Here is a 62,345-nt window from a genome sequence, read left to right as displayed (position 1 = left end):
ACTCGTTTATTTTGTAACACGTAATTTCATTTATAAAAATTAGGGTAGTTTTTATTCTTTACGCGATAGTATTGCAAATTTTTCTTTAGTTTCCTCGAATAAGAGCTGTGAATCAAGACTTCCCGGGACTTCAATATATTGTTGAAACGTTCACTCGGGAAGTCAGCGAGTTTAGTGGTGCATCCGAGCATCTTGAAAACGGAACATACTGAATCGCGCACGAATAATAATAATACTGAAATTTTTACTAACAAATATCCTTCTCCTGTGACACTTGTGGAGTGCGCAGTAGTATATACGGCCTCTAGTAACAACAAGTGTTGGACTAACATCCCTTCCCATTCCTTAGACGATCTACGTTCGGGCCTTTCCGGCGCCGGTACTGATCAATGATTTCTGGGATTACCAGAAGATGTACATTGAAGGATGATTTACCAGTCCCAGGTCGGATCATCTAGAAACTACCTGTACAATTTCAGCAAAAGACTGTACCAGAAAGTATGGACGTACTTGTGATAATTCACAAGTGTTAGATATTCAAATTTTATTCGATATACTGATAATATTAGACTACAACAACAGAGTATTATTCTTAACATTTGCCATTGTAGACTAGCTGGCGCACCTTCTTGCGCACGTTCCTCATTAAATTCCGTACAGACTTCTAGGCGACAAGTTTTGACACTTTTTCCAATCTTCTTCAAAATGTTGAATGGTTTCGACTGCCGAGACATGTTTCCTAAGATGTACCTTCGTTAATGCCCAAAATTCCTCAATTGGTCTAAGTTGTAGACAATTTGTTGGATTCATGTCTTTCGGGACGAAAGTGACATTTTTGGTAGTATACCATTCTACCGTTCATTTCTAGTAGTGGCAAGAAGCATGATCTGGCCAGAAGACAACGGGATCCTTGTGGTTTCGAATCATGGGTAGAAGTCGTTTTTGTAAACATTCCTTGATGTATATTTCGCTGTTCATTGAAGCAGTGGTGATAAAGCGTTTCGAAATATTGTGGTCCCGGCAAGGATTTGTAATCAGGTTTCAAGTAGGTTTCGTCGTCCATGATTATGCAGTTCAAATTTCCTGCATGAATCGTATTGTACAACTTTCGAACCCTCGGCCTGATCGAAGCTTCTTGTTTCGGACTACGTTTTGGTTGTTTCTGCTTCTTATAGGTTCGAAGATTTATACGTTCTTTAGCACGAAGAACATTTAACTTCGAAGTGCCCACTTTTTTTACCACATCCCGAACTGAAACCTCCTTCTTTTGCTCGAACGCCTTCGGTATACGTTTATTCAACTGAGGGCTACCTGGACCTTTTTTTCGACTCGTTTTCGGTTTATCCTCAAAGGTGTTATCCTCACCGAACCGATTGCATTTCGCACGGCTTTTTCACTTACCCCTTCCATTTTTGCTATCTTTCTCAGTGAAAGTCCGCGTTCTATGCATCATTTGTACACAATTTTTCGACGTTGTTCTGCTGAAAATCCACGCATTTCGAAACAAATTAATGAAAACGAATAAACAACTGCACAAGTGGTTAGAGAAAAGTGTAAACAACAGGACGCAGCCATGAAAATTGACAGATTCTGAACCATTGCGAAATGGCAACGGTTTTTGGTTGCGTCCATACTTTCATGGACGTATCTTATCTTGATTATCTCACTATATTTCTATTCCAGGCCCATGCGCAGGTGGGGGTGGGGGGCTTTCCATAATAATAATAATAGAGTAATTTTAAAAATAACTTCACTTTTTTTTCAAAGTTTAGCACCTTCCTCACCTTTTGAACCCCTCTCTTTCCCTTGAATCCCCACCCCCCTTGAACCTCCCCCACCCATTTTTGACCCCTCCCTTGAACTTCCCCTTGTACACTCCCTTGAACCCCCCCCCCCCCCCCCCCTTGAATGATTCCTGCGCACGGGCCTATTCTATTGTATATATTTCTTTTGAATGCCATGAACGGACTATTCGGACTTTAAAAAAATTAGGTCTCGCTATTGGACGCAGTATTGCCACAATATTTTCGTCAATATTCACGACTATGTGTAATATATATCGACACTATTTCGAAGCGTTTTCGGGGTGTATATAAATACTTGGTTGAAATTTTACTTTATTCAACATTGTTATAAATTTTCCGCGTATAAACTATAAAACTCAGTTTGAACTATCAGTGACTTAGGACAAAGTAATACTACCTCTAACTGAAAAATTAAAAAAAAATTGTTTTGTAAAAACGTAGACTCTTTATGCAGTGGGTTGGTGGGGGGTGGGCTAGTATATGAAAAGTCTAAGAAAGTCTACAAGGGGGGACGGAGGAGAGGTTGAAAAGTTACCAGATTTTTGTCTACGTGGTTTATGAACGGTCAGCGTTGCCAGGTTGCCAGATTTGTCTGGCAAATGCCAGATTTTCTTCGTTTCGCCAGACACTCAAACTAACCAGATCTTTTGCCAGATTTTCCAAATTTCCCCAGACTTTTCAGTTTTTCCTAGATTTAGTCAAATCTTACTAGATCTTTACGGGTTTGGCCTCTATACGATAGGTGGAGAGACCTTTTTTTTTTGCTCACTGAAAAGAAACCCGGCAAAAATTTCCTTGTATATAGTAGACCCAGACAAATCCAAATTAATTTTTGAGTTTTGACAGATTTTTGAAAATATAACCTGGCAACTCTGTGAACGGTCCCTTACTTGGGCAGGCGCACCCACTTGTACGCGGTGGGCAGATTTTCCCCCAGACGGCCAGAATTCCGGCAAAAGTCTGGCAACAATGCAACAACCGTTTTCGGCAGAGAATTTCGCCTAGCGGTTATTAACGGTTATTTTCTGTCGGATTCTTGCCATACAAGATTGGCAGAACCGTTTTGAATCGGTTCTACATTTTAAGCGTCTTGGTTTTATTTTTTCAATAAAAGGTACATATGAAAGGCAATAAGTTATTGGCATTCATATATACTAATCATGGAAAATGTTATTGCCAATAACATTGCTTTCTCACTACCAAACATACCCATATTTCAATCTCATTTACCTCGTCTCTAGATCCGTTTTTGTACGTACATGCGGGATTGACGAATATCAAATGAAGTCGAATAAAAAAAAGAAAAAAGAAAGAGGAGCGAAATAAACAAGACACGTACGGCGAGATAATGACGCAATTTCGCCTGAACAATTTTGACATCAGCCGGAATGCAGCCAGCCTTCTGACGGTTGCCAGAATTCTTCACAAGCGGGCAGGATATACGAAAAATTGTACGTTGAATCTAAGACAAGACCTGACATCTGGGGGGGCTGCTTTTGTTCCAAAATGGACCAGTTTCTGATTGGCTGATTTTGATGTTGCTACCTGCACATTGTGAAAAGAAAAAACTTTTGCAGGGTACGCGAGCAATGATGCCAAGTATAAAGAAAATCAGAAAACAAGTTTATTAAAATGTATAATTTTAGCTCACCAATGAAAATGAGAATTTTCGGAGAATGTTTCACTTCTTTTCAATCTCATCGGTAATAAATGTTTATAGTGGAAGCACTGTGTAATTAAAATAGACATCAAGCCGTTTTTCTTTTTAGTGAATTAAAGTGTAACCAAAAAAGATTTGTTAAATAAGTGTAAACTCGAAAGTGTGTTCAGTTTTACGAGAAGAATGAACTGTTGTGTTCCACACTGTGGTCGCACTAAGCATTTCTATCCAAACCTGACTTTTTCCGGTTTCCAAAAGATCCGGTAATACGCCAACAATGGATTCGATTTTGCGTTCAACATGAGATATTTCTATTGACAGGTGCAGCGACTGGCAACTCGCTTGATAGAGCTGTGCTGTCAAAGTGAAAATTTTCTCTCGGGCTGACAACACCAGAGATGCCAGGTCTGCAGATTTGTCTGTAAATCTGCAGATTTGAGGTATAGTGCTGCAGACATTTTTTGTTGTGCAGACTTTTACAGACTTTTGAAATTCTTGCAGATTTTTTAAATTCTCGCAGACTTTCGTCTATATCTACAGACTTTTGAATTTTTTTTTTTTGCTCGCCAAGTCAGTTTAACGTGTCATACTTTATAGAGAAATTGCTGCCAGTAAGGCATACTTGCTGACTGCAGATTTTTTTTCAGATTTACAGACCCTGTCTGCAGATATTTGAAATTTTTACCTGGCATCTCTGGACAACACCGCCTACCTTGTTCGTTTGTTTAGTGGCCCTTACACGATCATTAAAAGTGTCATTACTAAGTAATGACACTTCTGCTCAAACGCTCGTCATTACTGCATTACTGTACATCATTACTTTTTAGCATTACACGTTCATTATTAATGATGAGTATTTGTAACTACTCCAGCAATAGTAATATTTTTATTTTTGTTTAGCTGAAAATAAATTTGATTTGCCATTGAAACGTTAAGGTTAAAGAAATATTAACAATTTAAATCTACACTTTGTCATTTTTTCGCGTATAGTTCTAAAGATATTCATCACTTCCACAAAAAAAATAAGAAGAAGAAATAATGTTGGTAATGATGGAAAATCCACAATTCCATCATTACTGAACTCGTAGACCTTACACGATCATTAAAAGTGCCATTCCTTTTTAGTAATGACACTTTTAATGATCTTGTAAGGGCCGCTTTTGGCGCGCTTACTTCGCGTCCATTTTTTTTATCCATTCGAGTTAAGACTTTCATACACTGAGAAAAGAACCATAGTAACCGCAAACTGTTTTTCATTGTCATTTCTACTATACGCTAAAATAGTAGCAAAGAGCATGATATATGACTATTCACCATCTGTATTGTATAAATTACTAGACAACAAAGACTACGACTTGACTAAACTATTTGTATTTATGACTTTTCTGGCATGGTCATACTGACAATGGTAGTCATCTCAAATATAAGAACAAATAGTTAAACTCACAATTTCTAGTAAGGTGAAATTGCTCTTGAGCCTTGATATATGAGAAGCGAAATAGTTATTGCTACCATGTGAATATGTTCACAGTATAATAATGTTACCATAAATAGATACATGGTTTGATAGACGATTATGAAGTTTGAAAACACTATTCATGTAGTCCATATGAACAGAATTTATGTAGTAATCACATTATCGTGTATTTTTTGTTTTTTAACCGACTATGTATTTCATTTGTGCTGACTATACAAATTGTCAATAAACGAATGTTCTATGTTATTGTCACATAAAGTTACAATAAAACAGAAAATTTCGTACGTGGGTAACACATCAGTGATTGATATGAAAAAAATATTTTATATGATGACTTTGTGTAATTTGGTAGGTCTTGCAGGTGAGTAAAGTTTGTAGCCTTAATAGTTTCCGTCATTGAAATTCAATTTTTCAACCATTTTTCCGGCAACGGCTACGTTTTCTAGTGAAATCAACGTCTCGTATACGATTTATTATTCATTATCGGTCGCTGTAGAAATAACATCCAACATATCGCAGGTGGGTAACGAGGTTTACATCTGGACTTGGCTATTAATTTCTTTCATGCTGCTCATTCCTGCTTCAGGAAAAAATCCACCGGACATCAGAGCCTTTGATCAACTGCTGCTACCAAACAATGCTCCTCAGTGTCCACGTTGCTATTCAACATTTCACTAGGCATGTCATCATTTAATATGATGTGAAAATAAAATAAAATTCCATGAAACTATTTTGTTGTTCTTGTTCTAGAATTCAAATTCATAAAACTTTTTAACATTAGCTCATTCTTCAGCATTGTTGAATCAACCACTGCCTTTAGTTTAGAAATAACTAGAAGTGAAATGTTAAAAATACCATGGCTCTGGTTATAGCGAAAACTACAATGTAAATAAAGATTCGGTCATGGTTAGCCTAACCATCTCAATCGTATAAGTTATTCATACAATATACTGTTCAATATTACTATTCTAGAGCCGATACCATTTATAGTAAACATGAACTTGACTATTGTTGAAATCATCTGATTTAATAGTCGGCTGAAAACCACTATACTCGCATGGTCAGGTTGGCCCTCTATATAGTAACTGTTACCATAATATTTTTCTGAGTGTACGGTTAACATCGTTTTAATAAAAGTTATTTTATTTATCACTGTAATCCTCAAATACTGATTCCACTGTAGTTTGATGACGGCCCAATAATTTCGTGTTTTGTCATCAAAACTAAATTAATTGTTTTTAAGCATTAATATATAATAAAGAAATGCATTCACCAAAACATTTTTCATGTTCATTTCAAATCAAAAGCCTAAAGTCTAAAAATTTAAATGTTATATTTTTTACTTATCATAGTTAATAAAAAATCTGTATTTATGGCTACACTGTAGCCGATACGTTGGTATTTATTCCACAGGGCGAAAATGACGAGAAGAATGATTCGGAAGGAAGAATAAGAAGCCAGTTGTCAGGTCTTGTCTTAGCGTTGAATGGATGTTAATAAAATATGAAGATTTCTTCTGAGATGGAATCCGTCAATTTCCAAAGAGATGGACTAAATATCAATTTCCAAAGAGATAAACTAAATTTGGTGAGAGCTCGTACTTAGAATACCAAATATTTCGTTCTTGTACAAGATTTATTCTTGATTGAATAAACGACATCACAAACTTGCGCACCTGGTATATTATGTAACCACAATAGTTAGAAATCTAGAAATCATCATGCAGTAGTGAAAAAAGCAAAGTCTTGGCATTACATTCCTTTCGTGGAATTTGACCTTTCTGTTTCAACAGACTTCGCAGCCGATTCTTAGCGTACAGAATCATTGCATTGCTAGTACTATGGATCCTCCTGACACTAAGAATCCTTCCAGGTCGGAGCTCAAACATACGACAACTGGCTTGTAAGACCAGCGTCCTATGCATGGAACCGACAACCCGGGACGATGCAGTAATGAAAGCATTGTGAATAAGGAAATATTTGCCTGTAGTGATAATAAAGATATTTAATGCCCTTTTCATATGTTATATTGCCGCTTTTGAGTTAAAAGTGTACCAACAAGACTTTGTGACGAGCACAATATGTATACTTTCTAATGATCGTGTATCAGTGACACAGCGATTTTATCCTTTCATATTTTTCGTGAAACGGTTTCAATTTTTCAGCCAAAATTTTTTTTAGAAAAATAATATTTTATCGTATATTCTGAACAAGAGAACATAGAAAATGGCAGATGATAACTCATGGAAGACTCCTAGCTTTCGACAGAGTGTCGTGAACAAAATGCAAGTGTTTTTTCGCTGCATAATGTCTGCTTCGTAGAAAATTGAAAAGCTTCATGTTATTTGCAGTAATGAGGCAATTCAGCAATCCGGGATGACTTCCAGCAAGAATGCGCTCGAAATGGAGAATCACGTTTTTACCAAGGCACGCAATAAAGACGAGTATCTTGGATATGTGGCCCGATTAATCCTACACGTCAGAGAGATGAGTATGTTTTCGGTTATTTGTGATTTCAATATCTGATCTACAGTTGTTTATGTTGACAGATTCAAAGAATAAAAATCAACAAAATGCTAACACTAACCAAGACGGTGGTAACTCCGGACAGCAGGGCGGCATGCCAGACCCTATAAATGCTTTGCAAACATTGGCTTCCCAAGGCACGCGACCACAGATGATGGGTGGCCAGATGGGACCCGGTGGTCCCATGGGTGGTGGACAGATGGGAACTGGCAATGCTTCTAATTTGCTACAGACTCTGAATCGTCCTCAAATGCCCATGACGGGAGGAATGGCTGCAATGCAAGGTGGTAACCGAGTAGGTGCAATGGGCGGAGCAAATCAAATTGGTGGAATTATGCCAGGACAGCTCCAACCGGGGCAGCCAGGAATGCCCAATCAAATGGGTGGTGTAATGGGTCCGGGTGGCATGAGCGGAGGAAAAATTGTTGGCATGGGTAATCAAGCTCAGATGAATCAAATGAATCCGATGCAAATGCAAGGACAAATGACTGGAGCAGGAATACAACAAAGCCAGCAGCAGCAGCAGGGTCAACAAGTTACGCAGGGAGCACCGAATCAAATGAATTCCATGGGAGGAATGAGTGGAATGCAAGTAAATCCTGGAGGACAAATGAATCAACAGTTGAATTCAGCAGGTATGAATCAAGCTGCAGGACAGATGGGCCAAATGGGAGGGAACAGTCCGATGGATCCTGCAAGCATGGGTATTGGTCCTAATCAAGTTCTTCGACAGCAAATTCCTCCGGGAATGAATCCGAATCAACAGCAAATGGGAATGGGCGGTGGTCAAATGAATCAAGGAGCGGGTGGTCCAGGAGGAAATCTTACACAAATACAACAACAAGTCGCTTCTCAACAACAGGCCCAGTCCGGTATAGGCGTCATGGGTCCTGGAGGTCCAGGAAACATACAACAAGGAAATCAGCAGCAGCAACAACAACAGCAGCAGCAGCAGTCTCAAAATGTTGGCCCGGGACAGATGAATACCGGCGGAATGGGACCGGGAGGAAATATACCAGGTAATCAAATGGGACCCCAGGGAAATTTTGTCCCTATCGGAGCAAACCCGATGGTACGAAAACCGCAAGACATGATGAGTGGAGGCCAAGTTTATCCTGGTGGTACCGTGCGTAGTGTAACTCCGAATCAATTTTTGCGACAATCACCTTCTCCATCAGTTCCATCACCGGTTGGACCAGGTTCTATGGGCCCACAGTCTCATCCAAATCAAATGATTCCAAGTCCGGCACTGATCCCATCTCCGAGTCCACAAATGGGAAGTGTGCCACCAAGAAATATTGGCCAGTCGCCTGGATCGAGCCTAAATACTCCCGGACAGCCAGGTGGAGCCGCACCCAGTCCTTTGAATCCACAGGAAGAGCAACTTTACCGTGAAAAATATAGATCCTTAACCAAATATATTGAACCACTGAAGCGCATGATTGCTAGAATGGAAAACGATGACGTGGATAAGATCGGAAAGTTGAAACGGTTGTTGGAAATTTTGTGCAACCCAACACGGCGTATTCCTTTGGAAACACTTTATAAATGCGAAGCTGCTCTCACTAGCCAGCTAGGTTCTATTCGCGAGACGTCACTTAACAATCCATTAGTAGAGGCCGTTTCAGCAAATCTTCAAAGCCCTCTTGGCAATCATACTCTGCAACGGACATTCCGTCCATGTTTGGAAGCTTTGTTCGGACCCGATATAAAAAATTTGCCGACTCCAGCGAAGCAGCCTCGTTTGAACATCGAAGAACCGCTCGGTGTTTGCTCTGGAGGCTCACAAGAAATTCCGCACCTTTTACAAGGTGAAATCGCTCGTTTAGATCAAAAGTTTAAGGTATCTCTGGACCAGTGTGCCGTTAGTGGAACCAAAACGATTAAATTGATCTGTCAGCTAGATGACAAACACTTGCCCTATGTACCGCCGGTTGCCGTTACCATCCCCGAGGACTACCCATTTACTTCTCCAAGTTGTACATTGATAGAGCAGGAGTATAATGCTACGGCTTTTTTGATACAGGTGCAGAAATCTTTTCTCGCCAGGATCTGCAAATTACCGGAAATGTTTTCTCTGTCGCACTTGCTGGACACTTGGGAGATGTCAGTGCGTCAGGCATGCTCACCCAATCCGAACTTGGTAGCTCCAAGTGCCACTAGCGTTCTTCTTGGTATGTAATTGATGTTTCAGCAATTTCCATACAATAACCTGCCGCTATCGGTTTGGTCGTCATCTGATTCACATTTTATTTCAAGTGTATTTCACAATAAAAAAATTTATACCATTATATTATTCAATAATAGGTTTATTTTTAATTGAAAGAATACCCTAGACCTTATATCGGATTTTAATATCATTAATCGTTACTTGAGATGCTGTTGGAAGCATACATCGAACTGAACGTAGAATCAAAATGAATCAGACTGGTTGCAATCGCATAGAAGACAAATTGCTTGAAAGAATTGACATCTCTCAACGGCATCGATATCGAGGACGTTGACGAATTCGCCGATCAAAATAGTAGAAGAGGATAGCAGAGGTAAAAATCGTGCGGATGTTGATTGCCGAAAATTCTTCAATCGGTATCAAACGTACGAAATTTACAACCTACATAGGACAGGCTGGGAAGCATCCACGGTGGAGTATGGTTGAAAAAAAAAACGTTGAAACCGTGTATGGGCCACGAATTGCTAATTGCAAAAGCTGCATGGGTGATTTTTTAAAGAAGAGGTATAGAATTTGATTAAAAAAAACGTGTTTAATCCACCTAGCAGTGAGATGATACCTTTTTTTTATCAATCCGCATGTGTTTTTTGCATGAATATTCTTCGGTGTTTAAGTTTTCATGACATTATTTTAATGACCGTCGTTTTAAGCGACAATTTGAGATTTTAATCACTCATTACTCTGTCATGTCGAAACTGCAAATCGGATCGAATTTGAATCTAGAAGTGTGATAATTGATTAAGCATGCCATGATATGTAAGTTCCACTTTAGAGTTTATGGTAATTCAAGGTACTTCCAGAGCCGGTATTCAGGAACCAGCATAACCCAAACCAATTCGTATGGCCATATGACGAATAAATTACAACAGTTTTGAGTCCAACTTTGAAGCTTTTCAGGATTGTCATCTTGTATGTCGATTTGAATTTTAAAAATTCATCATCATGTAATTCGAGAACCGGAAGTCATAATTGGATAAAATTAATTAAATTTTGTATGTATGTATAAAATTAATTAATTTTGTATATAAGTTTATTTTAATTTGAATTTTTGTTTCTGAAATTTGATTAGGCTTTTTTTGAGAAAACGATTGAGCTTTGAGAAACGATTTTATACTGGAACCGGAATTCTAAAATCGGTATGGCCGAAGTCAGATAAATTCACCTGAGTAGCTGTATAGACATCTTTGAGAAATCATAGCACGAATTAAATTTTTAGGTGCCTTCTGAATCGACAACTGAATACCACTAAAACTGAAACCCGATAAACCTGATTAATTTATGTGGAATAGACATTTTTACACCAATCACCCTGTATCCCCGAAACCAGAAGTTGGATCTGACTGAAGAGCAAGATGTTTTATAGAATCTTGAAACTTTTCATTTGAATCTTAGATGATTCTTAGATTTCATTTGAATCTTAGATCGGTTCAGCCATCTACGAGAAGAATGAGTTACACAATTTTGATTTCGTTTCACATATCATCCTGTAGTTCCGGAACCAGAAGTCGGAACCAAACTTAATTCTGGAACTTTGTTTGGGAGCATTCGACTCTTCGTATGAATCTGAATTTGCAGAAAAGAAATTTTCCGAGAAAATTGAGTGAAATTATTTGTCACACACGCATTCACTGATCTCGACGAACTGATTCGAATGGTATATGGATGTTATGTTCTTCCAGCATTTATTGCTCAGAGATGCCATTTATACAGATTTATCTGTATTATACAGATTTTTACATACGCATACAGATTTAATACGAAGTACAGATTTTATACAGATTTTCTAAATTTTATACAGATTTATACAGATGCAACAAAAAGTAAGAAAGAACAAATTTAACTTTTCTGTCTGAGCTATCTTTTAGTATTTGATTCCAGTGACGTCTATCAATCAACGGACAAATCACAAATTAATATGAAAATCTGTGAAATCCATTTATATTATAACTTGAAACCAATTTGAACTGTTTTTCAATTTTTTCAATGACTGAGTGAAAACATATATTGGAGAAGCCAAATGAATGAAAAACTAACAGAAAAGATAATTTTTGGATACGCTCAGAGACAGTACTTTATTTAAGGAAGTAATTACATCATGAAACTTTACTGTCAAACTGAGAGTTGTATGAACCGACTTGACGTTGGATATAGGGCGTTGAAATTCCATGTCAAATTATAAAGTCATTAATTTCGAACTAGATAAATATATGGAATTGCAATTCAATTGTGGATAAAAAAAACAATGAAACTTCGTCGTTGAATTGACTGATTGAATCTACCATCATACAACCACAATCTATTGGAATAACATCTTTTATCATCATTTTGTTGTAAAAATTTCATTTTATTACTGAATACAGATTAATACAGATTTTTTATACAAAGAATACAGATTTTCTATGAAAATATCTGGCATCTCTGCTGTAAGTAGTTTAAAAAAATATAATTAAAAAAAATCTGCCATCATCTGGTTTATTTATGTCATATTCGAACGGTTATGCTGCCAAAAATGAGCCGTGCTAAAATCGGTCCGAGGTTAAATGTCACGATAAAGGATGCTGTACACAGTCTTTTTGGTACTTAGAATCAATTGTATGTCACAGTATAAAAAATCGTGTTTTCCGTTGCTCCCAAGCATTTCTTTGTCATACAGCGCTCAAAACACCTACTGCTGGAATAGGGGGAAAAGTCGTTTACACAAAAATTTCGATATCTCCGTTAAAAATGGACGGATTTTAACAATACACGCTTGTTGGACAGGTATTACCGTGCGGAATCTAAGTCTGAAAACATATTCTATTTTCAAGGTCAATTGTGACAGATACTTCGTATAACTCAAAAAGTAAACATCCGATCTCAAAACAATTCAATAGCGTTTTGGGTGACGGGGAGACCTTTCAGTTGCGACTAGCTTGATCAAAATCGGTCCAGCCATCTCTGAGATCTCCACCTCTTAGTTGACAACACACATACAGACACACACACATACACACACATACACACACACGAACATTTGCTCAGTTCGTCGAGCTGAATCGGTTGGTATATGTCATTTGGCCCTCCGGGCCTCGGAAAAATTTTCTAAAGTTTGAGCGAATTCTATACTTATTTTATATATATATATAAAAAAAAGTAAAACACAAAAAATTGAGAAAATTGATAAAATGTTTATTAAAGTCGGTAGAACAATCAATATAATTTAATGTTTGAAGATGAATTCATGCAAATGTTGGCCGCGGATCTGCTTTAGATGGCCCATGCGTATGGTCCAATTTTGGCACACTATAATTTTCATATTCATTTCTATATTTCACGAATAATGCCACCTGTGCATAATCCACGCCAAACAGTGACTTTTTTGGGATCTATTGGTAGCTCTTGCAATGCTAGTATCCATTCAATCAGAAATGAGCTTCGTCGCTGAACACAACTTTTCGATTAAAATATTGGATCTTCCTCCAACTTTGCCAGCACTCATTCATAGTTAAATTATAGACCAAACGACGATTCATGATTAAATTATAGACCAACCTGAATAAGTTTGATAATGACACAAGACACGATTCACGCGTGATCTGTCAAAAATAGTGCCACCATAAAGCCAAAAAGGTATCAGCAAAAAAGATCACCCTTTATCTTTGGTACGCAAATGAACCACAACATGAATTTAAAATATGTTATGTGAGACTTTGGAATTTATTTTTGCAATTTTAATTTTCAACTGTGCATAGATTTCATGACTACACTTCTCTTCAGTAAATATTTGCCATTGAATTCTCTGCAATCCGCGCTAGTATTTTCAATAGTAAAATGGAGTCATAATTTCCGTTTAAAAAATATAACAATTTCAGATGAAATGCAGCAGAAGTAAACAAAATTGTTACAAAACACAAAATGCGAAGATTGCCTCTTCGAAATTACCAACGGTATCAAAAACACGGAAAATCATGCAGGAATAGTATTAAAATGTAAAATAACGGAAACGGAATTTAAAAAAATTATCGATCACAAAAGGCAGTGTGATTCCGAGTATGGAATGACGTTCCAGGCTGTTTAATGGAAGCAATTATTGCAAAAAAAAACTCATGATGTTAATTTTGTTACGAAATGACTAAATTGGAAGAAGTTTTTAAACACCTAAAATATATTTTCACCGAATCATCATAACGCTCTCTGAAACGTAATAAATCGTTTTGACAGAAACAGAGAACAACAATTTTTGTAACGCTTGAGAACAATGGGAACTGTACTGTTGTTACTTGTTTATAGACCTAGAGCACAGACTAACAGACATGACAGTAAGTGTAAATTCTTATAAAAATAATATTTCGTGATGCACTAGTTCCACCTATATTGTACTGCGCGAACTATTTACTATCTGTACACCCCTTGTGTTATGTAAAAATTTTTTTACTAGTTGGTTTCCCCTCGTTTGTCAACACCGATCAGCTGCTTGCAGGGATGCCTGATTTCATCAAAGTATTTGAAAATGAATATTCACAATATATTATTGGATTACGTTGATAATATATTTAACTTTTTCGCGATGTTGGAAGGTAACCATTTATTTGACTCAACGTTGTTCATCTAGATTATTTTTTATTGTGTTGGTAGTTTTCACCCGAAATTAAGTGGCGGCAGACCAGAAGCAAGTAAATATTGTAACAAAACGGGTTCGATTTTGTATTGCGTTAAAGGATGAGAAGTAGGCACAAATATGTACATAGTTTTGGCAATACGTATTAAATCTGTATCCTGCATGAAATTTGCATGGATGTATACAAATCAATACATTACAGGTATGAATAGCAACTCTGTTGGTAAATGAAAAAAACAAACACAGTCTAGATGACAGACAGGATGTTTTTGATAGGGTAACGTGGCGCCATCATGACACATGTGAGTACTGTCCCAAATAAAGGAATATTCGAAATGACCGTTAAAATGATTGAAGAATCTATTTTGAGTGTCCTGTCTGTTAGTCTGTGCTAGTTCCACCTATATTGTACACGCTTACTTGTGGCTACCCAGTGAGTGAATCGAAAGTACTCATTTTCAACAACTGTGAACAGATGTCAAAAAATGAGTAGTATTTAAATCTGTCACTGTGTCAAAGTAACTTAACCGCGCCATCCGACATTTTCAAGTTTTTCCGGATGGATAAAATTAAAAGTGTTATAGACAGCGAATCGTGTCAGGCTCTAGCTGGCGAGTAAAATACATTAAAATGCATTTTTACATTATGCAATAAAAATACATTTGAACTACGAATAGATTTCAAACGTCCCGTTTGTAGTTGCTTGGTGGATTGATGCCGAGAGAAGCAGAACTGTTCCGGATACATGTTTGAAAAAAAAAAACATTGAATTAAACCTATTGCACATGTGACTATTGCAATAAAACGTAGTTATTTCTTAAAAGTTTTTAAAGCAATTTATTCAAACATTATTGGGTTGGACAATAATGGGTACTTTCTACATATTTACAAATGTCAACAAAAGAGAGTAAGTTCTACTCAAATTTTGAGAAAAGCATATTTACCCAAAATTGCGTAATACTCACTGTACTCAATTTTGGGTAGGTGTGGTTTTTGCGAAATTGAGTGACTTTTGACTCAATTTTGGGTAGCCACAAGTAAGCGTGTACTGCGCTACCTATTTACTATCTGTACACCCCTTGTGTTATGTAAAAGTTTTTTTTTACTAGTTGGTTTCCCCTCGTTTGTCAACACCGATCAGCTGCTTGCAGGGATGCCTGATTTCATCAAACTATTCGTCACAATAAATTATTGGATTACGTTGATAATATATTTAACTTTTTTAGCGATATTGGAAGGTAAACAAAAATTTTTCTCAACGTTGTTCATCTAGACTATTTTTGATTGTGTTGGTAATTTTCACCCGAAATTAGGTGGCGGCAGACCAGAAGCAAATAAATATTGTAACAAAACGGGTTCGATTTTGTATTGAGTTGGAGGATGAGAAGTAGGTACAATTCTGTATATAGTTTTGGCAATATGTATTAAATCTGTAACCCGCATGAAATTCGCATGGACGTATACAAATCAATACATTACAGGTAATTCTGTATGAATGGCAAATCGGTTGGTAAATGAAAAAATAAACACAGTCTGGATGACAGACAGGATGTTTTTGATAGGGTAACGTGGCACCATCATGACACATGTGAGTACTATCCCAAATAAAGGAATATTCGAAATGACCATTAAAATGATTGAAGAATCTAATTTGAGTGTCCTGTCTGTTAGTCTGTGTTTATATGGCCCGCATGCGCTATTTCGGCCTGATACAAACTAACGGGGAGGGAAACACATTTTGGACAGGGCTGTAAAGCTGATTGGAAACCTTTTCCCACCAAAATGTGATATAAGGAAACTATAAGGAAGTAACCATATGCATTATATCATTGCACATTTAGGGCATATTCAGTAGTGTTCTAGTTCTAGATGCATAATTTATGCCAGTTATAAAATTTAAATCTGAATTTTATAACAAGAAAAACTGGCAGCCCCAGCAGTGTTTTACTCGTGTTTCAAATATACAAAAAATAGAACGGCATCGTAGACCAGTTTTAAATTTGACAGAAGAACTGGTCGAATAAATAAAACTAGAACGGCTTGCTGGGGATACGTTTGTTTCAGTTTCTGCTTTATTATAGATCTTCCATATACAACTTCTAGCCGCTGAATTTGCTCTTACAACTTTAGTATAACATCGTTAATGTAGAAGCACATTAATTCAACATGATTTAAAGCAGTGTGCATTAAATTTGCATTCAAAATATAATGAAGCATCATCTTATAACAGCTTTTTGTCATACTATATATTGGCATTTATTGCTATATTTTATTGAAATCAAACATTAACGATAACAGTGCACAGAAATAGTATTGCTACATTAAATCAATGCATTAGGTTTAAAAAAAGTAGAAAAATTCTTCAATTTTGAGCTAGTCTAAATTTAGCTTTGTTTACAAATATACTAGTTGTCGGTAAAACAGAAGTTAAATGTATTACCGACATTCACTTACATTGCGCAGATAGCAGAATATGTACGAATTTATTTACAGAGAAGGGTGTATAGGCTATCCGTCTACAAATGCATGTTATCGTGATCCAAGGATCAACTCCAGAAAATGAGTAGGGTAACAGAGGTATTTTGGCCCACTTTAGGATTGATTTTATTTTGGCCCACTTTGTACAAATATCCACCAAATGTTGTGATATCTTTGAAAACCCCTTCCGCAATAGGTAATTTAATATGATAGGCATCAAATTGATGCAACATGGGTTACTTAACATGGATAAAATCCGATAAAATCGATGAAGTTTGTTAGGTGGGCCAAAATATATGAAGTGGCCAAAATACCTCTGTTACCCTATATACTAAAAAAAGTTAATCGTTCGATCCCAAAAAATACTTCGCATGTGTAATGGAAAGATTTTTTTTAAATTCGCATTACATATTTTATTTCACAAAGCCCAAATAATTTTTTAAGTTTTTCAACGAATTGTTGAAGTTTAATAACATCTTAAGTTACAAGTCCTACATACGACTTAGTGGTCTTATATCTGTCTTGCGTGCATTCGCAGTGTACATAAAAGGTTTGATTGTTATTTGGGATGCAATGATTAAATCGATAAAGAAGAATTATACACTATATTTCAGCATTATGAATGCAATGAACATGTTATACACATATAATCTTTTATTAGTCTTATAAGTGCCCATTTCCACTTTACATTTGCATTATAAAAGTTCTGAATGTTTTATGGCATTCAAAGAATCGCACTGAATTTATATAAAGTGGAATTAATGTTGGTATATAATGCGTTGTGGTTACTTGTTCAGGAGTGTTCCAATTCTATATGCATCTAGTTTATGTCAGTTTCAAAATTTAAATCTGGAAATTATAACAAGAAAAACTGACAGTCCCAGTAGCGTTTTACTCGGGATTCAAAAATACAAAAAATAGAACGGCAGCGTATACCAGTTGTAAATTTGACAGTAGAACTGTTCGAATAAATACAACTTAGACGGCTTGCTGAAGATATGCTTGTGCCAGTTTCAGTTTTTTATAGATCTCCCATGTGAAACTTCCAGCTGCTGCCCGTTTGTGAGGAATTCTGGCAACCGTCAAAAGGCTGGCTGCATTTCGGCTGCTGTCAAAATTGTCCAGGCGAAATTGCGTCATTAGCTCGCCGTACGTGTCTTGTTTATTTCCCTCCTCTTTCTTTTTCTTTTTTTTATTCGAATTCATTTGATATTCGTCAATCCCGCATGTACGTACAAAAAACGAATCTTGAGACGAGGTAAATGAGATTGAAATATGCACACTTAAAACCATTTCTTGAGTTCGGCATAATAAAATGCCGAAACTGATCAGCAACACCTAAATTTGCTGATTGCTCAGTAATCAATACGCATGTTTCTGAACTTCGTTAAATGCATTCACTGACATTTCGGTAAAATGCTTCACTTTGCCGAAATTTGGCATAATTGCTTGCTGAATTTATCAGTAAACAACAGATATGCCGATATCAGCAGAGACGTTTGCCGAGATTTCGGAATATGCGCTAGCTGTTGCCGAGATTCAGCACGACAGCTGTCATTTATTGCCGCGTTACATTTTCGCTTTGCATTGCGCGATTATTTTCTGATGAAATTCTCGAGTGAAAAAATGGATAATCTGGAACGTGGAACCACTTGCAAGTAAAAATATTGAATAAATATAGTGACATGTTTCGCTTTATAAAAAGCGACTTTATCAGAGCACATTATAAGGGAAAAACACCCAACACGGGGCTCAAAGAGTCGTCGAGACAAAACTTTGGGGGATATGCGAAAAAATAACCCAATGCATGGACAAATTCAATAGATCAAAGTGAGTTTATTTTTTGAACAATACCGTATATGCATCATTAAATATTGAACATTTTTGTATATTCATTTTTATTTTCATATATTCGTTCCAGCTCGACTCAAGGTGGCCGCATCCGGAAACGCCGCTTTTTATTATGCTACATGTTTTAAGGTAGAGGCTTTAAACACTACTGGCGAAAAATTTGTAAGCCTCCTTTAATTGTTAATAAAATGAATTTTTGATCCTGAATGGTGTGTTTATAATGTTGAGAAATTACAAACAAAAAAAATTGACTAGATTTTTAATTACTAATGATTCGGTATTTTGTTTTTTAATTTTTTCGTTTTATTGGATTGCCGAAATCTTATGCTGACGATTTCGGCAATATTTGACGTTTGTTCAATTTGAGGGTGCCGAGACGCTCAGTTATTTTATTTTTGCCGAGATGATTGCTGATTACTCGGCTGTGCGAATCTCGGCATTTTTTTGCCGAGACTCAGCTAAAATATTTAAGTGTATGGGTATGTTTGGTAGTGAGAATGCAATGTTATTGGCAATAACATTTTCCATGATTAGTATATATGAAGGCCAATAACTTATTGCCTTTCATATGTACTTTTTATTGAAAAAATAGAACCATGACGCTAAAAATGTAGAACCGATTCAAAACGATTCTGCCAATCTTGTATGGCAAGAATCCGACAGAAAAAGTACCGTTAATAACCGCTAGGCGAGATTCTCTGCCGGAAACGGTTGTTGCGTTGTTGCCGGAATTCTGGCAGAAAATGGCTGGCAGACATAGCCAGACGTCTGGGTGGGAAATCTGCCCGCCGCGTACAAGTGGGTATAGTTATGTGTATATTTTTGCTGATTTTTTTCAGTGCATGTGTTTGTCGAATTACATTCTGAATGTCTTTTGTCCATCGTGTATAGTTTTCGCTGTTTGTTTGCGCGTTTCGTGTTTTAATCATCTTTATAAAAGTAAACAAGGTCGCAGCAGATTTTTGAAAAAAAATTTCCTGGTACTGCAAAACTAATTTGGTAAAAAAGATCTAAAATAAAATATTGGGAACATTACAGTATCAAAGAGTAATTTTCTGTAGGTTAAAAACAGATTACTTCTGTCGCAATAGTAACCAAAATATGGATTGTAAATCGGAATCTGACGATTTCTTTGTATGCCGTCTATGCCTACGTTCCGAGGTGGATGAATTAGTTTCCCTTTATTGCACGAGTTATGCTCAACAACAACTTGTTGTGGACATGATTGAAGATACCCTTAGATTAGGAGCATCTGATAAACCGCACGCCGACGATGGAATGCCTCAGTTTGTTTGTGGAGAGTGCGTTGAAAAGTTGAATGTGGCTTGTAGCTTTCGTAAAAAATGCATCCGTGTAAACAGCCTCCTCAGACAAGCTATTTTTCAAGAAAAAACAATCAATGACGTTGAAGTTTGTTGTCGGCTTTGCAACGAAACCGAGGCAGATGAGTTGATTTCTGTTTTTTGTATCTACGCCGAAAAGTACCAATTGATTGCTGACATAATAGTAGAAACTATTGGAATTGCTCGTCCAGCTCACACTGATAAACTTCCACAGAACATCTGTACCAAGTGTTTCGAGCAATTATCAACAATCTCCGTCTTTAGAGAATTGATGATCAGCTCAGATGCACAATCGAAGAATGTTTTGCCAAATTTCGTAAAAACCGAACCCATTGATTCGACTGGGTATGTTGATAATCCATTGAATCTAGATACGGGTGATTTGGTAGCTGTCAAACAACGGAAAAAGACAGCCCTCGGTAAATCTCAACAACAACATGAAACGCAAGATCCATTCATTTACTTGGACGCGCCGGAACTAGGATCGGATAGTTTGCGAGCCTTGTTTGTCACAATAGAGGATGAAGAATATTTTGAGCAGTTGCGTTTCAATGGTGTCGTATGCTGCTGTGGTTGGTTAGTGGAGAATGAGGAAGAGTTGAAAAAACATATGAAAGTTAGCCATATGGAGAAAACAAAAGTGCGGAGTCATGTCAAGTGCAATTATTGCAAAATGCGTTTTAATTATTCCACTGAATTGAATGAACATCAAGAGAATCGGAATAAAAAACATTATTTCCGGTGCAAGATTTGCAATATTCTGACAAAAGAAAGGCTAGCTCTTGAATTGCATTTCGAGTTTACTCGTTTCCATCCAATCCTTGATTCTTCAGAAGGGGAAAGGCTAGATTTTGAGGATAATGTGGAAACAATCCATACCGTAGATAACCGATGTTGTGGCTGTTCCAATACTTTCCCGGACGGCGAATCTCTTTTCGAGCACATCAGAGAAATTCATCAGGGTGATCTGGAAGAGTATCCCCAATTCTTTTGTGTGATGTGTCACAATAGTTTTTCGGATAAGCAGTTGTTGATGAAACATCAACTGGCGTACATTGGGACAAGAACATACGTTTGTCGAGAAACGGATTGTAAATACAGTACGGATCAGCGTCCGTTGATGAAGAAGCACATTGAGGTTGGAGTACATCAAGCACCGGATGGTTTGCGAAGAATTCAGAATGAATTAGAGATAACGGAATACTTTTGCTGTTTCCGTGGTTGTTGCGAGATTAAATCTACAATGTCAGAACTGAAAGAACATTGCCAAACTGTTCATGGCGAGCAACAACTTGCGAATAGCCTTTTTACTGATGAACCAGAGAAAGTTTGCCCCCTTTGCAAACGTCACTTTCCGAAAGAGGATTCCTTTGATGCACACATTAAATCGCATACGCAATCGCGGAACAATGCGTGCAGCTTATGTAGTTCTAAATTCGCTACTCGTCAAAAGTTAAGGCAACACGAAAAACGTGTTCATTCAACAGATGCTAGGGTAATTCACGAGTTTCCCTGTCCACAGTGTGAGTCCATCTATGCCAGTAAGTTTACTTTGACGAAGCATATAGCGCGTGTTCACGAACAGCAATCATTCTCCGAAATATGCGAAATTTGCGGAAAAGGTTATCACAGCAAATCAGCCAAGAAACAGCACATGATCAATGCGCACGTAGAAGACAAGCCTTACAAATGTCACCTGTGCAAGCTCAGTTTCGGTTCCCGACCGCAGCTACAAAAACACCTCATCATCCACACCGACGATCGACCTTTTGCGTGCTCCTATTGTTCAAATACGTACCGTACTCCAGTAGACTGCAAAAGGCACGAACGTGCCATTCATCTGAACGATAAACCGTTCATTTGTGAAATATGCGCCGCCCGTTTCATCCGGAACCGAGACCTGCAACTGCACATGACAGTACATACTGGCAATAAACTGCATTGCTGCAACTTCGACGGTTGCAACTTTTCCACAAACATAGCCAAGAAGTTGAGAGATCATTATCAGGATGATCACTATTAAAATTAGTCGATAGATAGATAGCTTTAGTTTTCATAACTTTACTTGATTTTAACTAAAATAAACTTCTGCCCCCCATTCAATTTTAAATTTACTATGATCTCCTGCTCGGGACATCAATCACACGACCTTTGCCCTATGGCCACTGATATTACCAAAGTTGGAACAACAATAAACCTACACTGAGAAAAGAACCATAGTACCCACATTATCGAAATGACGGAATGCGTAATGAATTCTTACTCGACTGCATGATTTTTCAGTGCTCGATCGGTTCAGTGCTAGAATTTTCGCCTGAGTTGGCAGCTCGATCAACCTGATTGACAGTGACATTATAAATGTCATTGAATATTCGCTCATTTTATGAATGTGTTAGTGTGAAATTTAAGCGACTTAAGCCATTTCACTACTCTCCAGCTAGAGGAATGGATGATGCTGACTAAGGTAGGCCGTTTTGTTAATTTCCAGCGAATTTCAATAGTTTATATTGGGATTCTAAGAAGAACTAGTTATTTACTAGTTCTGTATATCCGAAAAACATGAAGTTTTAAATTTGTATATTCAGTTATATAAGGTTTTCGTTTAAAAATAAACTGAAAATCAGCACGAAAACGTGCAAAATCAGGAAAGAAGAAGAAGAAGACGAATTGACAATTCAGTCCGCATCTTCTCACTCAATTCCGAATGATTTCCGAATCAACCGGTTGTAGGCGAACCGGTTCATTCGGAATCGGTTGTTGCACTGGAGTTGGAATTGATTCGGAATTCATTATGATTTCCACATGAAATTCCGAATGAAAATTTCTCGCCGATTCGGAATTGATTCGGAATCCATTCGGATCTGATAATGTGGGTAACAGCAACCTCCCACATTATCGAAATGACGGAATGAGCAATGAATTCTTACTCGACTGCATGATTTTTTAGTGCTCGATCGGTTTAGTGCTAGAATTTTCGCCTGAGTTGGCTGCTCGATCAACCTGATTGACAGTGACATTATGAATGTCATTGAATATTCGCTCATTTTATGAATGTGTTAGTGTGAAATTTAAGCGACTTAAGCCATTTCACTACACTCCAGCTAGAGGAATGGATGATGCTGACTAAGGTAGGCCGTTTTGTTAGTTTCCAGCGAATTTCAATAGTTTATGTTGGGATTCTAAGTAGAACTGGTTATTTACTAGTTCTGTATATCCGAAAAACATGAAGATTTAAATTTGTATATTCAGTTATATAATGTTTTCGTTTAAAAATAAACTGAAAATCAGCACGAAAACGTGCAAAATCAGGAAAGAAGAAGAAGAAGACGAATTGACAATTCAGTCCGCATCTTCTCACTCAATTCCGAATGATTTCCGAATCAACCGGTTGTAGGCGAACCGGTTCATTCGGAATCGGTTGTTGCACTGGAGTTGGAATTGATTCGGAATCCATTATGATTTCCACATGAAATTCCGAATGAAAATTTCTCGCCGATTCGGAATCCATTCGGATCTGATAATGTGGGCTGCTTTTCATTGTCATTTCAACTATACGCTAAAATAGTAGCAAAGAGCATGATATATGACTATTCATTCATATTGTATAAATTACTAGACAACAAAGACTACAGCTTGACTAAACTATTTGTATTTATGACTTTTCTGGTATGGTCATACTGACAATGGTAGTCATCTCAAATATAAGAACAAATAGTTAAACTCACAAATTCTAGTAAGGTGAAACTGCTGTGAATATGTTCACAGTATAATAATGTTACCATAAATAGATACATGGTTTGATAGACGATTATGAAGTTTGATAACACTTTCATTTGTGCTGACTATACAAATTGTCAATAAACGCATGTTCTATGTTATTTTCACATAAAGTTACAATATAGCAGAAAATTTCGTACGTGGGTAACACATCAGTGATTGATATGAAAAAATTATTTTATATGATGACTTTGTGTAATTTGGTAGGTCTTGCAGGTGAGTAAAGTTTGTAGCCTTACTAGTTTCCGTCATTGAAATTCAATTTTTCAACAATTTTTCCTTCAACGGCTACGTTTTCCAGTGAAATCAACGTCTCGTATACGATTTATTATTCATTATCGGTCGCTGTAGAAACAACATCCAATGATTGATGAAAACGACGAATATCATCCGATTTCCGAATTCAAATCCGACGGAAAAAATAATAATATATCGCAGGTAGGTAACGAGGTTTACATCTGGACTTGGCTATTAATTTCTTTCATGCTGCTCATTCCTGCTTCAGGAAAAAATCCACCGGACATCAGAGTCTTTGATCAACTGCTGCTATCAAACAATGCTCCTCAGTGTCTACGTTGCTATTCAACATTTTACCAGGCATGTCATCATTCAATATGATGTGAAAATAAAATAAAATTCCATTAAACTATTTTGTTTTCTTGTTCTAGAATTTAAATTCATCAAACTTTTCAACATTAGCTCATGTTTTGCTGATCTTCAGCATTGTTGAATCAACCACTGCTTTTAGTTTCGAAATAACTAGAAGTGAAATGTAAAAAAAAAACATGACTCTGGTTATAGCAAAAACTACAATGTAAAAAAAATATTCGGTCATGGTTAGGCTAACCATCTCAATCGTATTAGTTATTCATACAATACACTGTTCAATATTACTATTCTAGAGCCGATACCATTCATAGTAAACATGAACTTGACTATTGTTGAAATCATCTGATTTCATAGTCGGCTGAAAACCACTATACGCTCATGGTCAAGTTGGCCCTCTATATAGTAACTGTTACCATAATATTTTTCTGAGTGTAGGATAGTTGGATTCGGATTTAACACTTAACCACCAGTCCTTCAAAGTCCTTTGCAGTATTAAGTAAACGTTTCCAACTACCTCAATATTTCTAGAATTACTTGATTGATCGATCTTGTTCACTGTTCGCTTTCTGTGAAAGCCACTCATACATTTGGCATGATATGTTACATGTGATACCGTCCGATGGCGTTACTGAACAGAAGACTGATTTCGCTCTAAGCTGAATCTGTCACAATTAAATAAATTTCATATGTGATGCTGGCAATTTCTTAAGACCATTTGTATTTATATCTTGTGAAGACGCAAAATTGTCTTGAGTTAGATTTAGTTATTTAAATCAGTATCTAACAAGAGAATAGACTGGCGAATACAGCTATGAAATGAAAATCTATGAAAAAATTAACGCAGAGTCTGGAATCAGAATTCTTCGAGGAAATTGTTTTACTAATCAAACGCTCGCCATCGTGGTATATTGTGACAAACAAGTTTAATGCATTCCTCATGAACGCCAGTTAGCTTTCTGTTTAAGGACCAAGAGTTAATTTACAAGCCACCTGTCAACTTCCACTTTCGAAAGAAATTGCAAGCGAGCTATGAAAGATAAGCGGCCCTTACACGAGTCATTAAAAATGTCATTACTGAAAAATAATATCATTTTAATGAACGTGTATGATGCAGTAATGACGAGTTTTCTATCAAATTTGAAATACATCATTACTTAGTCATCATTAAAAATGACAAAAGTAATTCTCGTGTAAGCGCCGCTATAGAGTATTAAATTTAACACCAGACGAAAGAGAAAACTTTTCTCTACCGTCTACTATAATGACTTACTCTTAGCGTGTGCCGAGTCATTCGAAATTACTCTTCAAAGTGAATGTTGATGGATAGCTTATTGGCCGTTCTAAAAAAACGCGTGATTTGATATATTTTGTCTAAATAAACTTATGTTTCTGTCTTAAAGATTCGTCTAGCAGAATCAGAAAAAAAAAACTGCAATAATTATTGTATTTTTCCACAATGGATGTTTTCCCACGGAGAACAGACATCCAAGCTAGTACAAACTTTTTCAAAAAAGCTGTGTAAAACATACAACTAAAAAATCATTAAAAATCACCGTTGCGCACGACGGTGGGGAGCCCATAAGGGATTACTAGGCTGATCGAAGCACCTCTACCAGAGAATTGCTACTTGGTGATTGCTTTTCAAAACAACCGTTAAATTTCTTACACAAATTGAAATCTCTACTTGGATGTCTGCTCTCTGTGGTTTTCCTTAGATTGTAAATAGAACCTTAAAGCCAAATGGACATTACTTGCGCATTGACTCACTTGTACGCGGCGGGCAGATTTACCCACAGACGGCTGGCTATGTCTGCCAGCAGAAGTCTGGCAACAATGTAACAACCGTTTCCAACAGAGAATTTCGCCTAGCGGTTATTGACGGTTCTTTTTCAGTCGGATTCTTACCATACAAGATTGGCAGAACCGTTTTGAATCGGTTCTACATTTTAGGCGTCTTGGTTTTATTTTTCTAATAAAAAGTACATATGAAAGGCAATAAATTATTGCCCTTCATATATACTAATTATGGAGAATGTTATTGTCAATAACCGCCAATAACATTGCTTTCACACTATCAAACATACCCATATTTCAATCTTATTTACCACGTCTCAAGATACGTTTTTTGTATGTACATGCGGGATTGACGAATATCAAATGAAGTCGAATAAAAAACAAAAAGAAAAAAGAAGGAGGAGGGAAATAAACAAAACACGTACGGCGAGATAATGACGCAATTTCGCCTGGAAAATTTTGATAGCAGCCGGAATGCAGCCAGCCTTCTGACGGTTGTCAGAATTCCTAACAAGCGGGGACTATCCACTCAGGCAAAATGATCTGCGAAAGTCTTAAGAAAAAATTATTACACTCAAACATAAAGATTATAAATCTATAAGCTAGTTTTATGGAGAAATTTTTTAAGACTTTTTTACATATTTTTATCAAGTTTTATTTACATATTTCATTAACCGACTGTTAAAAAACATTTCGAAGATGGTAATTTGAAGGTGCAAAAAGTTTTTTTTTAACTCCAAATTTAAGGCGCACGAAACCATTTGGCATGTTTACGTTTCGTCTTCGACTCATCAGTGCATCAGCAGATTATGATGACCTGCTGATGCAAACTCACGGATCAATATAATCCGCTGAGCAGACGTAAAGTGTTTGAAAAACACTTTGCTATTATACAAGAAATGTAATGTCTAAACTGTCGAAACTTTTTTTAGGGATAAATGATTTCGGAAAATCGTTTTTTTACATTTTCTTGTAATTTAACAACTCAAAAATATTGTGTCAAAATTTCAAATCAGTCGGAACAAAACTGTCAAAATACTTTTTGAGAAATATATATTTAAACGCGTTTTTTTCTGAAAACCAATTTTTCGAAGTACGTGAACACGATCCTGCAAAATCTACTGAACCGATTCTTTTCAAACTTGGAACATACTTTCTTGGTATAAAATGCCTCCCCCTACGTTTTTGAAATTTTTCCATACTCATATTATGGTAGTTTTTCACTTCAAAATTGGCGGAAAATTTTGAGTGAGATCGCGTTTTTTGCTTAAATATGCCATGAACTGTTAAAAAATCAAAATAATAACTTGAAAACGACGGAGGGGAGAGAATAACTCGTACTTTAAGTAAATTTAAGGCCATTTTTGATGTCAGATAATTCTACGCCGAGCTATCGTGTTCACCGCGCAACTTGATTCTCAAAGGAGGTTTTGGGGGCATGCTGTGTTACCGCCTTTTTTTCAATATTAATATACGGACATTTAGCTAAACATTCTTTAAATGAAGTTTGAATAAATTTGCCTAATCTGTTTCTCCGAAAAAAATTGCAAAAACGTGTTTTTAATCAAATTATCCCTTACTCACCCTTTAAAGACTTTCATTTCCTTTTCACATAAACAAAATTTGAGGAATCAGTAACTCCTTAATATTTCACATAATATATATTAAATCGTTTGAATTAATACAATGGGACACAATTCCTGATTCCTGAAGTATAAGTGATTCGCACGCAGAAATTATATTACAACCCGCATATAGAAGTATGATATACTATACCATATATCGTTAAAACCATACTCTTGGTCGTTTTATTATATCTAGTATAGTGAATTTATGATGTCGTTCATTCGGGAACCCACAGGGAAAAAGCTTTTTTTATCAAGTAAATTTAATGTAATTTTTAGGTTCAGTATAGGAATGCATGAGACGATATTTTTCTCAGTGTAATAACATGATGTCAAAAAAAATCTTGGCACCCTTGCCAGAGTGTCAAGTTAGTGCAACGACGTTAACCTCCATCGTTTTAACTGCTTCATTCGCAACATTTCTTTGAAGTCGTGCATTTTGCGTGTTTTCGTTTAGGAATTTTGTGATTTTTATCTGAAATATGACTGACGAGGATGTTCCGGAAGATCTACGCTGCCGCGTCTGTCTCGAAACCGATGTTAATGAACTGATGTCTTTGTTTTGTGTCGCTTCTACTCAAAAAATGCTGCTGGCGCATATGGTTTTAGCTTGTACGGGTGTTCCGGTAAATAATCCTACTGTTGATATGATTCTTATTGTTTAATACAAATGCATAGTGAAAAACGATATTAATTCTGCAGTGTTTTATGTCTTCAGATTTCAACTCTTGATCAGCTACCACAGCTGGCATGTGATGGATGCGTCGGACAATTGGATGTGGCATATTCTTGTTGGAAACGATGCCGCCAATCCTATGGAAACTTTAAACGAAGCTCACGCTTGACTAGTGAACAAGACGATTATTGTTGTCGAATCTGCCTGAAGAAGGATTCACAGGAACTAGTTTCCCTGTTTTGCATTTGTGACAAACATTTGATGAAGATCAGCGACATGATAAAAAAATATGCTGGTCTAGAGATAACCGAAGACGATGGCTTTCCTCAGTACATTTGCGTCGATTGTCTGGGGCAACTGAACATTGGCTACAGTTTTCAACAACAATGTCTACGTTCAAATGCGATAATAAGGAAACAATTATCAGAAAACTCACAAAAGACAAGAAATGATAATCTGAAAGCACATATGCGATCACGTCGATCAAGGGCAGAAGTCATAACTGACGAAACGGCAGATCTTTCATCTGCTTCTGAATCAAACACTTGGGAAGTTACAAGTGCAAAACTGAAGCCATCCCATCGAATCAAGTCACGATCAGCAATCGTACAACAGGTTGTACGTCCAAACACATCGGTCAGTCCACCGAGAAAAGTATTTCGACCTGCGAAATCAGCCGCATCACCGCTTACATATAAAACCACTAACTCAACAAGTCGCCTCGACACTTCACCGCAGAAGGCGTCAAACGTAATATCATTTTCTACTCCGAAAGAATTTAAAAAGCTTGCAGATACAATAGTTTCTAAAGCAACAAAAAATAGCAAGCTTATTCCTAACCGCTTTAAAGTGCTACAAGATAAGGGTCGTTATTCTGCTTCACAAATAGTAAGTTTTACATGCTCTACCTGTCGAACGCACTATACATTGGATGCAATAAAAGAAAAATGCGTTAAGTGTAAGCTGCCGTTCGAAAACTTCACACCGTTCAAAGGTGATACCAAGCAAAAAAAGCTTAAACCACACACGGGCTTTTGCTGTAACACATGCAGTTTCTTTGGTTCAACGGTCCAAGCGATCAATAATCATTTAAGGAAACATGAGGAGAAAAAAATAACAAAGCAACAAAATGTCTCTTCTAAAATTCCGGAATCTGCCGAAATTAAAGAGGAAATGGATTGTGTTATCGAACCAGCTATTGAATCAGATCCTCTGGAAACAGTTCAACGGCGGCGTAGCATCCATGAGGAAAAGCCTAGCAACGGACTGGGGAATTCGCTTGTTGTTAACGAAAGTCAGGACACTTTCAATGTTACGGTCGAGTTGGACGAATCCGATGAAATCGATTCTCAAATGCGAGAGATTTTTGGAATGGACGACGATCCAAGGTAGGACGGTACATTTATTGAATTTGGTTAGGCTATCATTTGTTCTATATTTCACAGTTTAGAGAGTGTATCTGCGGGCCAAGAAAATCCGATGAATTCAGACAACGGGTTAGATTCATACGTACAAAAATACGAAAGGTAAGATCTTCCAGACTGCGCCGAAGTATAGAGAAATTTGATTATTTTATTTTCCAGCAACAACGATAGTGACGAGGAGAACGAAATCGCTAACAAAGTTTTTGATCTTATACACGAAACGGATCACTACATGGTTCTCTGGTTGAAGGGTCTTATCTGTTGCGGGTGTTTGCAGTTGTTTGATTCGTCCGTGGCCTTACGTCGCCATCAGCAAACAGTCCATTCTCAGCTTCGCGGTCAGACGGATGGAATCAGCTGTACTATTTGTACGGTGGAGTGTGAAAGCGTTCATGATGTCAAAATGCATCTTTTGCTATCGGTGAAAAAGATTTTCTACTTTTGCAAAATCTGCTCACAGCTGTTACTATCGGATACGGACTTTGAAGATCACCGAAGTTCTCTGCATCCCACAATCGTAACCGGAAGCAACGACACAGTTTGTGTAGAACCGCAAAACATGATGGTTTCGAAGCAGGAAACAACAATGTAAGTTTTTCTGTTCATGATACAGTGTGATTGTTTAAATATTTAAAACAATCCTTCATTTCAGTGCGTCAATTGAACTCAATGCCCACCTAACTGCTGATGACAAAGTCGCTTTCGATTTGATTAAGGAAACAGATGAGTACAAGGTTCTTTACCTGAAGTGTTTCCTTTGCTGCAGTTGTAATCGGATATACAAAACTGAAAAGGGGCTTCAGTTACATTGTTTTGAATATCATCACGTATACAGAAATCCCACAGGCCAAAACCTGTGCAACCAGTGTCATAGTGTGTTCAAAACGGAAGCACAACTCATTCGTCACCAGTTGCAAGGCACCAAGAAATTGTACTACTCATGTAAACTATGCCGAAATATTTTACTCGAGAATGAAGTTGACTTTGAGTCACACTGTGCGACTAGACACGCTAAGTTGATGAAAATTAACAAACTGCTAGAACCCACAGTAAACCAATCGATGCTTGTTCAAAAAATGGACGACTTTTAAAAAATATGAATTTCTCATAAATAAAGTATTTGAATGTTTTGCTCATGAAAACATATTTATTTGCTTTTTATTTTTTACTTATCTGAAGCAAGGATCAAAAGGTCATTCGCGTCGGTCGCAACGATTTTTGGGGGCGTCAAAACAGTCTTTGGTGACCTTTTTTTTGAAATCTTACTTTACTATGGTGCACCTTTTCGAAAACGTTACCCAACAAGAATGGGTAGAACTCAATCGTGAATATCTCTTCCTGTACTTTACACGACAACATAGTTTTTGCTGCACATCATCGGAAATATATAAATAACTAACAACTCGAAATTAAACTTACACAATTTTTGGTTTCAACCAGTATCACAGAAGAAAAAATGTGATGAGTATTTAATTTTCTCGTACTCGCTAAACCGACGATAGCTTCCATGGATGGCGGCAAAACATATTTCGCGCCGAGCGCAAATTTTCCTAGTTACACCACTGAGTGCATTAAGTCATCAAAACTTATATCGGTACTCGTTTGAAGTCCGTTCATCACAAGGTATACGTTGTTCACCTGAATAATGGTTTTAGCTTGCTGTGCAAAAAGACTTCAATTGACCTTGGCATCCTGGAGATTCATGGAGAGACATTTTCAGTGTCTAACCTATCGGAAAAGTACGCAGAACTAGCTGCCACCCTTGAGACCAGGGCTGGCAATAATCAACTCCGTGCTTCATCATCACCGAGTTCAGCTCACCTGCAAATCGGTTTCAGAAGCATCGCTGAGCGAGTTGAGTAACTGGGTAACAATTTGTGTAGAGAAAACATCGTCTCAACATCGTAGTGTCAAGCAATCAGCAGATGAGCGCTGAGTGCACATCAAATATTAGAACCCACTGAGAGACGCTTTGTGAGTTGTGATTTGATGTGTTTGTACATCAACACATTGAATCAGATTCTTGTGACACTGTCTCGCTTGTATTTCCCATCCAACAGAGTTGCCATGGGCGGCCAACGTTCGAATCGATGCCATTTCAATCCAATTCTCAAGACATGCTTTCGTACACTGGAAAACGCATTCGGTTTTAGTAGCCAGTTGTGTTTAGCTCGAGACATGAAATTCAATCGCTACGGAACATCACGCTACGATTCGACTTTTGTTTTCGTACATTAATGCACGTGCTCGTTTTGAGTACCAGCAAAAACAAAACTGAAAAGCTGGGTCGTGTTGGCAGCTCTGTGGTTTAGGCATACACTCACCGGTGTAGCTCGGTACGGTGATGCCAAACTCAGTACTCACTTTTTAAAACTAGGAATGAGAGTTAAATGCTATGAAATCAAAACTGAGAACCATCAATACCATCATAATTTGATGTCAGCGGTGCTCTGTATAGGTGAGTGTGTTTGCTTAGATCAGCGATGAGTTTCATCTTTACCATCATTTTACGGATTGCATCGTAAATCATGAGGTGAGCTGATTAATAGAAAAAATCGAATCTTATGAGCGAGTTTTTGCCACCCTTGCTTGAGACCGTTGAAACCTTGCCCAAAGACCATTACTTCATTGTCACGGACAGTCTAAGTCTTATTCGATATCGTTAGTTTGGGTCCCTTCGCATTGTTCCATTCCGGGCAATGAAAAGGCAGACTCGTTGGCTAAGGTGGGCGCATTAGAAGGTGATATTTATGAAAGACCAATCTGCTTCAATGAATTTTTTAGTATCTCTCGTCAGAAAACTCTCGAAAGTTGGCAAACTTCATGGCGCAATGGCGAACTGGGACGATGGCTACACTCCATTATCTCTAGGGTATCGACGAAACCTTGGTTCAGGGGGATGAACGTGAGTCGCGATTTCATTCGTGTTATGTCGCGGCTCATGTCAAATCACTACACTTTCAACGCACATCTCCGGCGTATCGGGATCGTGGAGAACGGGCTCTGCACCTGTGGCGACGGTTATCAGGACATCGAGCATGTCGTGTGGTCGTGCGTAGAGTATCGTGACGCCAGGTCGAAGCTACTGGAATCCCTTAGGGCCCGAGGTAGACCGCTTGAGGTTCCGGTTCGGGATGTGTTGGCGAGTTTATATATGTTTCTCATATACCAGTACCTTAAACACATTAATATACAAGTGTAATCCGTAGTATCCTCTCTCTTGTCGAAGCTAAGAATAATCTTAACCTACAGGTTCGAGACTAACATTCGCCCGATTCTCCAAATCCCTCGCCTGTCCACCATCTCTGTAGAAAATAACAAGATCTTTTTGCTGTCACTAACTTTTTCGTTCCCCTTCCTTCGTTTCTCCACCATTTCGATGTTGTTATGACTACATGTCATTGGTTAACTGCTGCTGTAGCTGTTGCACTTTGCATTAGACTACCTAGAGAAAACGAACCTACTACTAGAGATATGTACACATGGAAATAAAGAACACGTATCATAAAGTGCTAAGTGTTTTATTGTTAAAGGCATAACAATTTGGCGACGAGGATGGCCAAATAACAGAAAAATAGTTCAGAAAGTATGATTCTGCCGAAAAACAGTGTAAAACCCACGAAAAGAATTCTTAAATGAAGAAAAATTTAATTTTCACTTCGATGAACGCCGACTATAAAAGCTAGGAAGCAGAGCTGCCAGTGTTCAAATGTAGTGTCGAACAGAATGAGGTGGTAAACCCATTGGAATCGAACTAAACACAGAAAAAAGCAGTTGCGAACAAAACAATCATTGTAGAAGTGCGCGAAACAGACGATTCTGTCTGGAGAGTTTAAGTGAAATCATTGAAAAGTGAAAATGGAGGTGAATTCGATGAAACCGTTTGACATCAGTGACATCTCGTCGATTGGCAACCGGTGGACCAAATGGAAGCGATCATTGGAACTGTTCATGGAAGTAAACAATGTCGTTTTGCCAACGCGGAAGAAGGTATTCTTGCTTCACTATGCTGGTTCGGATGTTCAGGACATCTTTTACAGCCTTCCTGGACATGATGCTGATTTACCGCTAGGTGTAAATGCATACAATCATGCGGTTCGTTTATTGGATGCCTACTTTGCACCGCTAACATCCATTCCATATGAGCGCCATTTGTTCCGCCAAATTCGTCAGCAAGAAAATGAAACGTTCGATAAATTTGTCTCTCGCTTACGTGAACAAGGTGGCATATGTGACTATGGAGCGTGTTTGGAGCTGCGCATAACTGAACAGATTTTTGACAATTGTTTTCTTAGAAGTCTCCGTGAATCTATTTTAAAGAAGAAGTTGCTAACACTTAATGAGATTATCGATGAAGCACGATTGTTGGAAACCCTAAACAAAAATCGTGAGACCGTCCAACAAACTCAAATTGACGTTAATCGAGTGAAGGAAGGAGAAAATAGCGGATCATGCTTTCGATGTGGCAAGTCCGGGCATTTTGCAAGCAATCCGAAATGTCCTGCCAAGAACAAAATATGTGAGAGGTGTAAAATCGTCGGACATTTCAAAAAGATGTGTCGTACTAAAGAAGCGAAATACAAGAAGAAGGAAAAATTCAAGAAAAAAATTAGGCAGTTGGACGAAACCGATTCTGAAGACGACGAAGACCAAACTGAAGTTGAAGGTGGCCAATCATCGGATGAAAGCGAATGCACACATCAAGCAAATCAAGTGCAAACAATACGGAAACACATCTTTGCAATCGATTCAGACAAAAGTGTGAAGATCAATTGTGCCGTAGGTGGGGTAAAGCTTTCGTGGATTGTGGACTCAGGTGCTGGAGTGAATGTAATCAACGAGGCAAGCTGGAAATTTTTAAAAAAACACCAGTGCAAGGTTAGCTATGAGTCAACGGACGTACGGAAGAAACTTGTTGCGTACGGTGATCACAAATTGAAAGTGAAAGGCGTTTTCAAGGCAGATTTCTCAACAAAGTTTAAAACAATCCATGATGAAATATACGTAATCCAAGGAGCTGGTAACAACCTGCTGGGCAGAAAAACGGCCATGGAACTCGGAATTTTGGAAATAAAATCAGATCTGGCAGAAATAAAATCGAAACCTGTGAGGCCACTCGGAAAATTTAAAGATTTGGAGGTAAAGTTAAACATCAACAAAAAAATACAGCCAGTTCATCAATCCTGTCGGCGTATCCCGATCCCATTACAGGGATTGGTGGAAAATGAATTAAAGAACTTGATGGACCAAGATGTCATCGAATTAGCTCCATCGAAGGTGTCATGGGTTTCTCCGCTCGTAGTTAGACCTAAAAACGGCGGAAAGGAAGTACGTATTTGTGTAGATATGAGATCGGCAAACAAAGCAATCATTCCTGATCGTCACCCCCTACCTACTTTTGACGGAATAATGCCTTACCTGAATGGATGTCGGGTATTCTCGAAGCTTGATCTTCGGAAGGCATTTCACCAAATCGAACTGTCACCGGAATCCCGGGAAATAACAACATTTGTGACTCATTCAGCTTTTTATCGTTACAAAAGACTGATGTTCGGGATGAATTGTGCCTCCGAAATATTTCAACGCGAAATGGAGCGCATTCTCAAAGGTTTGAAAGGAGTACGAAACTTTATTGACGATGTGCTGATTTACGGAAGAACGGTACAAGAACATGATCGTCATCTTGCAGCAGTTCGTCGTAGATTCGCGGAACACGGAATTGAGTTGAACGAGGAAAAGTGTCAGATTAGAAAGAAGAGTGTTACATTCATGGGTCACGAGCTATCCCCCGAAGGTATCTTACCGATGGAAGACAAACTCGGCGCTATTCGAAGGTTCCGGAAACCGGACAATATATCGGAAATGCGTTCATTTCTGGGACTCGTTACATATGTAGGAAAATTCATTCCCAACCTATCAGCCATAACTGCGCCACTACGACAAATGATCAAGAAAGGAACAAAGTACGAATGGTCGACGGATAAAACAAGGGCATTCGAAAAAGTAAAGGCAGCTATATCGGACCCCCAACATCTGGGGTATTACAACCCAAATAATTCAACATTAGTGATCACAGATGCAAGCAGTGTAGCAGTAGGTGCAGTATTGGTGCAGCTGGAGAAAGGTATTCCCCGAGCAATTTCCTATGCCAGCAAGAGTTTGAGTCCAACAGAGAAACGTTACTTTCCTCTCGAACGGGAGGCTCTAGCAATCGTTTGGGCTTTGGAGAAATTCGAAGTTTACCTCAGAGGATTGAAGTTTACCCTCGTTACGGATCATCAACCGCTAGAAACATTATTCGGAGAGAAGTCAGTCCCGAGTGCCAGAATCGAACGATGGGTCCTCAAACTGCAATCTTTCAGGTTCTCAATAGTCTACGTACCAGGGAAACTAAACATTGCTGACCCCTTGTCGAGACTGTGCCGTGATATTCCCAGCAAAAGTTTCGACAAAGGCGTGGATGAAATGCTGTGCTCAATTGTGGAATCTGGACGTCCTGCAGCAATAACGATGACGGACATAATCGAAGCTTCGGAGATAGACAATGAAATTTTACATGTCAAGAGAGCACTGTATTCCGAAAAATGGACACAAGAATTGCAGAAATACAAAGCTTTCAAAAACGAACTGAGCTGCATACGTGATGTTCTGTTGCGAGTAAATAAAATCGTTGTTCCAGTAAAACTAAGAAGCAGAGTTCTGGAATTGGGACATACTGGACATCCAGGATGTGGAAAAATGAAGCGAAGAATTCGTGCATCCCTCTGGTGGCCGGGCGTAGATTCGGAAGTTGAAAAATTCTGTAAATCATGTTTGGAGTGTCAGGCCGTAGGCAGAAATCCTGTTCCAGAACCACTTCACATACGAAATTTGCCATCCAAACCGTGGAGTTATCTGTGTGCAGATATATTGGGACCTTTGCCCTGTGGTAAATCTATTCTCGTGGTGATAGACTACTACAGTCGCTATCAAGTAGTTGAGGTCGTCACGAAAGTAACATCATCAGAACTCATCAAGCGGTTTCGCAGAATCTTTACTGAATTGGGACGACCGGATGTCTTGGCCACGGATAACGCAACTTATTTTAGCAGCACCGAATTCAAGGATTGTTTCGTAGATATGGGTGTCAAACTAACAAAGACCACACCCTATTGGCCGAGAGCAAACGGAGAGGTGGAGAGGCAAAATAGATCTCTGTTAAAAATCTTACGGATCAGTAACATGAAACATACCAACTGGATGGACGATCTACAAGATTATCTATACATGTATTCTGCTACACCACACTCAATCACAGGAGTTTCGCCAGCCGAGTTGATGTTTGGGAGACGGTTCAAGGATGTTTTTCCACATTTCGATGAAGACAAACTACTCGACGATGAAATTCGTGATCGCGATAAACTTGCAAAGCAGTATAGTAAGGATTATTACGATGATAGAAATTCAGCTAAGGAATCGAACGTGGAGGTGGGTAGCAGTGTCCTGATGAAGAATATGATACGGGAAAACAAACTGACTCCACTTTTTGATCCCACACCGGCGGAGGTAATCGACGTACAGGGTAATGCTGCCACGATCCGAACACCTGAAGGGCAAGAATATCGTAGAAATTGTGCACATCTGAAACTAATACCAATGGAATTGAACGCGGAAAATTCAAAGAATCAAGCAGAGAACCACGATCAACTTCAGAAGGAGAGAGTAGCAGAAGGAGACAGCCTTCCTACGATGTCTACACGTTCCAGAAGAACGACGAAGAAACCGAAGCGGTATGACGATTACTCATTGGATTAGTATCAGATCATGGAAGTTGAAGGAATGAAATGTTTTGTTTTATGAGTAAAGGGGAATTGTTATGACTACATGTCATTGGTTAACTGCTGCTGTAGCTGTTGCACTTTGCATTAGACTACCTAGAGAAAACGAACCTACTACTAGAGATATGTACACATGGAAATAAAGAACACGTATCATAAAGTGCTAAGTGTTTTATTGTTAAAGGCATAACAGATGTCAACTGATTAGATCTTTGTCGTTTTTAGTCATTCGTTCCCATACCCCTTTTTTCACCCCGTTTTCCACAAAATTACTTCTCTATACTTCTATCATTCTCTTAGGCAACATCATCGCCCACGGGAAAACTGCTCCAGTCGATGACCAACATGCGGGCCACCTGCCTGTCTCTGGTGTTTCCCGCGGACCCATTGAAACGTATAATCGTCATCTACATGACACTAGTGTCATGTTTAATCCACCGACCATTGCCGATCGCCAGCTGCAGACTGAATCTGCCAGAATCGACCATTGCGACCAGAATTCGCCACTACCCTAATGATAATACCCTAGTTTTAAGTTAGTCTTTAATTCAAATTAGAAAATCTTAGCATCTTAGAGCTTAAGCAGTGTGCCTTCAAATATGTCACTATTGAATAAAAAAACCGGAAAAGTGAAGAATCTTGAGGTGGCAATGAAAATAAACGACAAGACCACTCCCGTACAGCAACCGCGCCACTGTTTACCGTTTCCTTTACAGATACTGGTACAGAAAAAGTTAGACGATTTACTGAAGCAAGATAACATCGAGTCAGTTTCGTTAAAAATAACCTGGACGTCGCCGTTGGTGGTTACACTAAAAAACGGAGAGCAAAACGTTAGTCTTTGTATAGATATTCGCCAAGCATTCAATGCTATTATTCCAGTGCGCCACAAAATATCTATAGAAAACATCTATGATTGATGATTCATGGTTCCAAAAACCGGATTTAGACATATCAATGTAAAACGACGTATTCTTGCATTCTGAATTTCGATAAGAATATTCCGAGAATGAAAACGCACTGAACGCTTATTCTAACGTATGAATAAATTTGAGAAAATTCGAGTAATCGCAACTCAAATCATGATTATATGTATAGGTACATCTTTGGTTAGTCATAACATTAAACGAATAAGGGAATTTTTTTCTTCCATATGGTTTTTAAAATTATACTCTGTTACAGCTCACTCGAAATTTTTTTTCAAAGTGGATGTTACTAAGTGGCTTATTGGCCACGTTATCTCATAAAAACGCGTTAATTAAATTACCACGAAAAACTCCGGCTCCGTTTACTTTTTTTTTCTCAGTGTAGTATTCCTCCTCAGTATATTATTACCCAAAATGGTAGATGACTGTTTTTAGACCCCTCGAATGAAAAAAAATGACAAAACATTACCAGAGAAGCCAGATCTGCAGTTATCGTACATAGTACTGCAGACATTTTTTGTTGTGCAGACTTTTGCAGACATTTGAAAATCGAGTTTTTCGCAGACTTTTGTCAAAATTTACCGACTTTTGAAATTGTCGCGACCTATTTTTTTGCTCGTCAAGTAAGTTTAGCGTATCATACTTTATCTACTTTATAGAGAATCTTACTGCTAGCAAGACATGCTTGTAGACTGCAGATATTTTTTTCGGATATACAGACTTTTGCAACCCTGTCTGAAGATATTTGAAATTTTTACCTGGCATCTCTGAACATTACTAACTTTATGTCTATCAAATAAACAAATTCGACCGATTCTAACGATTGTTATTGCTATCAGTGATAATTTGTTCTCAGTTGAGTACTTCTCAAAGATGTCGGAATTCTGCCGATTATGTCGAATACAAATACTTTCGCCAGGTACTGCCGTAACCAGCAAATCGATGAGACACAACAAACCGATACAGGAGATTATCTACGAATGTACACAGATAATGGTAATTGTTTTTGATCATACACGAAGGCGTCTGTATACAATGGATTTGATGTGCATTTTAGCTAGTCAAAGATACAAGACTTCCACAATTTCTATGTGATTCCTGTGCTATACGGTTAGACGAGACGTATGCGTTTATATTGCTGTGTCGAGAATCAGAAGAACTGCTCTTGAAAGTGTTTCCACAACTAGCGCAACCTAAACCCCAAATCGATATTTTAAGCAATTCATCAAGGTCAATTGAACAGCAGATGAGGGGACAACGATTACCTTGTCATCACGACACATCACCCGTCAAGCTCGAACTCGTACCAGAAGTATTGAACACCCCGATGGAATACTCAAATTCTTTTGCTACTCTACCTGGCATGGAAAATGAATCTCGGAAGGGAAAGAACAAAGACTGGATCTCAGAGGCACGCATCCACCGGGAACGTCAACGGTTATCGACAGCCAAGCGTCGCGCTAAGATGAGTGACGCACAAAGGGAAAAGGAACGGGAACGAGCGAGACTCCGACAGGCTCAGCGTCGCGCCAACCGTACTGATGAGGAAATTCGAGCACAACGAGAACGGGACAGAATACGGCAGGCTATGAAACGTGCTAAATTTCGGGAGGTGGAAATGATGGAACAGCACTCCTTAAATCACGGGTTGGGTTTGCTTGGGTTAAATCAAAAATAAATCCGATATAGTGAAGTTGGATACTGTGGTTTTTTCGTTTTTAGTTCAGGTCAATAAGAGCTATTCATCTCACCTCTATTCTGCATATTTAGATCGAGTGTAAAATATTCCATTCAGCATTGAACTGAAAGTTTCAACTGGACACTTCCAACTTCACATTCGTTCGAAATACAGAATTCGAGTGATCATTCAGTTGGTTCCAGAACAAGAAAAAATCATTTTATTTCCTCTGAACCTGGCTACTACAAAATCTTTTTTCCTGTGAAGGTCTATGACATTCATCAATGTAATCCAATTAAAACTGATTTTATTCTGATAGTAATTTAATTTTCATCTTTCCAAATTTGGTTTTCTGTACATGTTTCTTTATGAAGTTTAAACTCACTGTACTTGTTGAAACTGTCTTCGCAGGAGTCACAAGGGTAAAGTAGTCGCCCCGTGTGCTTTCTTTCGTGTAACTGAAGGTCCCGTTTACGAACGAATGATTCTGGGCAAACCAAACAAGCAAAGGGTGTTATGCCCAAATGAACAAGCTTTTCGTGGCGAGTTCGATCGCCGGGATTTTTGTATCGATTAGAGCATCCTTCGCGACATTTGTACATTTTTTCTCCGCTGTGTACGACACGGTGATTCCAAAGCAATGTTTCGGTATTGAATCTCAATGGACACAGCTTACATTTCCATGCTCTCTTGTTCTCATGGGCAAGCCTATGTTGGACCATAGCAGTCTTCGACAGATACTTTCCACAGATGCTACACACTTCTCTGGGTGTGTTTGCCTTGGGTCGTTTGATAGAAGTGACTGTTTTCCTTGAGCACTGTTCGAAATGACTCCTATATTCGTCTCTTTTGAAAGACTTCTTGCAAATTCGGCACGACTTAACGGGTTTCGGTTTCCTTTTGGCAAACTGATGGTTGGCCAAAGTAATCGGATCGTCGAATCCCTTCATACACGCTGGACAAGATAAATCAGATTTTCCATAAAAATCGATATTGCGATCGCGCTTTTCCGCATGACAGTTGCTAAAATGTTCGATTATATTATCATATGAGCTGTCTACAAAGTCGCAGAGATGTCCACAGCAACGGTACTCATCCTGTTGTCCTTTGGCAACAAAGAATTTTCTGCCTTCGGCTGTTCGATGACTTGACGAGGAAACATGACGCAACATTGAAGAAAACTCTCGAGTGCGGAACGCACACAATGCTTCCTACAGACATCGGATTGTTATTTAGTGTTTGAAAACGAGAGGTTATGTGAAAAAAAAAATTGACATACCTGACATAAGTATATCGTACGGCTTTCGTACATCTCCTGATGCTGTCTCAATCTTTCTGGGTTGGAGAAAAACTTGTCGCAATTTCCACACCGCACGTCTTGTAATTTCGGTTTCCGCTTTCGACTCCAGGTATGCTTCGATAGGCGGTGTTTTGCAAGATCCTCTTGGTGTTGAAATTGTTTGTCACAGCCGCAGCACGTAAAACAATCTTCAATTTCGATGTCATAGCAACCGTCAAGCTCCTCCTTTTGCTCCTCGGTGTGGTAGTAGGCCTTGTGAAAGGTCATGTCCGATTTTCTCCACATGAAGATACGGCAAGCGTGACAGTAGTAATGAGTTCGATTGGCCGCACTGTACAGGTGGGCGGATAGGCCTACATCACGGTCGAAACCTTTTCCACAGTCGCTGCAATGAAATTGATATTTATCTGAAAAATAATTGAGGGTGTTAGTCATAGCAACAAAATTAATGGGCTCTGATGGTATTTTGCTACCACCAATACCTTCAATTTGTGCATGTTTCTCTTTGCAATGTTTTCTCAGATCTTCGGCTGATTCAAAAAATAGGGAGCATCCACAGCAAGCTTCACTTTTACGCTGCAGTATGTCGGTTATGTCGTCTACTTTGCCGATTAAATCGAAGTGTTTGAAATCGGGAATACTGTGCTTCCAGCGCTTTGAAGAACCATACTGTCTGTGTCGTTTCTCGGAACAATGCGCAATTATTTCCGAGAGTTTAGTTACTGTGAAGGTACAGCTATCCTTAATGCATCGATACCGGACACATTCCTTTCTTCGATCATTGTGTTCCTCGCAGTCCTGTTCATTTTTGAAGCTCAACCCGCAGTATGCGCAAGTGTTGTGTTGGTTCAGCATTTCGATTTCATTGTGAACAACATTATAATGTTGAAGCAATTGTTCTTCATTTGAGGCATACTGATTGCGACAGGTTGGAACACAACATTGGTATAAAATCGTGACTTCTTCCGTATATTGGCCGGAAGCCTGTTTTTGTGAAGTATGCTTTCTGTGAGATGCAACCTTGTGTCTCATAAACCCAGCGTCAGTCAAAAAAAGAATTTGGCATGTTTTACAAAAATCATAGACGAGTTTCGTCAGTTTGTTGTTGTGTGCACTATAAGACGCTGCGTTTTGGAAGCGTTTGAGGCAAAGTTTACAGTTATAGTCACCAGTACCGGTGGGTTTAGTATGTTCCTTTTTTCGATGTTCTTCGACCTCTGCTTTTGTAAGAAAAAATCTATTACATCCGCAACAAATCGGACCTTTCCGTTTTATCTGCTGGTAATGTTTTTCAAACTCTTCGTCAATAACCTCAAACAAAGTATCTATATCCGGACACTTCCGATTTTCGGTACTCTTACCAACTCCCTTTCGATTTCCATCGTCCCAGGAATCATCATCATCATCATTTTCATTATCATCTTCATCAGCAACTGATTTTTCTAAAGCGTCACTGTCTACATCGTCCATGGCTTCGCTGGAATGTACTTCATCATATTCTTTTGTTTTTTTCTGTGTAAGGTACTGGCAAATAAGGTTGTAATTTGAAAAGTTTAATAAACATCCCGAACATTCTGGTTTGCATTGTTCCGTATTGAATTCATAGTTGCAAACAGAACAAGCACTTTTCCTAGGAAGAAATGCGGCCCCAGAATTCGCCTCATCGCCAACTAATGGAACGATTTCTGCGTGCAGATCAATGACTAAATCGTAGGAATCACTGGACTGGAATTTCATTTTTTGCCAGGACTTTAGTGTGGCGTTAATGCATTGATTCTTGAAACCATAAGCTTCCTCTAAATCCGCCAGGCAACTTATACAGACGTACGGTGGTAAACCATCGCGTTCCTTCCGTAAAGCGCCACCCAAAAACTTTAGCTGCTCATCAATAGATACCTTCCAGCGCTCACCGGGGCAAGACATTTCGATCAATTCATCGGTGTCGTTTCGCTTACAAAGCCGACAGGAAAGATAATTGTGCTCCTCTCCTTTTGTACATCTTTGGTGTATGTGCGACAAGCTGGCTCGTTTCCACGTTAAATACAACCGGTTGGCTTGATGTAAACACGGTGAACACACATGCTTCGAAGGGCGATTGTTATCATTGAACTGGGAGAAAATGCGGAGTTATCATGTAGCAATTAAATATTACATGCATAAGTCCTCACCACGGAACCTAGTGATGCGCTAAGCATATCCGATAAAGTTTTCTTCTGTGAGAGCACCATGCAGGATACTGACGTCAACTTCACTTTCCCGGAACGTAAACACAAGCAACATCGTAGGTACATTGTGATATTATCCATTATTCTTCGCAAAAGGAAAAATAACGGAATAGAAGAGAATAACTGTTACAATCAACTTCCGAAAAAAATATTTGGATTATCGTCAAACTGATTGATAGAATGTGAATAAATTCTAGCAGAAACGCTAGCCGCATGATCTTTCGCTCCGTTTTATTTATACACTGTAAAATTGCACCCTAAAAAAAAAGGTTAAAATTAACTCTCATATAGAGTTGCCAATATTCTAGATTTATCTGAAAGCCACTCTAATGCTAAGACAAGACTTTCCTCTTAGGCTGTGAACCATTTCGCGGTTAATTTTAAGGGCATATTCAGGAGTGTTCTAGTTCTAGATGCATAATTTATGTCAGTTTTAAAATTTAAATCTAGAAATTATAACAAAATAAACTGGTAGCCCCAGCAGCGTTTTATCTGCACTGAGCAAAATACCATAGTAACCGTAACCTGTTTTCCATTGTCATTTCAACTATACGCTTAAATAGTAGCAACAACCATGATATATGACTATTCACCATCTGTACTGTATAAATTACTAGACAACAAAGACTACGACTTGACTAAACTATTTGTATTTATGACTTTTCTGGCATGGTCATCCTGACAATGGTAGTCATCTCAAATATAAGAATAGATAGTTAAAATCACAATTTCTAGTAAGGTGAAATTGCTCTCGAGCCTTGTATATATGAGGTGCTAAATAGTTATCGCTACCATGTAAATATGTCCACAGTTTAATAATGTTACCATAATTAGATACATGGTTTAAAAGACGATTATGAAGTTTGAAAACACTATTCATGTAGTCCATATCAACAGAATTTATGTAGTAAGCACATTATCGTATAGTGTTTTTCAACCTACTATGTATTACATTTGTGCTGACTATACAAATTGTCAATGAACGGGTGTACTGTTATTGTCACATAAAGTTACAATTTAGCAGAAAATGTCGTACCTGGGTAACACATCAGTGATGGATTTGAACAAAATATTCTATATTGTGACTGTGTACTTTGGTAGGTCTTGCAGGTAGGTAAAGTTTGTAGCCTTACTAGTTTCCGAGGTTGAAATTCAATTTTTCAACAGTTTTTCCGGCAACTGTTATGTTTTCCAGTGAAATCAATATCTCGTATACGGTTTATTATTCATTATCGGTCGCTGTAGAAACAACATCAAGCGATTGATGAAAAGGAAGATTATCATTTGATTCCCGGATTCAATTCGCTCGAATCCCACGGAAAGTCGCAGGTGAGTATCGAGGTTTGCATCTGGACTTGGCTAATAATTTCTTTCCTGCTTCAGGAAAAACTCCACCGGACAGAACCTTGAATCAACTGATGCTATCAAGCAATGCTAAGCAATATTTCACCAGGTATATTGTTATTTGATTTGATGCGAAAATAAAATAGAGTTTAATGAAATTATTTTGTTGTTCTTATTTTAGAATTTAAATTCATAAAACTTTTTAACATTAGCTCATGTTTTGCTGATCTTCAGCATTGTTGAATCAACCACTGCCTTTAGTTTCGAAATAACTAGAAGTGAAATGTCAAAAATACCATGACTCTGGTTATAGCAAGAACTACAATGTAAAAAAAATATTCGGTCATGGTTAGGCTAACCATCTCAATCGTATTAGTTATTCATACAATACACTGTTCAATATTACTATTCTAGAGCCGATACCATTCATAGTAAACATGAACTTGACCATTGTTGAAATCATCTGATTTCATAGTCGGCTGAAAACCACTATACGCTCATGGTCAAGTTGGCCCTCTATATAGTAACAGTTACCATTTTATTTTTCTGAGTGTGTGTTTCAAATATAGAAAAAATAGAACGGCAGTGTATACCAGTTTTAAATTTGACAGTAGAACTGGTCGAATAAATAAAACTAAAACGGATTGCTGGGGATACGTTTGTTTCAGTTTCATTTACATTATAGACCATCCATATGAATCTTGCAGCTGCTGAATTTGCTCTAACTTTTGGTTAAAATCTGACACTCGAGTGGTTAATTTGATGTTGTCAAAAATAACCCTGCTCGAGAGCATGGTTATTTTTGACAGATCGATAGTTATTTTCCAACACTGAAAAAAATCTCGCAATGAAAATTCTAATACTAATTCTTTAGTTGAAATTATTTCCAGTGGAAAATAAACCCAAATAACTTTCCGTCCGTCAAATTTTGAAATAGGCCACAGTTTTAGTCAAATTTAACTACTCGACACCAAATAACCACTCAAGTGTCAGATTTTAACCAAAAGTTAAAATTAACCGTGAAATGGTTCACAGCCTTAGAGAAAAACCGACGACACGACCTGCCACTCGTCTATTAGAACTGTATCGTAAATTTAACTACCCCTCAGTAGCTGGTAATGTCGAAAATGGATTTTCCGAGTGGGAAATCCTTTTCCCGTGGAAACTGCTTCAGCATCAGAGCAGTGGATCGACTAGTCATTCGGATTTGCTAAAAGAATTTGTCTGTTGTGAAAACCGAAAAGGATCCACTTGCAATTGAACGAACGAAGTTTTCTACGGATTTAAAATCCTACATTCAAGCAAAAACATCATATTAACAACACTGAGCTAAATTTTCTTTTTCACATAATATGATATTCTAATGATTTTGCACTATTAGCATTTCCAATAATAGTTACAAGATGTGTTCAACATCATGTCAAATATATGAGATAATCTTATGAAACATAAAACTCTTCTTAACGTTATTTTTACAGGATTTCCATATAACGAATGAAATTTCCAGTCTGAGTCAAATTTATTGGCGCGTCTTATAACCATTACTAGATATCCGCACAACATAAATTGGAACAATTTATGAAGCGCATATTATATTCACTTCGAATTTATTTAGATACGTTCATATATACCATATGACTAGTTTTATAAAATTTATATATATATATATATATATATATATATATATATATATATATATATATATATATATATATATATATATATATATATATATATATATATAACTTTTAATGGAGGTCATACGAATAGCAGATAATTGCCAACTACTACTTTTCTTTGAGGATTCAAGCTTTACTAGTATTCCATTCGGTAAGGGAGCATCTCATGATATTTGCGAAAGAGAAGTGAGATCCCGAGACTGAAAATAAAAAAATGAATCTTACTAGACAGATAGAGTAATGAAATGTACCGGATATATATTCCATGGTCCGTTAACGCATATCCTTGAACGAAGTTGGATGAGCGTCGTGTCGTGTCAGCGATTTAAAATTACATTGAGATGCGGAACTTCCTGAAAAAAATGGTCTGGAGCAGTTGATGAATATCGAGGACACAACTATTCACGACTTTCATTGGATTTTCATATAAATTATATGGGATATTTTTATAACTTTCATTATGATAACGTCCAGTTAGATTTTACGTACACATTAAATAAAAATTATAAGTTTCCATATAATTTCTATGAATTATATTCTGCATATGATTCATATGACAAATCTAATGAATATAAATAAGATTTTCATTTCAGTGAAGATATCCAGCTCTTACATTTCCCGAACAAATCCTTCACACTAAGATTTAAATCCTTTGTTCGGTAATATTTTTGACGAGAAATTCCGGTAATCTATAGAAATGACCGATATTTCGGTACATGAGTTCTCTTTTACAATAATTATGCAAATTTTTACCGGACGTTCAGACTTACGTAAATTTTCATTACAGAAGTTTGTAAATAGATATACGATTCATACGGTAAATCTGAATAGTCGCTTAGTACGGTAAAAACCATACTGTTCGTATGGTAAAATTATCTTTCAATTACCGAACTTCTGTGAAAATTGATTGTCATGAAACTAACTGTCAATCAGTGTTTAGTAAATGTCTTTTTATTAACCAAACGAAAATAATCTTGAAGAGTTCATCGAATGGATTGAGGTATAGGTGCAATAGTTTTTGAAACAAAAGAACCACTAAAAACTTGCAGAAAATTATTTTGTATCACTTGTCCACTTGCTGCCTACACAAATCTTTCGAGGGTAATTTCTAGTGGAGTCGACGGATTGTGTAGTGTTTTGGAAGGTTCTAATAATTCCGGTCAGCCGGAACATTTGACCCTTTTTTGTGCAATAAAACCATAACCAAAACAGGTTGGAATTTCCTCCATTCGTTTTTGTAAATTTGTGTTGTTTATTGAAATCCGAAAATCCAGAATTTGAACCAAAGAAAAACAAACAAACAAAAAATTACCAAACAATCAGTTAGATCCAATTGGTTTACAGTTTACGGTAGTTGTTTTACAGTTCAGCAATTACCGAAAGATCGGTAATCAATTAAATTACCGAACGTTCAGCCGACGACACGACCTGCCACTCGCTTTTAAAACTGTATCGCAAATCGAGCTACCCCTCAGTAACTGGTAATGTCAAAATGATATCTTATGAAAAAAGTTTAAAAGTTCCCAACGCGGTCAGAGAAATTGTTGTTTTCGAAATAACAGTTACAGTAACCCTAGTTACCATTGTTTATCTTTGCAAGGTAATCGTTCTCGGTTTCATTATTGCACATGCCCAATCTAGAGCATCTCAAAAGTTCTCATCGTCGACTGCAGATCTAAATCGGAATTGAGAGTTTTTATGGCTTGCTAATTTTGTATTCAATTATATATTCTGTTCACTAATAATATGTATTCTTGTAGCCTCTCTTCAAAGTGCGTAAAGACCCGAAACTAACCGCTTTTGCGTTTATCTACGGCGTGATGCTTAGAGGGTGAAGAAAATCTCACCGTGAGACCAGAATGATCTTCAACCCATTGCATTGTAGTACTCAGATGAACAGTATGACCGCGAATGTTGGTGTTATGCTGCAATTTTGATGATGTTGCTACTTGTTAGATCATTTCGATCGTGATTGCAATTATTTATATACTTTCAAATGTACTAATCAGCATTTACAAATTTTATATGACTTTTTCACCAATATTTCAATTATATAAAAGTCCTACAAAAAAAATGTTTAGTTACCGGTGATATATGCTGCGATAACAATTTCAATCAACTGTGATCTGCGCTTCGCTGACATGGATTGCATTTAATGATATATGTACGTAGATACATGCCGTTGTGTGAAAGAACCAAAAGAAGTGGACGAAACCGTAGGTCGAGTGGCCTACACATGCGGAAACGGAGTGTCCCTTTTAAATTCTTCCCTTATATCGAATTCATATAATGAGGCCCTTATTACCGGTATCACTTCACGGTGAAAATCAAGTGAAGTGAATGTAGATATTTATCACGAAAGTCGCTTCAGAGGAAAAAGTAATTACTTTTATGAGCTTGTGGTTATTACGAACATCACATCATTTTTTTCACTACGTGACTAATTCAGTGTGCGTGATACTGGTAACAGGGAAAATCAAGTGAAGTGATATAAGTGTGAAGTGAAAGTGAAAGTGGAAGTGAGAACGGTTATTAGAACCTGAAATTCTTTTTAAACGCCAGTAGAAGACGAGGCAATCCGTGCACGGAACGACCGAAATTAGCTCTGCGCCTAATTCGTATTTCTGTTTTTGAATTAGTTGATTTTAACAACAAAATTTCCAAAATAACTATAAAATTAGTTAAAATTGAGAATTTATTTGCTGAAAAAAACTCTTATTTTTAGAGAATGTGTTTAGTTGGCGAATATTCTGGACACAAACCAGCAATATTTCAATCCAACACGAAATTCTCATTGACAACTAATTTTGTTTTTAAAACAGAAAATTTGTTTCTATTTATCTATCACCATTATAACTGAAGGACAGCACAAAGAAAACAAAAATGAAATTGGATTTATTAACAAGTTTATTAGCCACAAATTTCTTGAGAAGTGTCAAAACAATCCATTACAAAGCTAAACTGCTTGCAAATTGTTTAGATGTTTTACGCATGTATTACGATATATCCATATATAAATTTTTAAACCGGTATGTAAAAATGACGTAAACTGTTAGTGGAAAGTGTATTTATTCAGAATTTGTGCGCATTTGAAGCGATTGTGCGTAATAATGTTTTTACGCGGAACAGTGAATTGAGTTTCGAATGTTGCACTTGCCGTTCGATGTACTACTTGTATTCGGATTTAATTTTCCGAGTGCTCAAAGTTTTCAGTGAGAGAGTCGATTTCGCGAAGTCGAATGAAGAAAACAGCGATTTAGAAGAAAAATGTTCAAAAAGAAGTTTGTGTTTCGCTTATGTCTTTTTCTCCAATACAACATCGTATTTATACCTGCCAATATAGAAAAGACAACCGCGAGTGACATTTTTTCCGGTAGTAGTGTGCCATCTAGTGGCTAGTAGTCATTACGGTGTTAGCGTTATTTCGGTGACAGAGCGCCATATAGCTGCAAATGGCAGAAACCAATTCAACCATTTATGTTGGTTGAAAACAACGTTTTATTTCTCTAATTCAACTAAAAAATTAGTTGAATGGATATGAAGTGTGCCCTAGCTAAGAAATGACAATTGGTGAATTCAACTAAAAAAATAGCCATTTCAACAAATATTGTATTATTACCAAGGGAATTAGAATTTAAAAAATCTAAATTAGCAAAAGTAAAATTTTTTTAGTTGTCTCAAAAAATAACTAACTAAAATCAGAAAATCAACTAATTTTTTCGCCAAAATGCTGATATCGGTCTTTCCGTGTGGGAACGACTTGACAGGGTATTTTGATTATTAGAATGAAATGCAAAATCGCGATTCTGAACATTAAACAAAAAAAACCAAAATCCCGAAACGGTATTATCATTCATGTTGTCATTTAAATATTTTTGATAGATACGTAGATTGCAAACGAAAAATTCAGTGGCAAATATATATACGGATATGTTCCATTTTGCTCAATCATCATTACATCGCTTTATCGTTAGCGCCATGAAAACTGGTTTATTCCTGCAATCAATATAATTAGCCTAACTTGAAATAAACTGTTTTACTTATAATACATCTTTTAAAGTATTACCTGTTTGTTTATTATGCTGTGCATGGTGACTATTTCGTAGCAACCACAGCAGTGATGCTTGTAATATATATTTTTATTATTACCTAGGGGTCTTTCAATACTTCGGTAACTGATAGTGATCGCGCATGAACACTTTTTATTGCGATTTTTCTTCGAAGTGCCTGGTCGTGTCGTCGGTTCAGCTGTTGAAAATTCGGTAAAAATTACCGAATTCTGCGAAATTTTCTAAGTGTGTTGGCAACATCCTTTTTTGCGCGCATGACGCCTTCAGGCGAGTCCGCATCGAATCTCATACATAGAAGTACCCACTTGTACGCGGCGGGCAGATTTCCCCCCATACGGTTGGCTATGTCTGCCAGCCATTTTTACCGGAATTCTGCCAAAATTCCGGCAAAAGTCTGGCAACAATGCAACAACCGTTTCCGGCAGAGAATTTCGACTAGCGGTTATTAACGGTTCTTTTCTGTCGGATTCTTGCCATACAAGATTGGCAGAACCGTTTCAAATCGGTTCTACATTTTAAGCGTCATGATGTTATTTTTTCAATGAAAGATACATATGAAAAGCAATAAGTTATTGCCCTTCATATATACTAATCATGGAAAATGTTATTGCCAATAACATTACTTTCTCACTACCAAACATACCCATATTTCAATCTCATTTACCTCGTCTCAAGATTCTCTTTTTTGGCTCAGACCTATCGGTCCATAAAGCTAAGATTCGTTTTTTGTACGTACATGCGGGATTGACGAATATCAAATGAAGTCGAATAAAAAACAAAGAAAAAAGAAAGAGGAGGAAAATAAACTTGACACGTACGGCGAGATAATGACGCCATTTCGCCTGGACAATTTTGACAGCAGCCGGAATGCAGCCAGCCTTCTGATGGTTGCCAGAATTCCTCACAAGCGGGTGACAGTGACATTATAAATGTCATTGAATATTCGCACATTTTATGAATGTGTTAGTGTAAAATTTAGGCGCCTTAAGCCATTTCACTACACTCCAGCTAGAGGAATGGATAATGCTGACTAAGGTAGCCCGTTTTGTTTATTTCCAGCGAATTTCAACAATTTGTGTTGGAATTCTAAGAAGAACTAGTTATTTATCAGTTCTGTATATCCAAAAAACAAGAAGATTTAAATTTGTATATTCAGCTATGTAAAGTTTTCATTTAAAAATAAACTGAAAATCAGCACGAAAACGTGCAAAATCGGAAAAGAAGAAGAATTGATAATTCAGTCCGCATCATCTAACTCAATTCCGACAGATTTCCGAATCAACCGGTTGTAGGCGAAATTCATTCGGAATCGGTTGTTGCACTGGGGTTGGAATTGATTCGGAATTCCACATGATTTCCACATGGAATTCCGAATGAAAATTTCTCGCCGATTCGGAATTGATTAGGATCTGATAATGTGGGCAAGGTCGGGCGGTTACGGTGGGTCGGGCATGTTGTTAGAATGTCGGAGAACAACCCGGTTGAAATGATCTGACTGGTATAAGAAGAGGCGCGCAGCGGGCAAGATGGATCGATCAAATTGAGGACGATCTGCGGACCCTTCGTAGTTACCGAGGCTGGCGGCGAACAGCAATGAATCGAGTTGAATGGAGACGCCTCCTGTATACAGCAGAGACCCACATGGTCTACGACTGGAAGAGTAAGAGTAAGTATACTAGAGTGCTCACAGGCATGCACACTTTGGTGGAAAAATCTGCGTCCACCTCAGAGAATTTTAGAGCTCTGCTTTAGCAATTTGGTGTGATCCAAAGAAAATTCTCTAGAGGTGAAAGAAAATAAACACGCGCTTTTATAATGCGTGCACACTTTATATAACAGTGGTGTATATGTGTGAAAGAGAAAAGCTCTCGTTGATGTTGTCAGTGCGAGGGGAGAAATTATACCTACTCTTCGTCACACAGAGGAAATGAATATCTCTGTTAGCATGGAACACGCACGACGAAACTTACGAAAATGGAATAACTGGTTCGTTCTTTATAATTTTTTGTATTACTAAGATTGAGATTTTTGTAGAACTAAAATTTCTAGGCAAAATCGTAGGTTTTTGAAGCTTTTCGACTCGATTTCGATACTAACATGTGATTAGGGCATGGAATGATCATGGACGGTAATGGAAAAAAAACTAGTGTACGTATGATCGACACGTAAACAAGAACAAGAAAATTTCTAATTTCATTCAAACAAATTCGTTTATTGAATTAAAAAAAGCGATGGCTACTTTCATAATTTTGTTGATTATTTTAAAAAAACAATCTCAATTTTTGTAGCATAAACTTCGCTTGAAATTAGCAAAGTGTGTAAGCAGTAGTGAAAATAAACAATATCAGTGACGACGATTTTGAGTTTGCCGGACGGATGCTACACTGAGCCGGATAGGTGTTAATGAGAGTATAGAAAACAAATGAAATAATATCACATAATATCAGTGTTCGTGCTGTGCTGTCACTGAACCGAATCGGAAAGGTGTGAATAGTCCTTTATGCGGGATTGAAACGGAACCAGCGATGCCAGGTTTGCAGATTTGTCTGTAAATCTGCAGATTTCATCCATTTAACTACTGTTATTTTTGGGTTGGCGAGTTTTTATAGATTTTCGAGTATTTTTGTAGATTTTACTCAAAACGTTGTAAATTGCACTACTTTTCTACTTCCAAGCTAAAATTTCCCCCCCCAATTCGACTATACTTTGCAAATTAGGGCGATTTTTTCTACAATTGGAACTTGTTAATATTATAATATTATATACGATAAAACCGCCAAATTTGGGATGTTCTTCCGATTTCCTTATATATCGGTATATGTATGGATGAAAGAATATACGTGACGAAAATCATATGAGACAAAAAAATATGAAAGAATAGAAAAATTTGCAAGTCATGTCCACCAAGAATAATTCTGTTAATAAAGTCTATCCAGAATTCTTGCCAATCGCGTGTAAGTATCCTGTTTTGGGAAATAACACAACCGTTCTATATTAGAATAATTTATTCTGAATCTTTTTAGTTAACAAATCTTTTTCCTCGCAGCTGTATAGCGATCCATGTATGCTTCATATCCATCCAATTCAGCGAGTGTTTTAGAATTAAATAGATTACCATCCACTGATAAATTACATATTTGTGATTCTTTTAAGATTCTCGACAAAGCTTCGTTAACTTGTAAACAATTTTCTTCAATTCTAAACGTTTTCAACTTCGGACATAATGCTATACTTTCACAAACTGCAGAAATTTGGTTTTGATTAACGTTTAACTCCGTCACTTGTAAGCTGCTCACATCATCTGGTATTGTTGTGATTTTATTTCGGGACAAATCTAATAAATCCAAAAATTTTAAGCCACATAACATTACCGGGAACTCACGAATTTGGTTGTTACTTAGAATGACCTGTTTGAGACTTTTACATTGGGCGAGTTGAACAGGCAAACTTTCTAGAAAGTTGTTCATCACATTTAATGTTTCCAACTTCGTAAGCATTCCTAACGAGCCAGACAAGAGAACTAATTTGTTTCCGCTTAAATTTAAATGTTTTAAATTAATAAATCTACTAATAGCATCAGGTATTTCGACGAAACGATTCTCAGAGATATCCAATGTCCTCATAACGTTCGGATTCGGAAACGATAACAAAGCTGAAGGAAATTCCGTGAGCCTTAGTTGGGACATTTTGAGTACTCCAGTTTTTTGTGCATTTTCCAGATGTTGTTTTACCTGTTTGTTTCCCATATTCGTAGGAGTACTGATGTTTTATTTGCTTGTTTTCAGAACACTTATTAGTAAATAGTGCTGTATATTTAGAATATAGAAAAAAGTTGACGTTTAGGAACCCTACAACAGTTGAAAGTGACACAGCAGATAATCGCCCGATGTAAAACATTACAGCGTTCCGCTGTCAAATTATAGCGATACACGTTCAGATGTTTTAACACCAATAATAAAAACCTCATTTACACAATTTATAGTTGTTCGACATGTTTAAGAAATTGATAATTCACTAAATTTTAAAAGAAGTAAAGTGTACATTCGAAATCAAGAATTCAAGTTGATTGACAATTTTAGATTTTTTTATTTTTCATCGAAACAACATAGGTAACTACACTCAAAATAATGATCATGTTATAGTTACGTGAAAAGTTAAGTGAATATTTTTTTCACCCTACTTTTCACGTAGATTTTAATGGACTGGCATTTAAAAACTGTTTAATGCATAATCCAGTAAAAGCTACACGTTCCATAGGTAAAATATAATGTACTGCTCATATCACATTTACCTATCAGTTCATATAAAATTTAGATACCAGAGAATTACTATTTTATACACCGGTTAAAGTCAAAAGGGAGATTTCAGATTTTTATATAAATTTAGGATATGAAAAATGCTTTGAAAAATAAAACATTTATTTCAGAAAATTAGCAAAGAATTTTAACGGCTGAAAATAAAAAGCAACTAATAACGTCGTGGGATCTCGAATCGACAAGCCTCCAGAAATCGTTTTGTTGTCACTGCCATCCAACCGAAGCCGAAGTCGAGATCCGAGAACTCCCACAATATTACCGATGCAGGTTGAGGTCGCATTACATGGGCCCAGTTTCTCTAGCTTCATACCGATTTTGAACTCGTTTTTCGGTGAACCAACAGCCTGTTTGAAACATTCGATAGAAGCGGGCACACTTCCGGACTCACGCAGGCACTCGGTCCAGTCTAACACATGGAAACTTTTTTCCAGTCTAACACATGGAATGGTCCGGTCGATGTGGTAAAAATTGTAATTAAATAACATTTCTCGCAAAAATATACACTACTCACTTTGAGGGCCACTATTCGCCATTTTCAAAATCGAGTTTTTCACACTGGAAATTCAAGTAGATTGTTTGACGTTTGGTCAATTCACGCAAAACTTATGTGATGACTCTATTAATTTTAAGGGATGTTCGTGAAACATTCAATTTCGTAACGTAAAACATTCAATTTGACATTTGAAACCAGTTTACGTGATTTTTCAAGTGGATCGAACGTGAATTTTTATTTGAGTGTGTATATCAGTGGTTCTCAAACTCACTCTGTCACTGCGGCATTGATGCGAAACTAGGGATGTCGTAATATCGATCGATTAATCGAGTAATCGATTAATAACCCAGATAATCGAATAATATTTAATCGAATAGTTTAAAACTAATATTCGATTATTGAGCTAATCGAATAATGAAAAAAAATCCAATAGTTTTAATCGAATGAATAATCGAGTAATCGATTAATAACCCAGATAATCGTATAAATTTCAATCGATTAGTTACAAAATTATACTCGATTATTAAATAATCGAGTAATTCGAAATTTCCGGCATCCCTAAGCGAAACCACAGCCTAACAGACTAACACTATGAGTAAATTCTCATCAAAATAAATTTTTGTGATGCAATAGTTCCACCTATATTGAACTGCGCGAGCTATTTACTATCGGAACACCCCTTGTGTTATGTAAAAGTTTTTTTTTGTGGTTGGTTCCCTCTCGTTTGTCAACACCGATCAGCTGCTTGCAGGGATGCCTGATTTCATTGTGCTTTGTATAATATTTGAAAATGAATAGTCGTAATAAGTCGTAGCAATGTTGGAAGGTAATCATTTATTTTTCTCGACGTTGTTCATCTAGACTATTTTTGATTGTATTGGTAATTTTCACCCGAAATTAAATGGTGGCGAACCAGAAGCAAGTATATATCGTAACAAAATATGGGTTCGATTTTGTATTGCATTGGATGAGAAATAGGCGAAATTGTGAATTTTGTTTATGTATTTTTTAATGTGTATTGAGCAATCGTGCTGAGATCAGTTCATTGTCATTCTCTTCTTTGACGTATGATAATGGTTCTTGGTTTCATGAAAAGTAACCAATCGATACCAAAGCCCAACCGAATCTGCATCAGCATAGCCAAACTTGCATCCGAAGTGCGCTTGAGTTTGTCCAACTCCTGAACATTCTAGGAACCCATCAGCAAGATATCTATCCAATTGGCACAATGAAGTTAAAATAAAAGGTAGAGGCGCTGCTTGTTTAGAGATGATACTTTCAGCAAGAGCTGTCAAATCGGTAGGCAAATTTTCAATTACTTCACCTTTTTAACGATTTCTCATAAAAACGGGCAAATTGAAAAATCATAGTAGAAGTGGAAGAAAAAGTGTTTACTCTGAGGTGGTAGTGTTCATTTTCATTTATTGTGCGAAAACTAACGTTTATTTTGAATGGAGCATTACATTTGGTTCAAACCCATTTTCCAAATGTCCGGAAATAAATGGAACTCGTTAAACATTCTAGTACTCGAGTAATCATTATTACACTGGTCTCTGTTAAAAAAAAAAGTTACTCTCTTACTCTTTCAGTCGTAGAGTCTCTGCTGTATACAGGAGGCGTCTCCATTCAACTCGGTTCATGGCTGTTCGCCGCCAGCCTCGGTAGCTGCGAAGGGTCCGCAGGTCGTCCTCAATTTGATCTATCCATCTTGCCCGCTGTGCGCCTCTTCTTCTTATACCGGTCGGATCATTATCGATAATCACCGGGTTGTTCTCCGACATTCTAACAACATGCCCGGCCCACCGTAACCGCCCGACCTTGGCCGTTTGGATGAGAGTTGGTCCTCCCAGCAACTGGTGCAGTTCATGGTTCATTCGCCTTCTCCACGTAGACGTTCCATCCGCACTCCGCCGAAGATGGTTCGCAACACCTTCCGTTCAAAAACACCTAGTGCGCCTTGATCCTCCGCAAGCATTGTCCAGGACTCGTGCCCGTAGAGGATAACCGGTTTAATCAGCGTTTCGTAGATAGTTAACTTCGTACGACGGCGAATTTTGCTCGATCGAAGCGTCCTGCGCAGTCCAAATTAAGCACGATTTCCTGACAATATGCGTCTCTGAATTTCTCTGCTGGTGTCATTATCGGCAGTGAGCCCAAGTACACGAACTCGTCGACCATTTCGATTTCATCACCACCAGTCAGAACAGGGTGGCTGACGTTATCTTCTCTCGAGTCCCTGCCTTTTATGTACTTTGTCTTTGACACATTGATGTCTAGTCCGATCCGCTTGGCCTCAGCTTTTAGTCCGATGTACGTATCTTCCATCTACTCAAAGTTGCGTGCTATAATATAAATATCATCAGCGAAACCAAGTAGCTGGGCGGACTTTCTGAAAATCGTGCCACTCGTGTCTATCCTCACTCTTCTTATCACACCCTCCAAAGCAATGTTGAATACCAGGCACCTTGCCGTAGCCCTCTGCGAGTTTCGAAGGGACTCGAGTTTATCCCCGATACTCGAACAACGCACATTACTCGATCCATCGTAGCCTTGATCAATCGTATCAGTTTGTGCGGGAATCCGTAGTCGTGGATCGCCATTGAGGTCCTCGTCAAAATACTGCCGCCACCTCTCGATCACCTCACAGTCGTTCGTGAGAAGGTCCCCGTTGGTGTCCTTGCACATATCGGCCTGTGGCACATGGCCTCTGCGCGAACGGTTCACTTTCCTTGTGTCATTAGCATAGAACAGCTGTTCCATCGCTTCGCAATCTCGGTCTTCCTGTTGGCGCTTTTTTCTACGGGATACCGAGTTCAGTCTGCTCCGCGCCTGTCTGTATCGCTCCTCGTTTGCTCTCGTCCGGTGTTGCAGCTTACTCGCCCAAACTGCATTCTTCTCGGCCACTAACTGTTCACATTCGTCGTCGAACCAGTCGTTCCTTACGTTCGAAGCCGCCGTACCTAGCGTTGCTGATGCAGTGCTACCTATGGCAGAACGGATGTCTCTCCAGCCATCTTCAAGAGTAGATGCACCTAGCTGCTCTTCCGTTGGTAGTGCCACTGCCAACTGCTGCGCGTAATCTTGGGCTACTCCAGCATCCCGGAGCCGCGCGATGTTAAACCGCGACGTTCGGTTTCGTCGTTTGGTAGCCACCGTCGAAAATTTTGAGCGCATGCAACCAAGTAGTGGTCCGAATCTATATTCGCACTGCGGTAGGTGCGAACATTGTTGATGTCCGAGAAAAATTTTCCGTCGATCAACACGTGATCGATTTGGTTTTTGGTCTGTTGGTTAGGTGATATCCAGGTAGCTTTGTGGATATCCTTGCGGGGATAGAAGGTGCTTCTGACTACCATTCCTCGGGAGGCCGCCGTTGACACACCGTTGGCCGTTGTTATTCGATGCGGCATGCAGGCTGTTCGGCCCGATTACCGGTCGGTACATTGCCTCCCTTCCTACCTGGGCATTCATGTCATCGATGACAATTTTTACGTCTGCGTGGGCAGCCATCATAGGCTTGTTCCAGCTGCATGTAGAATGCTTCTTTCTCGTCATCGGGTCTCCCTTCATGTGGGCAGTGCATGTTGATGGTGCTGTAATTGAAAAAAAACGGCCTTTAATTCTCAACATACACATCCTAGCGTTGATCGGCTGCCACCCAATCACTCGCTGACGTATCTTGCCCAGCACTATAAAGCCAGTTCCCAGCTCGTTCGTTGTGCCACAGCTCTGGTAGAAGGTAGCCGCTCGATGCCCACTTTTCCACACCTTCTGTCCCGTTCAACAAAGTTCCTGCAGTGCTACGACATCGAAGCCGCGGATTTGAAGCTCATCATGCAGCATTCGGTCGTATCCTGGGAAGCCAAACGATTTGCAGTTCCATGTGCCAAGCTTCCAATCGTAGTCATTAGTTCGTCGCGTAGGTCTTTGCCGATTATCCCGAGTCGTATTTCTTTCTTGATTGTTCGTAACTTCCTTTTTCCGGGCGGCTTGTTAGGCCTGCACCAACCTCCTGTTTCGCCGGAGGGCCATCGTGTCAGCACTGTTTAGAGCCCGACACTGACACAAGGACAGTAATCAGCCGCTCCTAACATGGAGAACAGACGCTCGGGTAGGCTCGCTCTCTGTAAAGAGAAAGAAAGCCCCCCCTTCCCTGTCAGCATACGACCAAGGTCCCACCGGGGTTGGTTACCCGATTTTTCCTATGGCTACTCGTACCCCAGCCGGCACCGCGGGGAGGTAGGGATAGGAGTTTTTTTTTCATAAATACGTTTATTTCTTAAGGCAGTTTACATAAGTTTTTCTTCGCCGTAGCATCACTTTTACATAATATTCTTATCCTAATTTAATTCTAACATAGTCACAACGTTTTGCATTTATTAAAACATATTCTCTTATTACTTAAATATCATCTTAGGTAACTCGTCATTAATTATGAAATCTACTCGGAAATATTATTTGAACCAAACGATTAACTTCTATAAATTATAAAATAAGCTGTTATTTTCAGACATTTTGTTAATAATTTCATAAACTGTTTCGAGTTTGTTTGTATCATTATATTATTTTTATTCTAATTTAGCTATTGGTTGAACTCATGGACGCAGCTGGGATCAGAACTAAGTCTTGAAAGGGGCCTTTATTAAATTGAAACTCCAGTTTTCTTTATGAAATGATAAATAAGTTTCATGTATGAAAGGTCACGACAAGCAAGAATGTCTCGAACTGGGATATTGGATAGTCTACCTTGGGTACGCAAAGAATTTATTAGTTGAGATCTGACATCACGATACTCATAGCATGTCCAAACGACATGATCAATATCTCGATAACCTTCGCCACAAGCACAATGATTAGTCTCGGAGAGCCCAATTCGAAGGAGATGTGCATCTAACGTGTAGTGATTGGACATGAGTCTGGACATCACACGAATGAAATCTCTACTCACATCCAGTCCCCTGAACCATGCCTTTGTCGATATTTTCGGAATAATTGAGTGCATCCACCGACCCAGATCATCTTTATCCCAAGAAGCTTGCCAGCTGGCAAGTGTTCTTTGGCGAGACGAGCTATAGAATTCGTTGAAAGCAATTGGTCTCTCATAAATTTCACCCTCAATAGCACCACGTTTGGCTAAAATATCGGCTCTTTCATTGCCAGGAATGGAGCAATGAGCCGGGACCCAGACTATAGTGATTAGATAATTATTGTTCAATATGTCGTTCAGGCACTGTTTTATTTTGCCCAGGAAAAACGGTTCAGTCTTGCCAGTCATGTTTGAGCGAATGGCTTCAATTGCACTCAGACTATCTGTGAAGAGGAAATAATGGTTTGGAATTAATGTGACGATTACACTCAAACTATATTGAACTGCTGCTAGCTCTGCTATATAAACAGATGCAGGTTCTTGAAGCCTAAATGAGGCCGAAACATTATTGTTGAACATACCAAACCCTGTCGCTTCTTCAATTCGCGATCCGTCCGTGTAAAACATTTTCTCAGAGTCAATATGCCTGAACTTACTTGAAAATATTTTTGGGATTTCCGTCGAACGTAGATGATCCGGGATTCCACGCACTTCGCGCTGCATGGATGTATCGAAAAATAAAGTTGAGTCAGGGACATTTAGGAGGCTGACACGGATAGGAATATATCTTGAAGGGTTGATTTCCTGTGACATATGGTTAAAATATACTGTCATGAATTTTGTTTGAGATCGAAGCTCGACTAGTCGTTCGAAATTATTAATTACCATGGGATTCAGCACCTCACATCTTATTAGCAGGCGTGATGAAAGCTCCCAAAATCGATCTTTTAATGGAAGAACTCCCGCCAGAACTTCAAGACTCATTGTATGTGTCGAATGCATGCACCCTAAAGCAATTCGCAAACAACGATACTGAATTCGCTCCAGTTTGATAATATGAGAGTTTGCAGCGGAACGAAAGCAAACGCATCCATATTCCATCACTGAAAGTATCGTTGTCTGATACAATTTTATTAGATCTTCCGGATGAGCACCCCACCAAGATCCTGTTATTGTTCGAAGAAAATTTACTCTTTGTTGGCATTTTGTTATCAGAAACCTAATGTGTCCTCCCCACGTGCATTTGGAATCGAACCACACCCCGAGGTATTTAAAAGTTAAAACCTGTTGGATCATTCTTCCCATCATATGGAGCTGAAGCTGCGCGGGATCATGCTTTCTTGAAAAGACGACTAACTCTGTTTTCTCCGCAGAGAATTCGATACCAAGATGAACAGCCCAATCGGACAAGTTATCTAAGGTATCTTGCAATGGTTTATGCAGATCAATAGCTTTGGGTCCAGTAACTGAAACCACGCCATCATCTGCCAATTGTCTTAGTGTACATGGGGTTACTAGACAGCTGTCAATGTCATTTACGTAAAAATTATAGAGGAGCGGACTGAGGCATGAGCCTTGCGGGAGACCCATGTAACTATTTCTGAGTGTTGCCAAATCGCCATGTGAAAAATGCATGTGTTTCTCTGACAAAAGGTTGTGCAAATAATTATTTATAACCGCTGGGAGTCCATTTTGGTGAAGCTTGTCTGAAAGAACATCAATGGAAACTGAATCAAATGCTCCTTTAATGTCTAAAAAT

At 38.1% G+C, this 62,345-nt stretch overlaps 7 protein-coding genes and 1 long non-coding RNA gene across 8 annotated transcripts; 6 read left to right on the top strand and 2 right to left on the bottom strand.

Moving 5' to 3' along the window:
- Positions 1-5,193: 5,193 nt before the first annotated feature.
- On the top strand, positions 5,194-5,674 carry LOC131428004 (uncharacterized). The gene is made up of 3 exons (XR_009229331.1): positions 5,194-5,303; positions 5,389-5,461; positions 5,529-5,674. It is a non-coding gene; the product is annotated as an uncharacterized LOC131428004 (long non-coding RNA).
- Positions 5,675-7,057: 1,383 nt separating this feature from the next.
- LOC131431843 (mediator of RNA polymerase II transcription subunit 15) lies at positions 7,058-9,771 on the top strand. Its single transcript, XM_058597750.1, has 3 exons — positions 7,058-7,226; positions 7,293-7,432; positions 7,491-9,771. The coding sequence occupies exons 1-3, from the start codon at positions 7,168-7,170 to the stop codon at positions 9,647-9,649; spliced, it is 2,358 nt and encodes a 785-aa protein (XP_058453733.1). The 5' UTR covers positions 7,058-7,167; the 3' UTR covers positions 9,650-9,771.
- A 9,723-nt stretch (positions 9,772-19,494) lies between these two features.
- LOC131431842 (zinc finger protein 431-like) lies at positions 19,495-22,017 on the top strand. The gene is made up of 2 exons (XM_058597749.1): positions 19,495-19,622; positions 19,685-22,017. The coding sequence occupies exon 2, from the start codon at positions 19,725-19,727 to the stop codon at positions 21,987-21,989; it is 2,265 nt and encodes a 754-aa protein (XP_058453732.1). The 5' UTR covers positions 19,495-19,622; positions 19,685-19,724; the 3' UTR covers positions 21,990-22,017.
- Positions 22,018-28,145: 6,128 nt separating this feature from the next.
- On the top strand, positions 28,146-31,017 carry LOC131431840 (uncharacterized). Its single transcript, XM_058597747.1, has 5 exons — positions 28,146-28,397; positions 28,490-29,835; positions 29,893-29,973; positions 30,031-30,459; positions 30,524-31,017. Exons 1-5 carry the CDS (start codon positions 28,254-28,256, stop codon positions 30,960-30,962), a joined length of 2,439 nt encoding a protein of 812 aa, XP_058453730.1. The 5' UTR covers positions 28,146-28,253; the 3' UTR covers positions 30,963-31,017.
- Positions 31,018-34,425: 3,408 nt separating this feature from the next.
- On the top strand, positions 34,426-37,665 carry LOC131429368 (uncharacterized protein K02A2.6-like). The gene has a single exon (XM_058593445.1). The coding sequence runs from the start codon at positions 34,426-34,428 to the stop codon at positions 37,663-37,665; it is 3,240 nt and encodes a 1,079-aa protein (XP_058449428.1).
- Positions 37,666-39,378: 1,713 nt separating this feature from the next.
- Positions 39,379-40,313, top strand: LOC131431839 (uncharacterized). The gene is made up of 2 exons (XM_058597746.1): positions 39,379-39,610; positions 39,672-40,313. The coding sequence occupies exons 1-2, from the start codon at positions 39,488-39,490 to the stop codon at positions 40,290-40,292; spliced, it is 744 nt and encodes a 247-aa protein (XP_058453729.1). The 5' UTR covers positions 39,379-39,487; the 3' UTR covers positions 40,293-40,313.
- Positions 40,314-40,515: 202 nt separating this feature from the next.
- LOC131431838 (zinc finger protein 814-like) lies at positions 40,516-44,040 on the bottom strand. Its single transcript, XM_058597745.1, has 4 exons — positions 43,761-44,040; positions 42,075-43,701; positions 41,572-41,999; positions 40,516-41,503 (listed from the first exon to the last, which is right to left on the bottom strand). Exons 1-4 carry the CDS (start codon positions 43,896-43,898, stop codon positions 40,616-40,618), a joined length of 3,081 nt encoding a protein of 1,026 aa, XP_058453728.1. The 5' UTR covers positions 43,899-44,040; the 3' UTR covers positions 40,516-40,615.
- A 9,857-nt stretch (positions 44,041-53,897) lies between these two features.
- Positions 53,898-54,755, bottom strand: LOC131427999 (leucine-rich repeat-containing protein 57). The gene has a single exon (XM_058591636.1). The coding sequence runs from the start codon at positions 54,654-54,656 to the stop codon at positions 53,934-53,936; it is 723 nt and encodes a 240-aa protein (XP_058447619.1). The 5' UTR covers positions 54,657-54,755; the 3' UTR covers positions 53,898-53,933.
- Between the last annotated feature and the right edge of the window lie 7,590 nt (positions 54,756-62,345).

This window comes from Malaya genurostris, chromosome 2 (genome assembly GCF_030247185.1).
Source record: "Malaya genurostris strain Urasoe2022 chromosome 2, Malgen_1.1, whole genome shotgun sequence".
NCBI lineage: Eukaryota > Metazoa > Arthropoda > Insecta > Diptera > Culicidae > Malaya > Malaya genurostris.
The sequence above is the reverse complement of the archived record's forward strand: the minus strand, read 5'-3'. Positions and strand labels throughout refer to the sequence as shown.

Coding starts and splice junctions, on each gene's coding strand:
- LOC131431843 (XM_058597750.1), top strand. CDS start 7,168: ATGGCAGATGATAACTCATGGAAGACTCCTAGCTTTCGACAGAGTGTC. Junction 7,227..7,292: donor CAGAGTGTCGTGAACAAAAT/GCAAGTGTTTTT, acceptor TGTTATTTGCAG/TAATGAGGCAATTCAGCAAT. Junction 7,433..7,490: donor CCTACACGTCAGAGAGATGA/GTATGTTTTCGG, acceptor TTATGTTGACAG/ATTCAAAGAATAAAAATCAA.
- LOC131431842 (XM_058597749.1), top strand. CDS start 19,725: ATGGATTGTAAATCGGAATCTGACGATTTCTTTGTATGCCGTCTATGC.
- LOC131431840 (XM_058597747.1), top strand. CDS start 28,254: ATGACTGACGAGGATGTTCCGGAAGATCTACGCTGCCGCGTCTGTCTC. Junction 28,398..28,489: donor TAGCTTGTACGGGTGTTCCG/GTAAATAATCCT, acceptor TTATGTCTTCAG/ATTTCAACTCTTGATCAGCT. Junction 29,974..30,030: donor TACGTACAAAAATACGAAAG/GTAAGATCTTCC, acceptor TTTATTTTCCAG/CAACAACGATAGTGACGAGG.
- LOC131429368 (XM_058593445.1), top strand. CDS start 34,426: ATGTGTCGTACTAAAGAAGCGAAATACAAGAAGAAGGAAAAATTCAAG.
- LOC131431839 (XM_058597746.1), top strand. CDS start 39,488: ATGTCGGAATTCTGCCGATTATGTCGAATACAAATACTTTCGCCAGGT. Junction 39,611..39,671: donor ACGAATGTACACAGATAATG/GTAATTGTTTTT, acceptor TGTGCATTTTAG/CTAGTCAAAGATACAAGACT.
- LOC131431838 (XM_058597745.1), bottom strand. CDS start 43,898: ATGGATAATATCACAATGTACCTACGATGTTGCTTGTGTTTACGTTCC. Junction 43,702..43,760: donor GCGCATCACTAGGTTCCGTG/GTGAGGACTTAT, acceptor ATTTTCTCCCAG/TTCAATGATAACAATCGCCC. Junction 42,000..42,074: donor GAAACATGCACAAATTGAAG/GTATTGGTGGTA, acceptor ATTATTTTTCAG/ATAAATATCAATTTCATTGC.
- LOC131427999 (XM_058591636.1), bottom strand. CDS start 54,656: ATGGGAAACAAACAGGTAAAACAACATCTGGAAAATGCACAAAAAACT.